A 72,089-nucleotide genomic window follows, 5' to 3' on the forward strand; every position below is an offset into this window, starting at 1 on the left:
TGTCTCTAGTAGGTCTATACTGTCTCTAGTACGTCTCAACTGTCTCTAGTAGGTCTCAACTGTCTCTAGTAGGTCTCAACTGTCTCTAGTATGTCCATACTGTCTCTAGTAGGTCTATACTGTCTCTAGTAGGTCTATACTGTCTAGTAGGTCTATACTGTCTCTAGTATGTCTATACTGTCTCTAGTATGTCTATATTGTCTAGTAGGTCTATACTGTCTCTAATAGGTCTATACTGTCTAGTAGGTCTATACTGTCTCTAGTAGGTTTATACTGTCTATAGTAGGGTTATACTGTCTATAGTAGGGTTATACTGTCTCTAGTAGGTTTATACTGTCTCTAGTAGGGTTATACTGTCTATAGTAGGTCTATACTGTCTCTAGTACGTCTAACAACATGGTAGCAGCATAAAACATGGTATAAACATTCATGGGCACAGACAACAGCACAAAGGGCATGTAAGTAGAGACAACAATACATCATGCAAAACAGCCACAACTGTCAGTAAGAGTGTCCATGATTGAATCTTTCAATGAAGAGATTGAGATAAAACTGTCCGGTTTGAGTGTTTGTTGCAGCTCGTTCCAGTCGCTAGCTGCAGCGAACTGAAAAGAGGAGCGACCCAGGGATGTGTGTGCTTTGGGGACCTTTAACAGAATGTGACTGGCAGAACAGGTGTTGTATGTGGAGGATGAGGGCTGCAGTAGTTATCTCAGATAGGGGGGAGTGAGGCCTATGAGGGTTTTATAAATAAGCATCAACCAGTGGGTCTTGCGACAGGTATACAGAGATGACCAGTTTACAGAGTTTAAGTTCAGTGATGTGTCCTTATAAGGAGCATTGGTGGCAAATCTGGTGGCCGAACGGTAAAGAACATCTAGCCGCTCGAGAGCACCCTTACCTGCTGATCTATAAATTATGTCTCCGAAATCTAGCATGGGTAGGATGGTCATCTGAATCAAGGTTAGTTTGGCAGCTCTGGTGAAAGAGGAGCGATTACGATACAGGAAACCAAGTCTAGATTTAAATTTAGCCTGCAGATTTGATATGTGCTGAGAGAAGGACAGTGTACAGTCTAGCCATACTCCCAAGTACTTGTATGAGGTGACTACTTCAAGCTCTAAACCCTCAGAGGTAGTAATCACACCTGTGGGGAGAGGGGCATTCTTCTTACCAAACCACATGACCTTTGTTCTGGAGGTGTTCAGAACAAGGTTAAGGGTTGTCATGACGTTGGCTTGTGGGTGAGGTTTATGACCTCCCCCCATAAATACCTTTCTTCCTTAACTCTCTCTTGACTCTACAGAAAGATTCTTGAAAAGCTTTTGTTTAACATATAGAGTCCTGGAACATCAAAAGGTGGGGGGAAAGGAACCATAGTTCGGTAATAGAACCAGTTGAAAATATGCGTTGGTACTTAATGAATATGATGTCAGTTCGGTTGTCATCTGAGACATTAATACTAATGGATGACATAAACTATATCTTGGAAAGTCTACACATTATAGTTATCAGATTCACATGGAATTGTTGTGCAATGTAAACGTTTAAATATGAAACTATTTGTGAAAAGATTAAATGTAATTTAGCTTCTTAATGAGAGAACGGTTTGTCATAGAGTAAACTATGCTCAACTCAGTGGCCCCGCCCATGTGAACAGACATTGGTTATAAACTATGAAACACGCCCTTCTCTCCCCTCCTATATAAAGCCCTTGACGAAAATGTAACTTTATGTTGCGAGGACATTAGGGCGACAGTCCTACGTTAAAAGGGCTCAGATAATAAGCTGTTCCAAGGACGTGTGGACTTGAGGTCCCCACGTTGAAAGGACAAAGACCACCTACAGAACAAAGCCAACCTTAGAGAACCTAACGAAATTAGCATTGAATTTCAATGTGAAGGTCGACCTACACACCGGAAGGAGGAATTTCGATTATACCAGCCAGAATATAGCATGAGCTTAAAGTATGGAAACTTGGTATGAACTTTGAACTCTTATTCACTCCAAAAGTGATACAGACAGAGTATCCATTCTACCACTCTCCAGTTCACCACTAGACATTCCTCAGTGGACTAGTGATCCATAAAGGACAAACCGGCCTTCCCTGGATGACCAATCTACCGAAGCGCAGGTCAGTAAATATTTATAGCATTTTCCTTTTTCAAATGGGCGGTAATTTAGAATGCATAAGATACTGTATTTATTTAGCACAGCTTCTCCCCTTGTTACTCAGTCTTCCTGCTCTTTCACTCAAACCCAACCCCCTCTCTTTGTGTAACCAGCCGTCGTAGCTGTTCCGTCCACCAGGGACGTTTTTTTTGACATAATTTGTAATCCATGTATGATTCACTCTGTGTATATGTAATTCTGTGTGAGGTAGTTAGGTATTTAGTAAATAAATAATTAAACCAAATGTTGTATTGCTGATTCAACTTGTTAGCCAGGGTTCATGAAGGTGAGGATTAAATATTGACTGCTACTGACGTAAAAGATTACAAGGTCTTTATTAAGAGATCATTCGGAAGATAACAGCTCTATAAACATTATGTCGTGGTGCCCCGACTTTCTAGTTAATTACATTAACCTGATTAGCTTAATCAGGTAATATTAGATACATTATTTTATAGAATAGCATGTCATATCACTTAATCCGGCATAGCCAAAGACACGACAGGGTAGAGAAAGCTTGTTGGACACTAAGAAAGCTTTTGTAGATTATTTAACACAAAATCCAGGGAGTATAAGACTGTATCAGTTGCATATAAATGGATTAGAGAGCTTCCTACCGGCTGAGCTATGTTGTTGATGTAAATTGAGAAGAGCGTGGGGCCTAGGATTGAACCTTGGGGTACTCGCTTGGTGACAGGCAGTGGCTGAGACAGCAGATTTTCTGACTTTATAGTATTCTCTCTGGTATGCAATCTGGTTTCTGCTTGTGGATGTGTCACTGCAACCTTAAAGGTCCTCATTGATGTCATCATTGCCCTTGATTCTAAGCAATATTGTGCTGCTATTTTTATTGACTTGGACAAAGCTTTTGATACGGTAGACCAATCCATTTTTGTGGGCCGGCTAAGGAATATTGGTGTCTCTGAGGGGCCTTTGGCCTGGTTTGCTAACTACCTCTCTTAAAAAGTGCAGTGTATAGACATGAAGAAAGCCAGTCAGTTGATTATTGACAAGTTTTTCCAACACTTTTGATAAACAGGGCAAAACAGAAATAGGCCTATCAGGATCAGCTTGACCTCCCCTTTAAATAAAGGATGAACCGTGGCTGTCTTCCAAGCAATGGGAACCTCACCAGAGAGTAGAGACAGGTTAAAAAGGTCAGAGATAGGCTTGGTGATGATAGGGGCAGCAACCTTAAAGAAGAAAGGGTCTAAACCATCTGACCCATATGTTTTTAAGCAGTCAGTTTCAGGAGCTCCTTTAGCACCTCGGACTCAGTGACTGCCTGCAGGGAGAAACTTTGTAGCGGGGCAGGAGGAGGGAGGAGCGTTGGGGATAGTCGCATTAGAAGGGGTGGGAGATGAGGAAATGTTGGATGGGCAAGGAGGCATGGCTGAGTCCAATAGGAATCCTGACATAATGAAGTGGTGATTAAAGAGGAGACAACCAGGGCAGATGGTGAACAGAGAGGGGGAATGTGGTGGGGGTACCTGTACCAGACAGGGGGAGACAACCAGGGCAGACAGTGAACAGAGAGAGGTATGTAATGTAATATATCTTGGCTTAGACTAAGCATTACTCGCTCAGGTCCAGGTTGGATGGTGTTTTCAGGTTTCTGTTGGTTTGCCAGAGCATTTACTGTGTAACTTGGGAATAGTAATCCTTGGGTGTAGGAAGCATTCCAGGTAAACCCATCCAAAATCAGGTTGTAGGTTTGGAGTAAAGGTTGTTGTTTAAGGTAGCATCCTGTATATGTCCATGTTTGTCTAAATCTAAACATGCTGAACAAAGTGGGAGCTCATCTGCTCATGACCTTTCTCTGTGCTATACTGTCTCTAGGTCTATGAATGAATGGCCAATAAGCCTTCACATGGGAATCCAATGGCTCAATAGTAACGAGGTACTCGTATCCTGATTTCTAACACAGATCTAACAGAGCAGAGATATGGGATGTAATTGTGACAACGTAATGTATTCATGTCCTGTACCATTGAACCTTCCTGAATGAAGCCTAGCACGTTATTGTGCCAAATAAAAGACCAAGCACAACAACTTATTCTACCAGTAGTTGATTTAGCATGTGACAGGGGCTGTGGTACAGGCACCATGTGTCAAGTAAAAGAAGTCACCTAAAAGAAGCTGAACAAAAGGAGACCAACATGTCCCGGGGGTATGTGTCAGTACCAAGAGTACAGATATGATCAAACACAAGCCCAAGAATGGAGCCTTCAGCTCAAAGAGTGTAACAGGTTCTCAAATCCAGCTTTGAGGGCTCAGGCCAACTGAAGGCCTACCCTGGGCTCAGGCCAACTGAAGGCCTACCCTGGGCTCAGGCCAACTGAAGGCCTACCCTGGGCTCAGGCCAACTGAAGGCCTACCCTTGGTGAAACAAGCCAGGGAAGAGCCACTTAGTGGCTGCAAAATGAATTGTAAACGATATAAAACAAAGGCACCATCTTTCCACAAGAAGAGGGGAAGATATGTTAGTTTAGACATCCATTCAAGTGTGACTTCATATCCAACTGACTGCATGGTAACAGTCCCTGGTTGTGCGGTGTGTAGACTCCATTCACATAGGACAATACATTAAATGCTTTGTTAGTTTGAGGATTCCGAAGTATTGCCACCCCTGCATCTATGAAAGGTGCATTTCAGTGTCCAAAAAAATTAAGTATTAATCTTTCAAATATGTCAGTGTCCCCATGTAAGGCTCGTATGTTCATATATCTGACAAGGCCATATTTTATTGCATTTTTTATTCTCTTCACAAATACAGCAATTTCAAAACATTTAAATCATGTGTCAAAAAAAGAAATGGTGCTTCACAGTGTGGGCATCTTTACAGTATGTGACAGCCTAAACATACTACACAAGTATTGCAGTGTATGTGCTCTGCCAACGATGTCAGAATGTTTCACATTGTTAAACAATGTGCTGTAATCCTTAGAGCTGGTGTGGGTAGTGGTTCACTAGAGAACCAACTATTGGTGAGATCGAGAGTTGGGGGGGGGGTATACTAAATCAATCTGTCAAACTAAGTAGACGTTTATTTGAGAAAAGCATCAAGCTTTTTCTGGATATTGTCAAACGAATCCATTCCCATGTAGTCCGCCTGGCCCTGCTCCCATTTCTGCTTGCGTTCCTCAGATGTCTCGGGTGGCACGTATGGCTCGGTGTGATGGGGCTCCTGGGACGTGCTGCTACACTGCGGGAGGAAATACGTGCTGCTTCCCTGGAGAAGGAAACACGTGCTGCTTCCCTGGAGAAGGAAACAAAACAATATTTACATCTAGAACAGAGATTTGATGAATTCAGGAAAAAGCTACAAAACTAAAAACCTACAGAGAAAACACCTGTTTCGCCGCAGTCAGTACAGCTACACAATTGTGTAAATATGAATGGCAGGTTTTACATATGAACTTCACGCTAAACCATCAAAACGATCTATACTGAACAAATATATAAACTCAGCAGGCAACAAAGCCAAGATTTTACTGAGTTACTGATCATTTAAAAGGAAATCAGTCAATTGAAACACATTCATGAGGCACTAATCTATGGATTTCATAACTGGGAAAAAAGATGCATCTGTTGGTCAGTATCTAGCATGACCAACATTTGCCTCATGCAGTGCGAAACATCTCCTTCACAGAGTTGATCAGGCTGTTGATTGTGGCCTGTGGAATGTTGTCCCACTCCACTTCAATGGCTGTGCATTGCTGGATATTGGCAGGAACTGGAACACGCTGTCGTACACGTTGATCCAGAGCACCCCAAACATGCTCAATGGGTGACATGTCTAGTGAGTACGCAGGCCATCTTCAGCTTCCAGATATTGTGTACAGATCCTTGTGACGTGGGGCTGTGTATTATCATGCAGAAACATGAGGTGATGCAGCGGCTGAATGGCACAACAATGGGCCTCAAGATCTCGTCACGGTATCTGAGCATTCAAATTGCCATCAATTAAACACAAGTGTGTTCATTGTCCATAGATTATGCCTGCCCGTACCATAACCCCACCATGGGGCACTCTGTTCACCATGTTCACACTGGCAAACCGCTCGCCCACACCATACACGTTGTCTGCAGTTGTGAGGCCGGTTGGATGTAATTTGAACTGCCAAATTATCCTTTATGACCTCGTAGTTGGCTTACGGTAGACAAATTAATGGGGAATTGCAGCAGTAATCATACCAAATTGTACCCTCCCTCAACTTGAGACATCTGTGGCGTTGTGTAACAAAACTGCACATTTTAGAGTGACCTGTCACCCAGCACAAGGTGCACCTGTGTAATGATCAGATCACAAATTAGCTTCTCTATATACACACACAACACCAGTCAGGTAAATGGATTATCTTGGCAAAGGAGAAAATGCTCACCAACAGTGATGTAAACAAATTTGTGCACAAAATGAGAAATAAGCTTTTTGTGCATATGGAATATTTCTGGGATCTTTTATTTCAGCTAACTTAACATAGGACCAACACTTTAAATGTTGCGTTTATATTTTTGTTCAGTTCATATAGCCAGCGAACACACGGCTATAGTATTATAGGGCTAGACGCTAAGCCAGGTTTGTTGTAGAACGGATTGCCCACAAGAAGCAGCAATTATTAGTGACGAGCGACAAGGCGTTGTCTGATAAGGCAGCATCACAACCAACTAGTCTCCTTCAGCATACCTTCCATCCATCCCCCTTGTGACTATAGATCTGGGACCACAGCTCATGCCAGTGACCATGATGATTACAACTTTCTTTGACCGAGGATTGGAACTATCAGATGGACGAATGAGGGTTACACATCGCAACAGCCATCAGGACTGAAGTAACACTGTTTCACAAATTGACTCATCGTAATTTATATCGTTTGGTATTAATTCAGGAGGTGCGATGAGACAATATTACTTTTACTTACTAACAAGAAGCATCCAAGTAACCACTTAATTTAAATTGTTCCAGCTGTTGATACATTCTGTAGAGGAAGAAAAGGCTAATACTTCTAGACTGACTTCCACACAGCCAGAGTGGAAGGGCTGGTCTCCATATCCCTCCGTCATCATGGGCACCACAGAAGAAGAGTAGAGGAACCACCAGTCCAGGAGGAAGCTGGGGTGTGTGGAGGTCTCCTGCATGTCCCCGCTGACCTTCTTGGTCTTGGGGTCGTACGTGTAGCTCCACGGCTTGGTCTGACCCAGGAAGTGGACCACCTTGGCGTTGGCACCGTATCTGGAACAGAATGCATGTTAATTTACGTCAATCAAATTTATTTTATAAAGCCCCGGTCAACTGCCCGGCACCCTCCACAGCCCCCACCATTTCTCCTTTATCCAAATCCAGATAGCCGATGTTCTGAAAGAGCTGCAAAATCTGGACACCTACAAATCAGCTGGGCTAGACAATCTGGACCCTCTCTTTCTAAAATGATCTGCCGAAATTGTTGCAACCCCTATTACCAGCCTGCTCGACCTCTTTCGTATTGTCTGAGCATCCCAAAGACTGGTAAGCTGCCGCGGTCATCCCCCTCTTCAAAGGGGGTGACATTCTAGACCCAAACTGCTACAGACCTATATCTATCCTACCCTGTCTTTCTAAGGTCTTCGAAAGCCAAGTTAACAAACAGATTACTGACCATTTAGAATCCCACTGTACCTTCTCTATGCAATCTGGTTTCAGAGATGGTCATGGGTGCACCTCAGCCACGCGCAAGGTTCTAAACGACATCATAACCGCCATCGATAAGAGACAACACTGTGCAGCCGTATTCATCGACCTGGCCAAGGCTTTCGACTGTCAATCACAACATTCTTATTGACAGCCTTGGTTTCTCAAATGATTGCCTCGCCTGGTTTAGCAACTACTTCTCTGATAGAGTTCAGTGTGTCAAATCGGAGAGCCTGTTGTCCGGATCTCTGACAGTCTCTATGGGGGTGCCACAGGGTTCAATTCTCAGGCCGACTCTTTTCTGTATACATCAATGATGTTGCTCTTGATGCTGGTGATTCTCTGATCCAACTCTAAGCAGACGACACCATTCTGTATACTTCTGGCCCTTCTTTGGACACTGTTAACTAACCTCCAGATGAGCTTCAATGCCATACAACTCCCCTTCCGTCGCCTCCAACTGCTCTTAAACGCAAGTAAAACTAAACGCATGCTTTTCAATCGATCGCTGCCCTAACCTGCCCGCCTGTCCAGCATCACTACTCTGGACGGCTCTGACTTACAATACGTGGACAACTACAAATACCTGGGTGTCTGGTTAGACTGTAAACTCTCCTTCCAGACTCACATTAACCATCTCCAATCCAAAATTAAATCTAGAATCGGCTTCCTATATCGCAACAAAGCATCCTTCACTCATGCTGCCAAACATACCCTCGTAAAACTGACCATACTACCGATCCTCGACTTCGGTGATGTCATCTATAAAATAGTCTCCAACACTCGACTCAAGAAACTGGATGCCGTCTATCACAGTGCCATCCGTTTTGTCACCAAAGCTCCATACACTACCCACCATTGCGACCTGTACGCTCTCATTGGTTGACCCTCGCTTCATTCTCGTCGCTAAACCAACTGGCTACAGGTTATCTACAAGTCTCTGCTAGGTAAAGCCTCGCCTTAGCTCACTGGTCACCATAGCAGCACCCACTCGTAGCACGCTCTCCAGCAGGTATATCTCACTGGTCACCCCCAAAGCCAATTACTCCTTTGGTCATCTTTCCTTCCAGTTCTGCTGCCCATGACTGGAAAGAATTGCAAAAATCTGAAGCTGGAGACTCACATCTCCCTCACTAGCTTTAAGCACCAGTTGTCAGAGCATTTTACAGATCACTGCACCTGTACTTAGATGGGCTGTTTACAGATAGGCCATCTACCTACCTCATCCCCATACTCATCCCCATACTGGGCGGCAGTGGGGCGGCAGTGTAGCCTAGTGGTTAGAGCATTGGACTAGTAACCGAAAGGTTGCAAGTTCAAATCCCCGAGCTGACAAGGTACAAAATCTGTCGTTCTGCCCCTGAACAGGCAGTTAACCCACTGTTCCCAGGCCGTCATTGAAAATAAGAATTTGTTCTTAACTGACTTGCCTAGTTAAATAAAGGTAAAAAAAAAAAAAACTGGTATTTATTTATTTTGCACCCCAGTATCTCTACCTGCACATTCATCTTCTGCACATCTACCATTCCAGTGTTTAATTATTATATTGAAATTACTTCGCCACTATTGGCCTATTTATTGCCTTATCTTACCTCATTTACACTCACTGTATATAGACTTTGTTTTCTTTTAAATAAATAAATAAATAAAATTAAAATTAATTATTGACTGTATGTTTTGTTTATTCCATGTGTAACTGTTGTGTCGAATTGCTACGCTTTATCTTGGCCAGGTCGCAGTTGCAAATGACAACTTGTTCTCAACTAGCCTACCTGGTTAAATAAAGGTGAAATAAATAACAAACGCCTGAGATACATTGATGAAATGTCTGATTTTGCCAGAGTAAAAATAAATGCCAGAGAGAGGGGGGTGGTGGGGGGAAGAGAATGAAGGGCAAGAGAGAAAGGAGAGGGAGAGATGTCACTGACCAGCAGAGGTCCTGTCTACAAGCATAAAGGTCTTTAAATAAATAGCTTTATTTTGGCCTCAGCTGTGAAGCGTCTGCTTGATATCTAACCCAACAAGGCCTTGGGCCCTACAGTAGCTGGGAGAAGCCTTTAGACTTTATGCTGCTGCTCCGTAAAAGCTCCCATCACTGGTAACCTGATGCCATAGCATGAGCACACTTTCATGTGACCGTATCACCTTACACCTCCCGTTCTCACAGCCCACGCCAACAAACCTTTCCCTGCTAGGGGTTTTACAGGTAGTCTACTACTGAGTCAGTGCTGATCTTCCCACCTACCATTAGGCAAGCAGGGCGTTGTAGAAAACACATCAAATATTAACTTCAGGTAGCCATGCTTGTGATTCAGCTGAATGGTTTATCAATGTAAGAAATAGAGGTCTATTCAGATAGTCGTTACTGCCTAAACCAGCAACTAGAGCTACACAGTGCTATCATATGAGTACTGAAAGGGAGGAGTAGACTGAGTACTGACTGTTTGAATGCTGGAAGGTAAGTGTAGATTGCTATGCTGCTGAGGTTGTAGATGAAGGGGAGGTGTTTTGATATATCTGCTGTTGCCCAGTTACTGAAGAAGCCATTCAAGACCCCCTGATCTCCACCTAGAGACAGAAGAAAAACATCTGTTAGCAATTACACAACAGGAAGCACAAAATATTTTGCCCCAACATAAATGTTTATGACTGGTTCAAGACTTACTCCATCTAGAAGTACTTCTAGTATCATCATGAGCTTTGTACCCTGTCCAGGATGACTAGACCAGACAGTGAGGCTAACAAGAAACCCACCGCAGAAAGACCAACGTTATTTTATAAACAGATGCTGTGAAACAAACTCAATCTGTTAATATCCTCTGCACCCAAGCCACAACCTCAGAGACTATAAAACAGGTGGACACAGAGACGTCGCTGATCGCTACTTTCAGGAAGAATTTACTTCCTATGATGTGGTTGTCTCGCCTAGATACCTTAAGATGCACTAAGTCACTTTGCTAAATGACTAACGTAATGTGAACAGGTTGTCTAAATGATAGACTTCAGAGAGAAGCATCTGTACCGATGTATGGCTCAGCTGACTGTCAGACATTCAGCCATCTATCCAACTGATTCACCTCTGACCCCTAAAGCCATTTGACCTCCTGCCAACGCCACCACAGGCTCCTAGTCAGGTGACTGCTCAGATCAGTCCTGACAGTAAATCTGGATGTACACAAAGTCACTCAATGTTTACATAAGATGGTCTGAATAGAAGGTACCTTCAGAAAGTATTCATACCCCTTGACCTTATTCTACGTTGTTGTTACAGCCCGAACTAATGGATTACATTTTTCCCCTCACGCAACTACACACACCTGAGATTCACACCCGAGATGACAGCTGTGAGTCTTCCTGGGTATGTCGAAGAGCTTTCCACAACTGCATTGTGCAACATATGTAGATAACCCTTTTCAAATGGTTATTGATCGTCGCTAGACAACAATTTCAGGTCTCGCCATTCTGCAGATTTAAGTAGTTAAGGTAAAACATGGAACATTCACTGTCTCCTCAGTAAGCAACTCGTGTAGATTTGGCCTTGTGTTTTAGGTTATTGTCCAGCTGAAAGGTGAATTCATCTCCCAGTGTCTGGTTGAAAGCAGAATGAACCAGGTTTTCCTCGAGGATGTTGCCTGTGCTGAGCTCTATTCTGGGTTTTTTTTCCCTCCTGAAAAACTCTGGTCCTTAACAAATGACAAGCACATCCATAAGATGCAGCCACCACTACACTTGAAAACATGGAGTGGTACTCAGTTAAGTGTAATATTGGATTTGCCCCAAACATACAGTTGAAGACTGAAGGCAATGTTTTGAATCTCTAATAATGTTCAAAAAAACGATTCCACTGACATTATGGGGCGTAGGAGCAGGGCGTAGGGGCAGGGCGTAGGGGCAGGGCGTAGGGGCAGGGCGTAGGGGCAGGGCGTAGGGGCAGGGCGTAGGGGCAGGGCGTAGGAGCAGGGCGTAGGGGCAGGGCGTAGGGGCAGGGCGTAGGGGCAGGGCGTAGGGGCAGGGCGTAGGGGCAGGGCGTAGGGGCAGGGCGTAGGGGCAGGGCGTAGGGGCAGGGCGTAGGGGCAGGGCGTAGGGGCAGGGCGTAGGGGCAGGGCGTAGGGGCAGGGCGTAGGGGCAGGGCGTAGGGGCAGGGCGTAGGGGCAGGGCGTAGGAGCAGGGCGTAGGGGCAGGGCGTAGGGGCAGGGCGTAGGGGCAGGGCGTAGGGGCAGGGCGTAGGGGCAGGGCGTAGGGGCAGGGCGTAGGGGCAGGGCGTAGGAGCAGGGCGTAGGGGCAGGGCGTAGGGGCAGGGCGTAGGGGCAGGGCGTAGGGGCAGGGCGTAGGGGCAGGGCGTAGGAGCAGGGCGTAGGGGCAAAAAAGTTACCTGAATCCATTTGAACAAATCATGCTTTAAAACGTGGAAAAGGGGGTGTGAATACTTTCTGAAGGCCCAGTACCCACAATGCTCTTTACACAGACTGCGGTGTAGGATATTTCTGGACGGTTGGATGGGGGTGGTGGCAGCAAACACAGCACTCCTCTCTCTCTCCTAACAGCCATGCATTAGTTAGGTCAGAAAATAGCACAAAGTGACCTAATAGGTGGATCTTTCATTTAAAGCCAATATCTGGAATCCATTTCAGATCTGATACTTTGTAGGTCTCCTGGTCATGAAAAGCTGAGCCACAGCCAGAAAGCCTCAGACAAATACTATTCCCTCCAGAAAAGGTATAAATCCCTCTTCTCTTAACTCAACAGTAGTCAGCTCCAGCCACGCCCCAGCCGACCACTACACAGCCCCAGCCGACCACTACACAGCCCCAGCCGACCACTACACAGCCCCAGCCGACCACTACACAGCCCCAGCCGACCACTACACAGCCCCAGCCGACCACTACACAGCCCCAGCCGACCACTACACAGCCCCAGGTTGACAGCTAGTCATTCCAGGGTTGCTTTATTTTGACTATTTTCTACATTGTCGAATAATAGTGAAGACATGAAAACTATGAAATAAGTGTTAAACAACCACGCCAGCCCAGGGCCAGACGCAACCACGCCAGCCCAGGGCCAGACGCAACCACGCCAGCCCAGGGCCAGACGCAACCACGCCAGCCCAGGGCCAGACGCAACCACGCCAGCCCAGGGCCAGACGCAACCACGCCAGCCCAGGGCCAGACGCAACCACGCCAGCCCAGGGCCAGACGCAACCACGCCAGCCCAGGGCCAGACGCAACCACGCCAGCCCAGGGCCAGACGCAACCACGCCAGCCCAGGGCCAGACGCAACCACGCCAGCCCAGGGCGTCTGGTCCTAGTTTATTTTCTCCATTCTAGTTAACCAATAGCTACTCCTGCATTCAGCCTTTCTTGCACCAGCTCTTTACATACACTGCTGTTACGGTTTACCATCTGGTCTCACTTTATCCCTTTTCTCTGCATTGTTGGGAAGGGCCGTTAAGTTAACATTTCACTGCTAGTCTACACCGGTTGTTTCCAAAGCCTGTGACAAATAACACTGGATTTGATATCCAGTCACTATGCTTCAGCCATGCAGAGATATAAATAGCAAAATGTCTGAGCTGACAGAGTGTCTATCGCTATATGATAAAGTCACTATACAGTCAGTCACTTTCCACAGATGTATTTATAGGAAACGGTCTGGGCAGCCTGGCAGTGTGGCTATCACAGTGCCAGCACGTAGTGTGTAATCACGCAATGTACAGAACATCACGAAGGACACCCCTGTATTCCTCTGGTAGTTAGACGTCATGGTGTGAGTGGATTTCTGTTTGGAGTACACTGTTTCCGTTGAAAAACATTGCCACAGATTAAGACTTCTGCAAAGGAATCTGACTAATGAACACCCCAGGTGTTTGTCAAACATTTTAAACAAACATTCCGCCACACTATAGGCCGAGCAAGTCTTTAAATGACACACCAACAGCTGAGTAACCTTCTCAGAAGAGGCTAACATTCCTAGAGATGACAAACACACGTAAAAGGTATGAAAGAGGTCATTGAGTAATCTACACCCAAGGTTTCACAATCCACCAGTCAAATTACGACATGGAGAAAATATATCTTGTGCTGAGGTTGAGGACAAACTAGCCACACGTTAGAGTGGTCTGTCTACTGTACACAGAGCGTGAGCAGGAGGACCTTTAAACTGAAGACTGTAGGCTGTAGGCTGTGTGTTCAACAGCGTAGCGCTGTGTATGCAGTCTAAACCCCTTGTTTCTACAGTTTATTATAAACAGAGGGGCTGAAGTACTATCCGTCTATTGTCAGCCCAACCCCAGGCCGGCCAGATACCCCCCTTGAGGCTTCACTCCAGCAGAGAGGTTCCAGAAAGTTAATGAGCCCAAGAATCTTCATTTAGAGGGGCTGAGCAGAAGCCAGCAGGAATGCCTCTCTACCCCTGGGGGCACTGCCAGTGTACCTTGGCAGCAGATGATACTGAACCACAGGTCCAGCTACTGCCTCACTGCCACCTGGACAGCATGCAGTAATAAAGGGGAAATTGTATTGAGGCGCCCCCGGACCAAGACCTGAAGTCTGATCTCTCCTGAACCATTTCATCACTCCGATCTTCCATTGCCCAATAGTTGGTTAGCCAGCGCTACACAGCCACGCCAAAAATGACTGGCACAATAATGGCCCCCCCGATTGTTTTCCAGTTGTAGTGGAGAGCCGGAGCATAAATGTTAAAGACCAGCTCTAGCCAATTAGCATACCGCAGCTCTAGCCAATTAGCATACCGCAGACCAGGCGTGTGCCCGCAGACCAGGCGTGTGCCCGCAGACCAGGCGTGTGCCCGCAGACCAGGCGTGTGCCCGCAGACCAGGCGTGTGCCCGCAGACCAGGCGTGTGCCCGCAGACCAGGCGTGTGCCCGCAGACCAGGCGTGTGCCCGCAGACCAGGCGTGTGCCCGCAGACCAGGCGTGTGCCCGCAGACCAGGCGTGTGCCCGCAGACCAGGCGTGTGCCCGCAGACCAGGCGTGTGCCCGCAGACCAGGCGTGTGCCCGCAGACCAGGCGTGTGCCCGCAGACCAGGCGTGTGCCCGCAGACCAGGCGTGTGCCCGCAGACCAGGCGTGTGCCCGCAGACCAGGCGTGTGCCCGCAGACCAGGCGTGTGCCCGCAGACCAGGCGTGTGCCCGCAGACCAGGCGTGTGCCCGCAGACCAGGCGTGTGCCCGCAGACCAGGCGTGTGCCCGCAGACCAGGCGTGTGCCCGCAGACCAGGCGTGTGCCCGCAGACCAGGCGTGTGCCCGCAGACCAGGCGTGTGCCCGCAGACCAGGCGTGTGCCCGCAGACCAGGCGTGTGCCCGCAGACCAGGCGTGTGCCCGCAGACCAGGCGTGTGCCCGCAGACCAGGCGTGTGCCCGCAGACCAGGCGTGTGCCCGCAGACCAGGCGTGTGCCCGCAGACCAGGCGTGTGCCCGCAGACCAGGCGTGTGCCCGCAGACTAGGCGTGTGCCCGCAGACTAGGCGTGTGCCAGTCCCCTGAAGAGTGGGGGTGGCAGATGAATGTTAAAATGAACTCCTCGTCTTCTGCTGAAATTGACCTCAGATATGTGACCAGAATAAACTGCTATGTGACCAGAATAAACTGCTATGTGACCAGAATAAACTGCTATGTGACCAGAATAAACTGCTATGTGACCAGAATAAACTGCTATGTGACCAGAATAAACTGCTATGTGACCAGAATAAACTGCTTGACATGTTTAATGAGCATTTTGCTAAAGCTGGGTGTCATACCCTGGTCTAAGCATTTTGCTAAAGCTGGGCTTTCATTTGATAATTGGCTTTTGAAAATTCTGTGGATATATTGAATCAACATCAAGACATTAGTCAGAAAGTTAGCTTGGTCGCAAATGGGTCTTCCAAATGGACAATGACCCCAAGCATACCTCCAAAGTTGTGGCGAAATGTCTTAAGGACAACAAAGTCAAGCCATGACCTCAATCCTATAGAAAATGTGGGCAGAACTGAAAAAGTGTGTGTGAGCAAGGAGGCCTACAAACCTGACCCAGTTACACCAGCTCTGTCAGGAGGAACGGGCCAAATTCACCCCTTATTGTGGGAAGGTTGGACCATGGAAACACTACAATATGCTGCATGACCTACCAGCAGACCATGGAAACACTACAATATGCTGCATGACCTACCAGCAGACAATGGAAACACTACTCCGATAGACCTAAATTTGTACAAAAGCGCCAATGGTTTGCTCTATGTAATGAGTACAAGAGGTAGCATTAAAATACAGAAGTCATGGGATGGGAAATGGACGTTACATTTCTTAACAAAAGGAAACATTACAAACTAACACGTACCATCGAAGCTGCCATGTTCTGCGCAGTACTGGAGCAGTTTGCTGTACGTCTCGTTGGAGGGTCGGAACACGAACACGCCGGAGTTGAAACAGTCTGGCCAGCCGGGATCCGGGGCCGCAGAGAGCTCCTCTCTGTCAAACAACTCATCTATGTTCTGTACCACCTGCAACAAACACATACAGGTGAACTATACCGTACCAGGGGGAGTGTGCACAAATCAACACCAACTGTCTCACCAGTGTGTCTGCATCCATGAAGACACATTTGGAGTAGTGTGTAAGGGTCCAGCAGTGTAGCTTGGTGAAGGTGACTCCCAGGTCAGGTCTCTTCATCAGGTCCAGGTGAGCTGCGTCTCCGCTGTCCAACACATCCACCAACAGTACCTCGTCAAAGATCTTGAGAAGCACTCCCCTGGTGGAGGTGGAGGAAGAGGAGAGGAGGAAGCAGAGACGGCATGACGTACCGTCAATATGGTGTACAGTGGAAAGCATTCTGAATAACTGCAGTGGTGATGAGTCAGGGGCATAGGGCGGGGGCCAGGCCTTACCATGCCAAACTTGTAGGGATGTTCTCTGGGTATTCAACTCCTACACAATGATCCGGACAAGACAATCAGCTGTAAAACCCGAACTGTGTGTGCTACAAATGTCGCCAATACGGAGAAACTCTCGAACACAACCGTGCCAGTTGGTTGGCTCTACGACATCCACAAGTTTAGGGCAGTCATCTGAACACTGTCGTGGACGTCCTCGTTTCTCACAAAACCAACTGTCCAGATCGAACAGTTGGAGCTACAATATCGAAAAGGGAGCCTAGCGAACACTAAGGTGTCAGTTGTTCTGCTCTACGATGCACACGCTTCATGGGAATCATCTGACGCTAACACAGTACCGGGTTTGTAAAAATTGCAGAAAGTGCATGGGGTGAAATGTGCCAAAAATAACACAAGTAGACATGCATTTTCTTACATTCTCAGATATAGGACAGACTTCAAATCCTTGTTCCTTATTACTTATTTTTTTACTTAGTTGACATTTATGAATGTGTCATTCAAAGCATTTCTATAGCAGTAAAGGCCAAACTCAATATTTCATAAAATAATAGATAGATATGCCAAGATATGCCAATATGGGGCCCTACATTTTTTTTTTTTTTAAACAGCCAAATGAGATTTTATGGCCATCAAACTCCATTTGTTAGCTTAGTAGATATTGCATGGACCTATACGGGCATTAAGGGAAATGTAACTGGGAAGTGACAGGTTCTTACATATATGGTCAGAGTTCAACTCACACGTCCTCTGCTGGCATTTTCTAAACATATTATTGTATACTACCCTCAAAGTACATTTGTTTTAAAACTCTTAAGTCCTACAAAAATATTCTTAGAACCGTTTTCAAATGGTCAAATATTGGAATAAGATTTGACAAAATATATCACCAATTACTGTTCCAAAAAACACAAAATAAAATATTTTTCCTTACGATAGGGGAAAAAAGCTATTTTGTTATTCCAAACTTTAATCGGGGAATTTTCTACCATTTTGTGCACTCAAGCCTTTCCCCTATCCAGCCATGCCAGTGTGTGCCAGTCCCCTGAAGAGTGGGGGTGGCAGATGAATCACTCTCTAGCCTACTGCTGCAGGTACCAGCCAAAACAAAGGAAACAAAGCATCTTAACAGGGCATTGGGCCACCATGAGCCGCCAGAACAGTTTCCATGCCCGTTGGCATAGTTTCCATGCCCGTTGGCATAGTTTCAACGCCCGTTGGCATAGTTTCAACGCCCGTTGGCATAGTTTCAACGCCCGTTGGCATAGTTTCAACGCCCGTTGGCATAGTTTCAACAGTTGTCTGGAACTTCCTGTGTGGAAGCTCCTGCAACATACTTTGTATCCTTCATTTACTGGCATTTCCTTATTTTAGGCAGTTACCTGTAGAATGGACGGAGGGGCATCGCACTGAATATTACACTGCCATTCCTTCATCCGCAATGTCATGTGCACAACATCTGAGGAACTGCATCACTACATTGAACGCTTTTCTGAAGAGACGTATTTGGGTGTCCCAACAAGGATGAAATTAATCAGTGGTTGGAGTAAATTCTTCAACAAGTGAAACCATATAGATTTGGTTGTAAAACATTGTCCTTTAAAGAGGTTCTTACTTGCAGGGATCAGAGACGTGGGGGCCGATCATAACCACCAGCTTCCTGGTTGTCTGGTGGTTCCTCAGGGACTTTCCCAGGACCATGGCTCCCCTGGCATAGTTGTCATTGGTGGCCAATGTCACAAAAGCCTGGTCTGGATGGGGGGGGGGGGGCATAACTTGTTAATACAAATTTAGGAATAACATTTGCATTAGGTTCAAATGGTGTGAATCCTACTCTTAAAACCTTCCCCCAAAAATACTTTGTAAGGACACTAATTTTGTATATATTTTTAAACAGGGTGTCACATTGAGATTAAAAATCTATTTTACAAGAGAGCCCTGTACACATTACAATAAAAACAGATTAAAACATAAACATATAAAACAATATCATTCAGCACAATAAAATGGTATAAAAGCAATCCCATTTAACTACATAGAGGTCCTCAATCAATCAACTGCCTGAGTGGTACCAGCACATCTAACTGCAGTGAACTCTGCAGATTGATGCACAAAATAGGGGCAAAAACTAATCAGATTTCCCCAAATCTGTGGAGACTGGAGGGATCTCTTGTGTCATCGATTCCTGTGAACGGGTAACTTATGATTCTTATCCTAGTTAATGTTACATAGAGGGAGTTTGTCAGTTCGTTTTGTAAATAATAGGGAATGCAGCTCTTAAAAACTGAGGTCCATCCCACATGTTTATACAGACTACAATGAGTCCTAAAATTGTCCCGTGATGAAACGTAATGGAAGACGGCGTCCAAGGGGTTTAAAACAGGTTGTGCCGCATGTAAACAATATCACCAACATCCAACAGGGGAGAAGTTTGAATAATCCCTTATTTTTAATACTAAGGATTGATTTATTTCTATAACCAAAAAAACAGCCAGATTTTCTATATATTCGTTACAAAGGACAATTTATCAATCCAGACTCCCAGGTACTTATGAGAAACTTCACTGCTTGACATGCATGATGAAATCCTGGTTGAGAATGAACAAATGAACAACGAAACAGCAAGTAAGTGTTGATGTTTTACTGGTTATGGGGACATGGGGAAATGCCAACAAAATCATTTTTGGGTTGCAACTATTTGGCTGTATTAGAATGCTTAAAAGGCAGCTAAAATGTTAAATATCGGTATCGGGTTTTTTGACATGGAAAATACCGGATATCGGTCAAAACTCATATCAGTGCATCAAACTAACTCAAATGGTATTTTGTCACAAGCACTGAATACAACAGGCGTAGACCTTATCGTGAAATGCTTACTTACGAGCCCTTAATCAACAATGCAGTTGAAGTAGTAGAGTTAAGAAAATATTGATTAAAGTAAAAATTGTGAGGGAGTAATGTCCAATGGTCTGTGGCAGTTTTAACAATGAAACCAATGTCTGAATGCCAGACAGAATGGCCAAGGTCTTGATGATGTCTACTTTGGAATGCTGTGCCAGATAGGAAAATCTATAAAACTGCCCATAGACTCACATCTCAACAATGAAATGATTGTAAGCTAACAAAGGGCTAATAGATTCATGTAATTATAATGCCAAATGTAGAAACTGGCAGTTAATATTAGCAGGCCTGGCTGGTCAAGTTAAACAACCCCCTGGTATAGTATACACTACACTTGGTTTTGGGGGCCAACTGGATAACAGCCTGGTAAAAAGAATCCACTGGATACAAAACCTCAAATTGTGTTCAGATGCCAAACCAGGTACAGCTGAAGTGAAATGATGCATTTCCAACTGTACCTCCCTCCCACCCCGTATTGCCATTGGTCCCAAGAAAACAGCTGATGTTATATTAGAAAAAAAGAAAGCCCAAATCAATCTGCCAACCAAAAAAGTCAACAGAAGGCTGTTCTACTGGATCTCTGCTACTCTTACTGGTAAAATGCACTTTATGATAAGCACAGAAAGACATGCTGTTGGCCTTCAGGCCTCAACCCACTGACTATATGAAGATCTAGAAAGTGCTGCTATCACAAAGGAAGATGACCATGGGATGACACCTTTTCTCTTTGCGTCTCAGGACGCAAAGGCATCATTTTTCTCCTTAACTATATTTAATGACAGGCCGTCAAATAGATAAATGATACCACTGTATTGGTCCAGTGTGCAGGCGGTCCAACAAAAAGATGTCTTCTGCTTTTCACCAAACCTCTAAAAACAGGTTTTGAAGAGGTGCGGGGGCTGCCACAGGGCGCCTGGGATGCTGTGCCTTGCTTAAGGGCACAACGGCAGGAATCTACGATTTGATTCTAGAAACCCTCAAAATGAAGGCCAGAATTGACGCGTTGCACTGAGCCCAAAACTTGTGGTTTTCGATAATATATATTTTTAGGTTACTGTAACAAGCTTTAACGGTGGGCTCGTTTTTTCCACCAGTTCCCAGTTGTATTAAAGTCTAAACGCAGGATGAGAGACCCTTTGAGTAAGAAAATGATTCATTTGCAGCCTGAATGGACGTTGTTGAACCGGTCCACACCAGTATTAACGGCTGGGTACATCAGTGCCAGACAGGGACCGCTCAGTCGGTGCTGTCGGCTGTTTAGGGTACGTGTGAATATGGGGTTACAACTAGGGAGAGACTGAGCAACAGCGAAACTCCTTGACCCAACCGTTATCCACACAGCCGTGAAACGTATCGATACGGCTCTATTAAGAAAGTCCATGTTGCAAAACACGCCGTGATGGAAAGCGGAAAATAGACTAAATAACGACTCAGCCGGTTTCCACATGCCGGTTCTGTCACGAATCGACAAAACCAAAATAACAGCAACAAACCAAGCTGTACATTTCTCAACGTGCCTGCCATCCCATCATTTATATACGACGGACATTGCTGCAACTCCACAGTAACTTTTTTAGCCTCTGACAGTGGGAACAATCACGACAAGTTACATAGTTTCCACCGTGTCTGCCACAGCCAAACTTCCATCACATCATCCAAGGATTACATTGTAACAAACCGTCACGTACCTTTTGACATATTGCTAGTAGAAGTTGCAGATCCTCTGTAGATTAGACACAGCACCTTCGTTAGAAAAGGACAAGCCTACGACATGGAGGTGAATTTATAGACGCATGTAGACAGTGGGTCACGTGACAGGGTCTTGGCGCACACCCACTCCTCACTATCTATGGAAGGGTTCCGCAACTGGCGGCCCGCGGATCACAATCTGGCCCACAGGGGATTTTATTTCATCCCAGAGGTTGCTGAGCAAAAGAAAAACAATTATTGTTGGACACAAAAGACTAAAAAAAAACACCAAATCAGCTCCAAGTGATTAACATTTAGTAAATCTGTTCCAAAGTATTCTCGGGCATGATAGAGAGACATATGTGACCGTATACAAACATAAGCAAGGTTTAATATGATTATGTTTTAGTCAAATATGCTGACCTTCCCTGTTGTTGTAGTGGTGGGAGGTTGGCATGTCTTGGGGGTATGATATATAGTGCTAACCTCCCCTCCCACCATTACAATAACAGGGAGGGTTGGCATTGTGTGTCATACCCCCAGGACGTGCTGGCCTCTCACCATTGCAATGGCAGGGAAGTTTAGCATTATATATCATACCCCCAAGACATGCTAACCTCCCACCATTACAATAACAGGGAAGGTTAGCATTATATATCATACCCCCAAGACATGCTAACCTCTCACCATTACAATAACAGGGAAGGTTAGCATTATATATCATACCCCCAAGACATGCTAACCACTCACCATTACAATAACAGGGAAGTTTAGCATTATATATCATACCCCCAAGACATGCTAACCTCCCACCATTACAATAACAGGGAAGGTTAGCATTATATATCATACCCCCAAGACATGCTAACCTCCCACCATTACAATAACAGGGGAGGTTAGCATTATATATCATACCCCCAAGACATGCTAACCTCCCACCATTACAATAACAGGGGAGGTTAGCATTATATATCATACCCCCAAGACATGCTAACCTCCCACCATTACAATAACAGGGGAGGTTAGCATTATATATCATACCCCCAAGACATGCTAACCTCTCACCATTACAATAACAGGGGAGTTGAACATGTCTTGGGAGAATGGGACAAAATACTAAACTTTTGACTACATTATTTATAATCATCTTTAGGGGTGTCAATAGTTTTAACCACTACCATTTTGAGAGAAAAAAAGATTACTTGTTAAACAAAATCTCTTTCTCTGAGCAATTGTATTAGTATAAAAAAATATAATTTCCCTTTTCTTTTTAGCATTAAATATAGCTCAGTATTTGAATGATTTATTTTAAACAGTCATTATTGCTCATCTTTATCAAGGATGTCAATCATTTCAGGCCCCACTGTATGCTAGGTAAAGCTCCGCCTTATCTCAGCTCACTGGTCACGATGGCAACACCCATCCGTAGCACGCGCTCCAGCAGGTGTATCTCACTGATCATCCCTAAAGCCAACACCTCATTTGGCCGCCTTTCGTTCCAGTACTCTGCTGCCTGTGACTGGAACGAATTGCAAAAATCGCTGAAGTTGGAGACTTTTATCTCCCTCACCAACTTCAAACATCAGCTATCTGAGCAGCTAACCGATCGCTGCAGCTGTACATAGTCTATTGGTAAATAGCCCACCCTTTTTCACCTACCTCATCCCCATACTGTTTTTATTTATTTACTTTTCTGCTCTTTTGCACACCAATATCTCTACCTGTACATGACCATCTGATCATTCATCACTCCAGTGTTAATCTGCAAAATTGTTATTATTCGCCTACCTCCTCATGCCTTTTGCACACATTGTATATAGACTCCCCCTTTGTTTTCTACTGTGTTATTGACTTGTTAATTGTTTACTCCATGTGTAACTCTTTGTTGTCTGCTCACACTGCTATGCTTTATCTTGGCCAGGTCGCAGTTGCAAATGAGAACTTGTTCTCAACTAGCCTACCTGGTTAAATAAAGGTGTTCTCAACTAGCCTACCTGGTTAAATAAAGGTGTTCTCAACTAGCCTACCTGGTTAAATAAAGGTGTTCTCAACTAGCCTACCTGGTTAAATAAAGGTGTTCTCAACTAGCCTACCTGGTTAAATAAAGGTGTTCTCAACTGGCCTACCTGGTTAAATAAAGGTGTTCTCAACTAGCCTACCTGGTTAAATAAAGGTGAAATAAAAAATATAAAATAATAATAAAATATATGTTTGAGCTTCTTGCAGTCAATTTGCAGTCTACAAATGATTTGTAATTATGTTCCGGTCCCATGACCGTCCACTCAAGAAAAAATCTGCCGGCAACTGAATCTAGTCGATGATCCCTGATCTATGGAGAAGGACCTCGCTGGAGAAGCCCCTCTTCGAGGTCCACCATCCGTTTTCATTTGCGGAGGCTTTCCAGACAGACGATGAGCAGTGTGGGGTTCGTATATATACTGAAAAAATATAGAAACACAACATGTAAAGTGTTGGTCCCATGTTTTATGCGCTGAAATAAATTATTCCAGAAATTTTCCAAACCCCAAAAAGTGTATTTCTTTCAAATTCTGTGCAGAAGTTTGTTTACATTCCTGTTAGTGAGCATTTTCTCATTTGCCAAGATAATCCATCCACCTGACAGGTGTGGCATATCAAGAAGCTGATTAAACAGCATGATCATTACACTTGTGCTGGGGGCAATAAAAGACCACTCTAAAATGTGCAGTTTTGTCAGACAACACCACAGATGTCTCAAGTGTTGAGGGAGCATGTAATTGGCATGCTGACTTCAGGAATATTGAATGTTAATTTCTCTACCATAAGCCACCTCCAACATCATTTTAGAGAATTCTTTACCTGTGGGATCGTCGGACACCAGCCACCTGGACAGCTAATGAAATTGAGGAGTATTTATGTCTGTAATAAAGCCCTTTTGAGGGGAAAAACTCATTTTGATAGGCTGGGCCAGGCTCACCAGTGGGTGGGCCTATGCACTCCCAGGCCCACCCACACCTGCACCCCTTCCCAGTCATGTGAAATACATACAGTACCTGTCAAACGTTTTTCTTTATTTTTCAACTTCTTTTTACAATGTAGAATAATAGAGAAGACATCAAAACTATGAAATAACACATATGGAATCATGTAGTAACCAAAATAGCCAAAAGAGTGTTGAACAAATCAAAATATATTTTGTATTTGAGATTCTTCAAAGTAGCCACCCTTTGCCTTGATGACAGCTTTGCACATGCTTGGCATTCTCTCAACCAGCTTCATGAGGTAGTATCCTGGAATGCATTTAAATTAACAGGTGTGCCTTGTTAAAAGTGAATTTGTGGAATTTCTTTCCATCTTAATGCATTTGAGCCAATCAGTTGTGTATACATAAGATAGCCCTATTTGGCAAAAAAACAAATCCATATTATGCAATAACAGCTCAAGTAAGCAAAGAGAAATGACAGTCCATCATTATTTTAAAACATGAAGGTCAGTCAATCCAGAAAATGTCAAGAACTTTTACAGTTTCTTCAAGTGCTGTCGCAAAAACCATGAAGCGCTGTGATGAAACTGGCTCTCATGAGAACAGCCATAGGAAAGGAAGACCCAGAGTTAACTTAAGGAAGTTCATTAGAGTTAACTGCTTAGAGTTAAAAGTTTCACAGAGTTTACGTAACAGACACATCTCAACATCAACTGTTCAGAGGAGACTGCATGAATCAGGGCTTCATTGTCAAATTGCTGCAAAGAAACCACTACTAAAGGACACCAATGAGAAGAAGAGACTTGCTTCGGCCAAGAAACACGAGCAATGGCAATTAGACCAGTAGAAATCTCTCCTTTGTTCTGATGAGTCCAAATTGGAGATTTTTGGTTCCAACCCCTGTGTCTTTGTGAGACACAGAGTAGGTGAATGGATGATCTCTGCTTCTGTGGTTCCCACCGTGAAGCATGGAGGAGGAGGTGTGATGGTATGGGGGGGCTTTGCTGGTGACACTGTGATTTAGAATTCAAGGCTCATTTAACCAGCATGGCTACCACAGCATTCTGTAGGAATACACCATCCCTGCTGGGTTGGGTTTAGTTGGATTATCATTTGTTTTCAACAGGACAATGACACAACACACTTCCAGGCTGTGTAAGGGCTATTTTACCAAGAAGGAGAGGGATGGAGTGCTGCATCAGATGATCCCTCCACATTTCTATGGTGGGATTTTGGCTGTGGCTAGGCTAGGTGAGACAGGCCTCACAATATTTCATATTTCATATCGGGTGATTGTGCAGGCCAGATCATCCGATGCTGGAGGGAATCATTCTACATATATGCTCACCTGGTCTATTAGCATCCCATGCTAGTTGATGATAATCCTAGTCATATTAACATCCCATGCTAGTTGATGATATTCCTGGTCATATTAGCATCTCATGCTAGTTGATGATAATCCTGGTCATATTAGCATCCCATGCTAGTTGATGATAATCCTGGTCATATTAGCATCCCATGCTAGTTGATGATAATCCTGGTCATATTAGCATCCCATGCTAGTTGATGATAATCCTGGTCATATTAGCATACCATGCTAGTTGATGATAATCCTGGTCATAATAGCATCCCATGCTTGTTGATGATAATCCTGGTCATATTAGCATTCCATGCATCTTTAGATCTCCCCTCTTTCTAAATTTTCATTTATAATTATAATTTATAATTGCATCTCTGTCCCTGAAACCCCTTGCATTTGTGGTGCGCGTTTTAAAACAGTATTTTTTCCCACAAATGTTCATTTTGGAACATTCGCAATTAGGACTACCACTCTGTGCACATTGATGAAATAATAGTTTATCGGGATTTTAATATTCTAATCTGTTCCCTCAGCCTTATTAACTGATATGGCGTATAATCCTCTACATTGCTTTGATACGCATCATCGGGATTACAAAGTGGGTATGCGCAATGCCCACTACAAAATAAGTGGGTGGTATACCTGTGTATACACCACCACTACACCACTGGATAGACATGTGTTATCTAGAACAAACATGCCTCTGATTCTAAGACATCATGTCAGTTCTGTTCATGGCATTTCTTTCTGCAATGGTCCAAAACGTTTTGGTACTGAATATGCCCATACACATCATACTATCACTACACCACTGGGCATCACTACACCACTGGGTACCACTACACCACTGGGTATCACTACACCACTGGGCATCACTACACCACTGGGCACCACTACACCACTGGGCATCACTACACCACTGGGCATCACTACACCACTGGGTACCACTACACCACTGGGCATCACTACACCACTGGGTATCACTACACCACTGGGCATCACTACACCACTGAGCACCACTACACCACTGGGCATCACTACACCACTGGGCATCACTACACCACTGGGTACCACTACACCACTGGGCATCACTACACCACTGGGTACCACTACACCACTGGGCATCACTACACATCTGGGCATCACTACACCACTGGGTATCACTACACCACTGGGTACCACTACACCACTGGGCATCACTACACCACTGGGCATCACTACACCACTGGGTACCACTACACCACTGGGCATCACTACACCACTGGGCATCACTACACCACTGGGCATCACTACACCACTGGGTACCACTACACCACTGGGCATCACTACACCACTGGGTACCACTACACCACTGGGTAACACTACACCACTGGGCATCACTACACCACTGGGCATCACTACGCCACTGGGCACCACTACACCACTACACCCCTGGGCACCACTACACCCCTGGGCACCACTACACCCCTGGGCACCACTACACCCCTGGGCATCACTACACCCCTGGGCACCACTACACCACTGGGCACCACTACACCCCTGGGCACCACTACACCACTGGTCATCACTACACCACTGGGTACCACTACACCACTGGGCATCACTACACCACTGGGCATCACTACACCACTACACCACTGGGCACCACTACACCACTGGGCACCACTATCTGGGTTACACCTGAAACGGGATAGTACGAACTGGCCCAGCAGACTTACTGACTGCAGACTGCCTTACAGACTGCCTCCTGTGTCTACATCTGGGTCTTAGCCTGAGCCTTGACAGTACGAACTGGCCATGACCGACCCAGCAGATTCGGACTGGCTCCACAACGCCCTCTCCTCCCAAGGAGCCACCATAGGAAGACACGAGGAGTTACTGCAAAGCCTTATGGAGGGACTTCATACCCTGGCAGCATGCCATGACCATGCATTCGATACATTGCTGGAGAAATTCCACTGATTCCCTATTAGGCAGCAAGCCACTACAGTAAAATCCCAGAATCTCAAGATCCCCAAGACCAGTGGCACTTCTTTCCAGCCTACCCAGGTGTCCTGAGAACCTTGCTCACCACCTCTGGAGCGCTACGCTGGAGATTCTGGAGCATGCCGTGCTTTTCTCTCCCAATGCTCCCTCATCTTCGAGCTGCAGCCTTCTTCGTTCCCCCTCGGACGGCTCGAAGATAGCGTACCTCATAACGCTGATGGGCAACAATCCACCATAACGCTGATGGGCAACAATCCACCATAACGCTGATGAGCATAACGCTGATGGGCAACAATCCACCATAACGCTGATGAGCATAACGCTGATGTTCTGGAGCAACAATTCACGTTTGCCTCAGTCTGGAGGAGTTTGTGACGGAGGTACGAAAAGTGCTTGATTCTCCGTTGTCCGGGAGAGGGGCTGATCCATCTACGTCAAGACTCCCGTAGTGTGGCAGACTACGCAGTGGATTTTCACACGTTGGCAGCTGAGAATGCCTGGAACCCGGAAGCCCTTTTCAACACGTTCCTTCAAGGGTTAAAGACGAGCTCGCAGCCCGGGAGCTTCCCATGGACCTCGACTCCTTCATCGCCTTGACCTTAAGAGGGGCGTCTACGGAAACGTTGGCGGGAGAGGTCTGTTCCCGGTAACACTCGCTCATCCACTGCTCCTACCTGGCCTCTGAGGAATCCCGGAAGTGCCCAACGTCCACCTTATCGAGAGAATCCGAGGTCACCCGAGTGCCCACGAGAATGACAGAGGGTGGCCGACTCGCCTCCTCCAGAGCCAAAGCTACTGTGAAGGGGTAGATTGTCTACGGATTAACGTTTACGCAGGTTGAGCACCAGGAGCTGTCTATATTGAGGGACTATAGGATATTGTATTTCCAACTGTCCATTAAAAAGACCAGGCTCACCAGTAGGTTTGAGTACTCTGGTGAGCCATACGGGGATTTTCCAATCTCCGATTACTCGTACCCCTCTCCATGCCACCCTGTTGGGGTATTCATGGCTCTAGAAGCACAATCTACTGATCGACTGGGCTACTGGTTCTATCGTGGGTTGGAGCCCGTTCTGCCATGCGCAGTGTCTTAAGTCAACACAGCCTGTCCGGGGCATCTTCTTGCAGGCCTGGGTGAAGCCTTGGATCTCTCCGCCATTCACGCCTCCAGGAGGTCTTCAACAAGGCACGCGCTACGTCTCTCCCTCCGCATCGACCCTACGATTACGCCGTTGACCTTCTCCCAGGCACCCCTCCACCTCGGGGTCAGCTTTACTCCCTGTAAGGCTATGGAGGAGAACATTGAGGACGCTCTCACTGCAGGGAGTGTTCATCCACCTGCCTCTCCCGCTGGCACGGGGGTTATTCTTTGTGGAGAAGAAGAACAAAACCCTGCGCCGTGTATCGACTGCCGGGGCCTTAATGACATCACGGTTAAAAAACGTTACCCTCTACCACTCATCTCCTCGGCTTTCAAACCTCTTCAGGGAGCGACCATGTTCTCAAAGTTGGACCTTCTGAATGCCTACCATCTGGCTCGGATATGGGAAGGAGATGAGTGGAAGACAGCCTTTACCAGGGCTAGCGGCACTATGTACCAGGCCCTGGTCTACAATGTGCTCCAGGACATGCTGAACCGATTCGTATTTGTCTACCTCCACGACATAATTGTATTTTCCCGTTCAGGGGTCTAGCACCCTAGCCAGGGCTCTAGCACCACAGCCAAGGCTCTAGAACCACCACCAGGGCTCTAGAACCATCACCGGGGCTCTAGAATCACAGCCAGGGTTCTAGAACCACATTCAGGGCTCTAGAACCACCAACAGGGCTCTAGAACCACCACCAGGGCTCTAGCACCACATCCAGGGCTCTAGCACCACAGCCAAGGCTCTAGAACCACAGCCAGGGCTCTAGCACCACAGCCAGGGCTCTAGCACCACAGCCAGGGCTCTAGTTTGTGCTATCCATCCATTGTTGATATTGTCAGGAGAGAAACCTACATTTGTTGTCTCTGGTCTCCTAACATCTGATGTTTGTGAGTGCCCAGATCAACAAACCTTCAACGAGCACATCCTCAAGCTTTATTTAAAACAGTTGAATTCATTCCTCAAGGCTTCAAAAAGTTGTCTTAATAACTGTATGATGTTTTTGGTCATGACCTTACACTGAGCTTATTAAATATCTTATGGAATTCAATGTACTGTATATCTAGTCTGCAAATGTAAAATATTGGATGTTCAGGTACTGAGAAGATATGATTTCCTCACAGGAAGAAGACCACTTGACACTGGTAGCTCCCTCAGTGCTGTGTCCAGTACATGACCGGCATCACAAACAGCTGTGACAAATTAAATTGAGTCCCACAGGTATTTTAATGTCAATAGACATATGTTCACTTATAAATTCTCTGACCAAATGTGGCTAATCCATAACCATACATCCTCTAATAGTGGGCCTATCAACAGTCTATCACCATACATCCTCTAATAGTGGGCCTATCAACAGTCTATCACCATACATCCTCTAATAGTGGGCCTATCAACAGTCTATCACCATACATCCTCTAATAGTGGGCCAATCAACAGTCTATCACCATACATCCTCTAATAGTGGGCCAATCAACAGTCTATCACCATACATCCTCTAATAGTGGGCCTATCAACAGTCTATCACCATACATCCTCTAATAGTGGGCCAATCAACAGTCTATCACCATACATCCTCTAATAGTGGGCCTATCAACAGTCTATCACCATACATCCTCTAATAGTGGGCCTATCAACAGTCTATCACCATACATCCTCTAATAGTGGGCCAATCAACAGTCTATCACCATACATCCTCTAATAGTGGGCCTATCAACAGTCTATCACCATACATCCTCTAATAGTGGGCCAATCAACAGTCTATCACCATACATCCTCTAATAGTGGGCCTATCAACAGTCTATCACCATACATCCTCTAATAGTGGGCCAATCAACAGTCTATCACCATACATCCTCTAATAGTGGGCCTATCAACAGTCTATCACCATACATCCTCTAATAGTGGGCCTATCAACAGTCTATCACCATACATCCTCTAATAGTGGGCCTATCAACAGTCTATCACCATACATCCTCTAATAGTGGGCCTATCAACAGTCTATCACCATACATCCTCTAATAGTGGGCCTATCAACAGTCTATCACCATACATCCTCTAATAGTGGGCCTATCAACAGTCTATCACCATACATCCTCTAATAGTGGGCCTATCAACAGTCTATCACCATACATCCTCTAATAGTGGGCCTATCAACAGTGATGTGCTGTATCTTGTGACAGGGTGATGTGTTGTATCTTGTGACAGGGTGATGTGTTGTATCTTGTGACAGGGTGATGTGTTGTATCTTGTGACAGGGTGATGTGTTGTATCTTGTGACAGGGTGATGTGTTGTATCTTGTGACAGGGTGATGTGTTGTATCTTGTGACAGGGTGATGTGTTGTATCTTGTGACAGGGTGATGTGTTGTATCTTGTGACAGGGTGATGTGTTGTATCTTGTGACAGGGTGATGTGTTGTATCTTGTGACAGGGTGATGTGTTGTATCTTGTGACAGGGTGATGTGTTGTATCTTGTGACAGGGTGATGTGTTGTATCTTGTGACAGGGTGATGTGTTGTATCTTGTGACAGGGTGATGTGTTGTAACTTGTGACAGGGTGATGTGTTTACAACATGACCTTCTGAGTTGCGCAGCGGTCTAAGACAATGCATCTCAGTGCTAGAGGCGTTACTACAGACTCTGGTTCGATTCCAGGCTGTGTCCCAACCGGCCGTGATTGGGAGTCCCATAGGATGGCGCACAATTGTCCCAGCATTGTCGGGGTAAAAAGACCTTTGTCATATTCATACACTGTGTGGTTTGAAACACCAAAATAAAAGGTTGATATTTTACCCGTCATAAAACATTACCTCAACCCGGGGAGGATGCCACAATTCCTAGAAGCAGAAGAGCCTTCATTATGTTGTCAGTGTACACTAACTGTCTTCCCCAATCCCCATCCTTCATAATGACTAAATCCAACTTGAAATGCACTTTAAACAAAGCCAGACTAAAGTCATTGGCACAAAAAACACATCTCCTCATTATTACTTTTGTTAAATAGCAAATAGCCTAAAGTTAAGGCAAACTAATAATCTACTATTAATATAACAGTGGCTGATTTATTCAACCTTAAAATGAGTAGCACATTGTTGGCAACGTTTTGAGGTTACTTCAAACGCGATCATGGAAAGTGTACATGTTCTAGACAGCATGCAGAGGTCCCAGGTCAGTTGACATCTTCACAATTACTATAATAGTCTGTGCAGAAAGTCCAACAGCATTAATCACTTGAACTAAGCATTTTTAAAATCTGACATGTTGGCTGGATTCACAACGAGTGTAGCTTTAATTGAGTATCTTACATGTGTGATTTAATGAAAGTATCAATTTTATATCATTTTATTTGAATCTGGCGCTCTGCATTTCCCCTCGCAATTGGCCAGTTGAGACGCTAGCGTCTCCCCTATCCATAATTAATCATCCGTTATATAAATGCAACGTATCTGACATTGTATTCCCATTTGAACTTTGTCGTGCTTTTAAAAATGGTTGAACGTGCAGTGATAACACATTTAGGTGACGACTCAACCAAAAATCAGACATTCATAGTGATAACACATTTAGGTGACGACTCAACCAAAAATCAGACATTCATAGTGATAACACATTTAGGTGACGACTCAACCAAAAATCAGACATTCATAGTGATAACACATTTAGGTGACGACTCAACCAAAAATCAGACATTCATAGTGATAACACATTTAGGTGACGACTCAACCAAAAATCAGACATTCATAGTGATAACACATTTAGGTGACGATTCAACCAAAAATCAGACATTCATAGTGATAACACATTTAGGTGACGATTCAACCAAAAATCAGACATTCATAGTGATAACACATTTAGGTGACGACTCAACCAAAAATCAGACATTCATAGTGATAACACATTTAGGTGACGACTCAACCAAAAATCAGACATTCATAGTGATAACACATTTAGGTGACGACTCAACCAAAAATCAGACATTCATAGTGATAACACATTTAGGTGACGACTCAACCAAAAATCAGACATTCATAGTGATAACACATTTAGGTGACGACTCAACCAAAAATCAGACATTCATAGTGATAACACATTTAGGTGACGACTCAACCAAAAATCAGACATTGGTTTTCCTTTGTTGGTTGTGCTTTTAGATGGTTAGAATCATAGTGATAACACGTTGTGAATTCAACATACTTCTGGCTGTCTTTTTGTCTGGGTGAATAAAGGTTGAAGTCTCATTGCTCAACATCCCAACCAAATATTACCCACATTTTGACGTTTGAAATGACGTGGTGTGCCCAGTGGGTTGGGTGGGGTTTTTGCAACAGTTCTGGTCAGATGCATTGTGGTGATACAGAACATTGCAGGTGGACCTATTTTAATGCACTTACTATAGTATTTTGAGATTGTTTATCAATGGAAAGAGGGTTATACATTAAATGTATTCTTCTTCTTAATGTTAATACACACTGAGCAACAGAAACATCAGACACGACACAGGCGTTTGGAAGCGGGACTGGTTGAATAGATTACTACCCTGTGCCTCTCTTTGTCCCTATCGATGAAGAAATACCCAGCAATAACAAATCACAGGGATATGTACGTATCTCAATTTTTTTCAGATTTATTCATATATTTATGTGTATTTGTGATGAACTGTACACTTACAGAATCAAAAATATCTTGGGAACAATGTGAACACGTTTCAATACCACAAAGACACCAGATCTGCCCAGACACAGAATATACATCCAATGTACAGAATCACCCTCAGATATGTACTTAATGTATAGAATCACCTGGAGTGCTTCTGTAAAACTCGATCTTCATCGTCACGTCTCCCTAGCGTTGTTTCTGGTCATTTTTCACAAATATTCAAAATCCTCGTTTTTAAATTTCCATGAATAAGGAGGGAATATGCAGGAAATCAAGATTCCTCCACCAGGATTTCTGGAAAACCTGGGAAATTTGGGATAGATCTCCGTAATCTCCGTAATCTCCGTAATCTCCTTAATCTCCGTAATCTCAGGTGCTATACTGTATAGTTAAAGCATGAGGTTTTGTTGGCGACACTAAATCTCAGACCGATGGTACACATTAAACCACTACATCTCCCTATGCAAAGGCATTGCTATAAGAACACAGTTCCACAACACATCACACACACAATACCAGTCACATGGTGTTGGTCCTACCAAACACAGTCACATGGTGTTGGTCCTACCAAACACAGTCACATGGTGTTGGTCCTACCAAACACAGTCACATGGTGTTGGTACTAGCAAACACAGTCACATGGTGTTGGTACTACCAAACACAGTCACATGGTGTTGGTCCAACCAAACACAGTCACATGGTGTTGGTACTACCAAACACAGTCACATGGTGTTGGTACTACCAAACACAGTCACATGGTGTTGGTACTACCAAACACAGTCACATGGTGTTGGTACTACCAAACACAGTCACATGGTGTTGGTACTACCAAACACAGTCACATGGTGTTGGTAGTACCAAACACAGTCACATGGTGTTGGTACCACCAAACACAGTCACATGGTGTTGGTCCTACCAAACACAGTCACATGGTGTTGGTACTACCAAACACAGTCACATGGTGTTGGTACTACCAAACACAGTCACATGGTGTTGGTCCTACCAAACACAGTCACATGGTGTTGGTACTACCAAACACAGTCACATGGTGTTGGTACTACCAAACACAGTCACATGGTGTTGGTACTACCAAACACAGTCACATGGTGTTGGTACTACCAAACACAGTCACATGGTGTTGGTCCTACCAAACACAGTCACATGGTGTTGGTACTACCAAACACAGTCACATGGTTTTGGTACTAGCAAACACAGTCACATGGTGTTGGTACTACCAAACACAGTCACATGGTGTTGGGACCACCAAACACAGTCACATGGTGTTGGTCCTACCAAACACAGTCACATGGTGTTGGCACTACCAAACACAGTCACATGGTGTTGGTCCTACCAAACACAGTCACATGGTGTTGGTACTACCAAACACAGTCACATGGTGGTGGTACTATCAAACACAGTCACATGGTGGTGGTCCTACCAAACACAGTCACATGGTGGTGGTACTACCAAACACAGTCACATGGTGGTGGTACTACCAAACACAGTCACATGGTGGTGGTACTACCAAACACAGTCACATGGTGGTGGTACTACCAAACACAGTCACATGGTGTTGGTACTACCAAACACAGTCACATGGTGTTGGTACTACCAAACACAGTCACATGGTGTTGGTACTACCAAACACAGTCACATGGTGGTGGTACTACCAAACACAGTAACATGGTGTTGGTACTACCAAACACAGTCACATGGTGTTGGTACTACCAAACACAGTCACATGGTGTTGGTCCTACCAAACACAGTCACATGGTGTTGGTATCACCAAACACAGTCACATGGTGTTGGTCCTACCAAACACAGTCACATGGTGTTGGTCCTACCAAACACAGTCACATGGTGTTGGTACTACCAAACACAGTCACATGGTGTTGGTCCTACCAAACACAGTCACATGGTGTTGGTACTACCAAACACAGTCACATGGTGTTGGTACTACCAAACACAGTCACATGGTGTTGGTCCTACCAAACACAGTCACATGGTGTTGGTCCTACAAAACACAGTCACATGGTGTTGGTCCTACCAAACACAGTCACATGGTGTTGGTACTACCAAACACAGTCACATGGTGTTGGTACTACCAAACACAGTCACATGGTGTTGGTCCAACCAAACACAGTCACATGGTGTTGGTACTACCAAACACAGTCACATGGTGTTGGTACTACCAAACACAGTCACATGGTGTTGGTCCAACCAAACACAGTCACATGGTGTTGGTACTACCAAACACAGTCACATGGTGTTGGTACTACCAAACACAGTCACATGGTGTTGGTCCTACCAAACACAGTCACATGGTGTTGGTATCACCAAACACAGTCACATGGTGTTGGTCCTACCAAACACAGTCACATGGTGTTGGTCCTACCAAACACAGTCACATGGTGTTGGTACTACCAAACACAGTCACATGGTGTTGGTCCAACCAAACACAGTCACATGGTGTTGGTACTACCAAACACAGTCACATGGTGTTGGTACTACCAAACACAGTCACATGGTGTTGGTCCTACCAAACACAGTCACATGGTGTTGGTATCACCAAACACAGTCACATGGTGTTGGTCCTACCAAACACAGTCACATGGTGTTGGTCCTACCAAACACAGTCACATGGTGTTGGTACTACCAAACACAGTCACATGGTGTTGGTCCTACCAAACACAGTCACATGGTGTTGGTACTACCAAACACAGTCACATGGTGTTGGTACTACCAAACACAGTCACATGGTGTTGGTCCTACCAAACACAGTCACATGTTGTTGGTCCTACCAAACACAGTCACATGGTGTTGGTCCTACCAAACACAGTCACATGGTGTTGGTACTACCAAACACAGTCACATGGTGTTGGTCCTACCAAACACAGTCACATGGTGTTGGTACTACCAAACACAGTCACATGGTGTTGGTACTACCAAACACAGTCACATGGTGTTGGTACTACCAAACACAGTCACATGGTGTTGGTACTACCAAACACAGTCACATGGTGTTGGTACTACCAAACACAGTCACATGGTGTTGGTACTACCAAACACAGTCACATGGTGTTGGTCCTACCAAACACAGTCACATGGTGTTGGTACTACCAAACACAGTCACATGGTGTTGGTCCTACCAAACACAGTCACATGGTGTTGGTACTACCAAACACAGTCACATGGTGTTGGTACTACCAAACACAGTCACATGGTGTTGGTACTACCAAACACAGTCACATGGTGTTGGTCCTACCAAACACAGTCACATGGTGTTGGTACTACCAAACACAGTCACATGGTGTTGGTCCTACCAAACACAGTCACATGGTGTTGGTCCTACCAAACACAGTCACATGGTGTTGGTCCTACCAAACACAGTCACATGGTGTTGGTCCTACCAAACACAGTCACATGGTGTTGGTACTACCAAACACAGTCACATGGTGTTGGTACTACCAAACACAGTCACATGGTGTTGGTACTACCAAACACAGTCACATGGTGTTGGTACTACCAAACACAGTCACATGGTGTTGGTACTACCAAACACAGTCACATGGTGTTGGTCCTACCAAACACAGTCACAGAAGTTACATAGATCATCAATTTTACAATTACAAGTAGAGCAGAGTAGTAGACATCTTTCAGTGTATCGTGCACTAGCTGACAGCAGGCTAGGTAAGTCATTCTATTTGGTTGAGCATGGGAGTGTACAGGCCTGTACGGTAGACATATTTCAGTGTATCGTGCACTAGCTGACGGCAGGCTAGGTAAGTCATTCTATTTGGTTGAGCATGGGAGTGTACAGGCCTGTACGGTAGACATCTTTCAGTGTATCGTGCACTAGCTGACGGCAGGCTAGGTAAGTCATTCTATTTGGTTGAGCATGGGAGTGTACAGGCCTGTACGGTAGACATCTTTCAGTGTATCGTGCACTAGCTGATGGCAGGCTAGGTAAGTCATTCTATTTGGTTGAGCATGGGAGTGTACAGGCCTGTACGGTAGACATCTTTCAGTTTATCGTGCACTAGCTGACGGCAGGCTAGGTAAGTCATTCTATTTGGTTGAGCATGGGAGTGTACAGGCCTGTACGGTAGACATCTTTCAGTTTATCGTGCACTAGCTAACGGCAGGCTAGGTAAGTCATTCTATTTGGTTGAGCATGGGAGTGTACAGGCCTGTACGGTAGACATCTTTCAGTGTATCGTGCACTAGCTGACGGCAGGCTAGGTAAGTCATTCTATTTGGTTGAGCATGGGAGTGTACAGGCCTGTACGGTAGACATCTTTCAGTTTATCGTGCACTAGCTGACGGCAGGCTAGGTAAGTCATTCTATTTGGTTGAGCATGGGAGTGTACAGGCCTGTACGGTAGACATCTTTCAGTGTATCGTGCACTAGCTGACGGCAGGCTAGGTAAGTCATTCTATTTGGTTGAGCATGGGAGTGTACAGGCCTGTACGGTAGACATCTTTCAGTGTATCGTGCACTAGCTGACGGCAGGCTAGGTAAGTCATTCTATTTGGTTGAGCATGGGAGTGTACAGGCCTGTACGGTAGACATCTTTCAGTGTATCGTGCACTAGCTGACGGCAGGCTAGGTAAGTCATTCTATTTGGTTGAGCATGGGAGTGTACAGGCCTGTACGGTAGACATCTTTCAGTGTATCGTGCACTAGCTGACGGCAGGCTAGGTAAGTCATTCTATTTGGTTGAGCATGGGAGTGTACAGGCCTGTACGGTAGACATCTTTCAGTGTATCGTACACTAGCTGACGGCAGGCTAGGTAAGTCATTCTATTTGGTTGAGCATGGGAGTGTACAGGCCTGTAAGGTAGACATCTTTCAGTTTATCGTGCACTAGCTGACAGCAGGCTAGGTAAGTCATTCTATTTGGTTGAGCATGGGAGTGTACAGGCCTGTAAGGTAGACATCTTTCAGTTTATCGTGCACTAGCTGACAGCAGGCTAGGTAAGTCATTCTATTTGGTTGAGCATGGGAGTGTACAGGCCTGTACGGTGGTAGACATCTTTCAGTGTATCGTGCACTATCTGACGGCAGGCTAGGTAAGTCATTCTATTTGGTTGAGCATGGGAGTGTACAGGCCTGTACGGTAGACATCTTTCAGTGTATCGTGCACTAGCTGACGGCAGGCTAGGTAAGTCATTCTATTTGGTTGAGCATGGGAGTGTACAGGCCTGTACGGTAGACATCTTTCAGTTTATCGTGCACTAGCTGACGGCAGGCTAGGTAAGTCATTCTATTTGGTTGAGCATGGGAGTGTACAGGCCTGTAAGGTAGACATCTTTCAGTGTATCGTGCACTAGCTGACGGCAGGCTAGGTAAGTCATTCTATTTGGTTGAGCATGGGAGTGTACAGGCCTGTACGGTAGACATCTTTCAGTTTATCGTGCACTAGCTGACGGCAGGCTAGGTAAGTCATTCTATTTGGTTGAGCATGGGAGTGTACAGGCCTGTACGGTAGACATCTTTCAGTTTATCGTGCACTAGCTGACGGCAGGCTAGGTAAGTCATTCTATTTGGTTGAGCATGGGAGTGTACAGGCCTGTACGGTAGACATCTTTCAGTGTATCGTGCACTAGCTGACGGCAGGCTAGGTAAGTCATTCTATTTGGTTGAGCATGGGAGTGTACAGGCCTGTACGGTAGACATCTTTCAGTTTATCGTGCACTAGCTGACGGCAGGCTAGGTAAGTCATTCTATTTGGTTGAGCATGGGAGTGTACAGGCCTGTACGGTAGACATCTTTCAGTGTATCGTGCACTAGCTGACGGCAGGCTAGGTAAGTCATTCTATTTGGTTGAGCATGGGAGTGTACAGGCCTGTAAGGTAGACATCTTTCAGTTAACGTGCACTAGCTGACGGCAGGCTAGGTAAGTCATTCTATTTGGTTGAGCATGGGAGTGTACAGGCCTGTACGGTAGACATCTTTCAGTGTATCGTGCACTAGCTGACGGCAGGCTAGGTAAGTCATTCTATTTGGTTGAGCATGGGAGTGTACAGGCCTGTACGGTAGACATCTTTCAGTGTATCGTGCACTAGCTGACTGCAGGCTAGGTAAGTCATTCTATTTGGTTGAGCATGGGAGTGTACAGGCCTGTACGGTAGACATCTTTCAGTGTATCGTGCACTAGCTGACGGCAGGCTAGGTAAGTCATTCTATTTGGTTGAGCATGGGAGTGTACAGGCCTGTACGGTAGACATCTTTCAGTGTATCGTGCACTAGCTGACAGCAGGCTAGGTAAGTCATTCTATTTGGTTGAGCATGGGAGTGTACAGGCCTGTACGGTAGACATCTTTCAGTGTATCGTGCACTAGCTGACGGCAGGCTAGGTAAGTCATTCTATTTGGTTGAGCATGGGAGTGTACAGGCCTGTACGGTAGACATCTTTCAGTGTATCGTGCACTAGCTGACAGCAGGCTAGGTAAGTCATTCTATTTGGTTGAGCATGGGAGTGTACAGGCCTGTAAGGTAGACATCTTTCAGTTTATCGTGCACTAGCTGACGGCAGGCTAGGTAAGTCATTCTATTTGGTTGAGCATGGGAGTGTACAGGCCTGTACGGTAGACATCTTTCAGTGTATCGTGCACTAGCTGACGGCAGGCTAGGTAAGTCATTCTATTTGGTTGAGCATGGGAGTGTACAGGCCTGTACGGTAGACATCTTTCAGTTTATCGTGCACTAGCTGACGGCAGGCTAGGTAAGTCATTCTATTTGGTTGAGCATGGGAGTGTACAGGCCTGTACGGTAGACATCTTTCAGTGTATCGTGCACTAGCTGACGGCAGGCTAGGTAAGTCATTCTATTTGGTTGAGCATGGGAGTGTACAGGCCTGTAAGGTAGACATCTTTCAGTTAACGTGCACTAGCTGACGGCAGGCTAGGTAAGTCATTCTATTTGGTTGAGCATGGGAGTGTACAGGCCTGTACGGTAGACATCTTTCAGTGTATCGTGCACTAGCTGACGGCAGGCTAGGTAAGTCATTCTATTTGGTTGAGCATGGGAGTGTGCAGGCCTGTACGGTAGACATCTTTCAGTGTATCGTGCACTAGCTGACTGCAGGCTAGGTAAGTCATTCTATTTGGTTGAGCATGGGAGTGTACAGGCCTGTACGGTAGACATCTATCAGTGTATCGTGCACTAGCTCACAGCAGGCTAGGTAAGTCATTCTATTTGGTTGAGCATGGGAGTGTACAGGCCTGTACGGTAGACATCTATCAGTGTATCGTGCACTAGCTGACAGCAGGCTAGGTAAGTCATTCTATTTGGTTGAGCATGGGAGTGTACAGGCCTGTACGGTAGACATCTTTCAGTGTATCGTGCACTAGCTGACGGCAGGCTAGGTAAGTCATTCTATTTGGTTGAGCATGGGAGTGTACAGGCCTGTACGGTAGACATCTTTCAGTGTATCGTGCACTAGCTGACGGCAGGCTAGGTAAGTCATTCTATTTGGTTGAGCATGGGAGTGTACAGGCCTGTACGGTAGACATCTTTCAGTGTATCGTGCACTAGCTGACGGCAGGCTAGGTAAGTCATTCTATTTGGTTGAGCATGGGAGTGTACAGGCCTGTACGGTAGACATCTTTCAGTGTATCGTGCACTAGCTGACGGCAGGCTAGGTAAGTCATTCTATTTGGTTGAGCATGGGAGTGTACAGGCCTGTACGGTAGACATATTTCAGTGTATCGTGCACTAGCTGACGGCAGGCTAGGTAAGTCATTCTATTTGGTTGAGCATGGGAGTGTACAGGCCTGTACGGTAGACATCTTTCAGTGTATCGTGCACTAGCTGACGGCAGGCTAGGTAAGTCATTCTATTTGGTTGAGCATGGGAGTGTACAGGCCTGTACGGTAGACATCTTTCAGTGTATCGTGCACTAGCTGACGGCAGGCTAGGTAAGTCATTCTATTTGGTTGAGCATGGGAGTGTACAGGCCTGTACGGTAGACATCTTTCAGTGTATCGTACACTAGCTGACGGCAGGCTAGGTAAGTCATTCTATTTGGTTGAGCATGGGAGTGTACAGGCCTGTAAGGTAGACATCTTTCAGTTTATCGTGCACTAGCTGACAGCAGGCTAGGTAAGTCATTCTATTTGGTTGAGCATGGGAGTGTACAGGCCTGTAAGGTAGACATCTTTCAGTTTATCGTGCACTAGCTGACAGCAGGCTAGGTAAGTCATTCTATTTGGTTGAGCATGGGAGTGTACAGGCCTGTACGGTGGTAGACATCTTTCAGTGTATCGTGCACTATCTGACGGCAGGCTAGGTAAGTCATTCTATTTGGTTGAGCATGGGAGTGTACAGGCCTGTACGGTAGACATCTTTCAGTGTATCGTGCACTAGCTGACGGCAGGCTAGGTAAGTCATTCTATTTGGTTGAGCATGGGAGTGTACAGGCCTGTACGGTAGACATCTTTCAGTTTATCGTGCACTAGCTGACGGCAGGCTAGGTAAGTCATTCTATTTGGTTGAGCATGGGAGTGTACAGGCCTGTAAGGTAGACATCTTTCAGTGTATCGTGCACTAGCTGACGGCAGGCTAGGTAAGTCATTCTATTTGGTTGAGCATGGGAGTGTACAGGCCTGTACGGTAGACATCTTTCAGTTTATCGTGCACTAGCTAACGGCAGGCTAGGTAAGTCATTCTATTTGGTTGAGCATGGGAGTGTACAGGCCTGTACGGTAGACATCTTTCAGTGTATCGTGCACTAGCTGACGGCAGGCTAGGTAAGTCATTCTATTTGGTTGAGCATGGGAGTGTACAGGCCTGTACGGTAGACATCTTTCAGTTTATCGTGCACTAGCTGACGGCAGGCTAGGTAAGTCATTCTATTTGGTTGAGCATGGGAGTGTACAGGCCTGTACGGTAGACATCTTTCAGTGTATCGTGCACTAGCTGACGGCAGGCTAGGTAAGTCATTCTATTTGGTTGAGCATGGGAGTGTACAGGCCTGTACGGTAGACATATTTCAGTGTATCGTGCACTAGCTGACGGCAGGCTAGGTAAGTCATTCTATTTGGTTGAGCATGGGAGTGTACAGGCCTGTACGGTAGACATCTTTCAGTGTATCGTGCACTAGCTGACGGCAGGCTAGGTAAGTCATTCTATTTGGTTGAGCATGGGAGTGTACAGGCCTGTACGGTAGACATCTTTCAGTGTATCGTGCACTAGCTGACGGCAGGCTAGGTAAGTCATTCTATTTGGTTGAGCATGGGAGTGTACAGGCCTGTACGGTAGACATCTTTCAGTGTATCGTACACTAGCTGACGGCAGGCTAGGTAAGTCATTCTATTTGGTTGAGCATGGGAGTGTACAGGCCTGTAAGGTAGACATCTTTCAGTTTATCGTGCACTAGCTGACAGCAGGCTAGGTAAGTCATTCTATTTGGTTGAGCATGGGAGTGTACAGGCCTGTAAGGTAGACATCTTTCAGTTTATCGTGCACTAGCTGACAGCAGGCTAGGTAAGTCATTCTATTTGGTTGAGCATGGGAGTGTACAGGCCTGTACGGTGGTAGACATCTTTCAGTGTATCGTGCACTATCTGACGGCAGGCTAGGTAAGTCATTCTATTTGGTTGAGCATGGGAGTGTACAGGCCTGGACGGTAGACATCTTTCAGTGTATCGTGCACTAGCTGACGGCAGGCTAGGTAAGTCATTCTATTTGGTTGAGCATGGGAGTGTACAGGCCTGTACGGTAGACATCTTTCAGTTTATCGTGCACTAGCTGACGGCAGGCTAGGTAAGTCATTCTATTTGGTTGAGCATGGGAGTGTACAGGCCTGTAAGGTAGACATCTTTCAGTGTATCGTGCACTAGCTGACGGCAGGCTAGGTAAGTCATTCTATTTGTTTGAGCATGGGAGTGTACAGGCCTGTACGGTAGACATCTTTCAGTTTATCGTGCACTAGCTGACGGCAGGCTAGGTAAGTCATTCTATTTGGTTGAGCATGGGAGTGTACAGGCCTGTACGGTAGACATCTTTCAGTTTATCGTGCACTAGCTGACGGCAGGCTAGGTAAGTCATTCTATTTGGTTGAGCATGGGAGTGTACAGGCCTGTACGGTAGACATCTTTCAGTGTATCGTGCACTAGCTGACGGCAGGCTAGGTAAGTCATTCTATTTGGTTGAGCATGGGAGTGTACAGGCCTGTAAGGTAGACATCTTTCAGTTAACGTGCACTAGCTGACGGCAGGCTAGGTAAGTCATTCTATTTGGTTGAGCATGGGAGTGTACAGGCCTGTACGGTAGACATCTTTCAGTGTATCGTGCACTAGCTGACGGCAGGCTAGGTAAGTCATTCTATTTGGTTGAGCATGGGAGTGTACAGGCCTGTACGGTAGACATCTTTCAGTGTATCGTGCACTAGCTGACTGCAGGCTAGGTAAGTCATTCTATTTGGTTGAGCATGGGAGTGTACAGGCCTGTACGGTAGACATCTATCAGTGTATCGTGCACTAGCTGACAGCAGGCTAGGTAAGTCATTCTATTTGGTTGAGCATGGGAGTGTACAGGCCTGTACGGTAGACATCTTTCAGTGTATCGTGCACTAGCTGACGGCAGGCTAGGTAAGTCATTCTATTTGGTTGAGCATGGGAGTGTACAGGCCTGTACGGTAGACATCTTTCAGTGTATCGTGCACTAGCTGACAGCAGGCTAGGTAAGTCATTCTATTTGGTTGAGCATGGGAGTGTACAGGCCTGTAAGGTAGACATCTTTCAGTTTATCGTGCACTAGCTGACAGCAGGCTAGGTAAGTCATTCTATTTGGTTGAGCATGGGAGTGTACAGGCCTGTACGGTAGACATCCTTCAGTTTATCGTGCACTAGCTGACAGCAGGCTAGGTAAGTCATTCTATTTGGTTGAGCATGGGAGTGTACAGGCCTGTAAGGTAGACATCTTTCAGTTTAGGTGCACTAGCTGATGGCAGGCTAGGTAAGTCATTCTATTTGGTTGAGCATGGGAGTGTACAGGCCTGTACGGTAGACATCTTTCAGTGTATCGTGCACTAGCTGACGGCAGGCTAGGTAAGTCATTCTATTTGGTTGAGCATGGGAGTGTACAGGCCTGTACGGTAGACATCTTTCAGTGTATCGTGCACTAGCTGACGGCAGGCTAGGTAAGTCATTCTATTTGGTTGAGCATGGGAGTGTACAGGCCTGTACGGTAGACATCTTTCAGTGTATCGTGCACTAGCTGACGGCAGGCTAGGTAAGTCATTCTATTTGGTTGAGCATGGGAGTGTACAGGCCTGTACGGTAGCTGGGCTTGTAGCTACACTAAGATGTGTAAAATAGGACAAATACAGTGAGCTCCAAAAGTACTGGGACAGTAACAATTGAAATGGTGCAATGACTACAAGGTTAAAGTGCTGACTGTTAGCTTTCATTTGAGGTTATTTTCATCCATATCGGGTGAACCGTTTCAAATTACAGCACTTCTTGTACATAGTCCCCCATTTTAGGGAACCAACATTATTGGGACTAATTCACTTATATGTGTATTAAAGTTGTTGAAAGTGTAGTATTTGGTCCCATATATCCCTAGCGTGCAATGATTACATCAAGCTTGTGACTCTACAAACTTGTTGGATGCATTTGTTGTTTGTTTTGGTTCTGTTTCAGATTATTCTGTGCCCAATAGAAATAAAGGGTAAATAATGTATTGTGTCATTTTGGAGTCACTTTTATTGTAAATAAGAATAGAATGTGTTTCTAAACACTTCTACATTAATGTGGATGCTACCATGGTTACGGATAATTCTGGATGAATCATGAATAGTGATGAGAGAGATAGTTACAGATGCACAAATATCATACCCCCCCCCAAAAAAATGCTAACCTCCCCTGTTATTGTAATAGTGAGAGGTTAGCATATCTTGGGGGTATGATATAAAATGCTAATCTCCCCTGTTATTGTAATGGTGAGAGGTTAGCATGTCTTGGGGGTATGATATAAAATGCTAACCTCCCCTGTTATCGTAATAGTGAGAGGTTAGCATGTCTTGATGGTATGATATAAAATGCTAACCTCCCCTGTTATTGTAATGGTGAGAGGTTAGCATGTCTTTGGGGTATGATATAAAATGCTAACCTCCCCTGTTATCGTAATAGTGAGAGGTTAGCATGTCTTGATGGTATGATATAAAATGCTAACCTCCCCTGTTATTGTAATGGTGAGAGGTATGATATTTCTGCATCAGTAACTTTCTCACTCATCACTTTAATCTCAGCTACAGTATATTCAAAGCTAACATTTACTGAATGTGCAGTATAAATACTGTATGTATGCTCCTGCTTACATATCTATGTACCTGTGTGACACGAATACCAAAGTACAGTAATAGTATTTCACACCAGTATTTAAACAGAAATAACGCAGCTGTTTTGTTCTAAAGCTGCATTACAATGAAATCTGTTAGCTAACCATGCACATCTGCCGTATGTTGTACAAGGCAGTGAACGAATCTGTCTCATGGACTCAACTCATATGATTCAGACACAAAGGAACATTCCCTCAGTATTTAATATGTTCTACCTGTATTTCTCTACAGTTCTACGGTACAACTTCTAACCACGGTTCAGTGCTTGGTATAACAGTTGGGGATGTGTACCAAATTGCACCTTATTCCCTATATAGTGCACTACTTTTGACCAGGGCCCAAAGAGCCCTATATAGGGACTAGGGGGCCATTTGGGAGGAATCCACAATGTGTATTCCTTCATACTCCTCACTTGACACAACCAGAAGAGCCAAGGAATTACACAGCTACACACTCCTTCCCTCCTCACATCAGACATTGTTCTTGTTGGTGAGGTGCAGGGCCTCAGAGGGGCGGTAGGACAGGGTGGACATCTTAGAGATGATGGAGGGATGTGTCCCAGCCAGGCCAGCGGGGGAGCAGCGGAGCAGTAGGACCAGGTTCTTCCTGAAGTTCTGTCCCACGAAGCCGTAGAGGATGGGGTTGACACAGCTGGCGATATAACATAACATCAGATAATACTTTATTATTGTCAATGCAACGTTCCTAGCCTGAAATCCAGCCATGTTTTGTGCTGTCATTCCACTCCTTGTTCTCTACGTTATATGCCAAACATATTTAGCATGACAAGGAGTGGCAAGGAGTGGAAAGATAGAAAAATAGACAGGTACCAAGGGTAGATTTTCCCCAGTTAGGGTCAAAATTCGAACCAGTGACCTTCCAGTTGCCTGCCCCTTTAACCTCATAGATACACTTAACATCTAATTCAATTACGTGAGATTTTAGTTCTGGGTTTTCCCAGATGAACCTCTAGGCTACCTGTTGAGAAATGCGATGCAGATGGTGAAGGGCATGGCCGTGTCGATGACGTCCACCATCACACAGTTAGTTATAACCTTTAGCTGGGCCAGGAGCTCCATGAAGTGGAATACCTAAGGTGAGGAAGAGATTACATTAACTTTACAGGTCTAGAAAGACAAAAAGGACATTCTTCATCACTCCAAGAGAACATTCAGGGAGGAACAGGAAAACAACAGGATAACTGAATAATAACAAGATAATAACCAAATAATAACGAGATAATAACCAAATAACAACAAGATAAAAAACGGGGAAAAATGAGATAATACCTGAGATAATAACGGGATAATACCTGAATAACAACAGGATAATAACTGAATAAAAACGGGATAATACCTTAATAACAACGGGATAATACCTGAATAACAACGGGATAATAACTGAAAAACAACGGGATAATACCTGAATAACAACGGGATAATAACTGAATAACAACGGGATAATAACTGAATAATAATGGGATAATACCTGAATAACAACGGGATAATAAGTGAATAACAACAGGATAATACCTGAATAACAATGGTATAATAACTGAATAACAACGGGATAATACCTGAATAACAACGGGATAATACCTGAATAACAACGGGATAATACCTGAATAACAACGGGATAATACCTGAATAACAACGTGATAATACCTGAATAACAACAGGATAATACCTGAATAACAACGGGATAATAACTGAATAACAACGGGATAATAACTGAATAACAACGGGATAATAACTGAATAATAACGGGATAATACCTGAATAACAACGGGATAATAAGTTAATAACAACGGGATAATACCTGAATAACAATGGTATAATAACTGAATAACAACGGGATAATACCTGAATAACAACGGGATAATACCTGAATAACAACGGGATAATACCTGAATAACAACAGGATAATACCTGAATAACAACGTGATAATACCTGAATAACAACAGGATAATACCTGAATAACAACGGGATAATAACTGAATAATAACGGGATTATACCTGAATAACAACGGGATAATAAGTGAATAACAACGGGATAATACCTGAATAACAATGGTATAATAACTGAATAAATACGGGATAATACCTGAATAACAACGGGATAATACCTGAATAACAACGGGATAATACCTGAATAACAACGGGATAATACCTGAATAACAACGTGATAATACCTGAATATAAACAGGATAATACCTGAATAACAACGGGATAATAACTGAATAACAACGGGATAATACCTGAATAACAACGGGATAATACCTGAATGAAAACGGGATAATAACTGAATAACAACGGGATAATACCTGAATAACAATGGGATAATAACTGAATAACAACGGGATAATACCTGAATAACAATGGTATAATAACTGAATAACAACGGGATAATACCTGAATAACAACGGGATAATAACTGAATAACAACGGGATAATGCCTGAATAACAACGGGATAATAACTGAATAACAACGGGATAATACCTGAATAACAACGGGATAATACCTGAATAACAATGGTATAATAACTGAATAACAACGGGAAAATACCTGAATAACGACGGGATAATACCTGAATAAAAACGGGATAATACCTGAATAACAACGGGATATAACAACGGCATAATACCTGAATAACAACGGGATAATACCTGAATAACAACAGGATAATACCTGAATAACAACGGGATAATAACTGAATAACAACGGGATAATACCTGAATAACAACGGGATAATACCTGAATAAAAACGGGATAATAACTGAATAACAACGGGATAATACCTGACTAACAACGGGATAATAACTGAATATCAACGGGATAATACCTGAATAACAATGGTATAATAACTGAATAACAACGGGATAATACCTGAATAACGACGGGATAATACGTGAATATCAACGGGATAATACCTGAATAACAATGGGATAATAACTGAATAACAACGGGATAATACCTGAATAACAACAGGATAATACCTGAATAACAACGGGATAATACCTGAATAACAACGGGATAATAACTGAATAACAACGGGATAATACCTGAATAAAAACAGGATAATAACTGAATGACAACGAGATAATACCTGAATAACAACGGGATAATAACTGAATAACAACGGGATAATACCTGAATAACAATGATATAATATCTGAATAACAACGGGATAATACCTGAATAACAACGGGATAATACCTGAATAACAACGGGATAATACCTGAATAACAACGGGATAATACCTGAATAACAACGTGATAATACCTGAATATAAACAGGATAATACCTGAATAACAACGGGATAATAACTGAATAACAACGGGATAATACCTGAATAACAACGGGATAATACCTGAATGAAAACGGGATAATAACTGAATAACAACGGGATAATACCTGAATAACAATGGGATAATAACTGAATAACAACGGGATAATACCTGAATAACAATGGTATAATAACTGAATAACAACGGGATAATACCTGAATAACAACGGGATAATAACTGAATAACAACGGGATAATAACTGAATAACAACGGGATAATACCTGAATAACAACGGGATAATACCTGAATAACAATGGTATAATAACTGAATAACAACGGGAAAATACCTGAATAACGACGGGATAATACCTGAATAAAAACGGGATAATACCTGAATAACAACGGGATATAACAACGGCATAATACCTGAATAACAACGGGATAATACCTGAATAACAACAGGATAATACCTGAATAACAACGGGATAATAACTGAATAACAACGGGATAATACCTGAATAACAACGGGATAATACCTGAATAAAAACGGGATAATAACTGAATAACAACGGGATAATACCTGACTAACAACGGGATAATAACTGAATATCAACGGGATAATACCTGAATAACAATGGTATAATAACTGAATAACAACGGGATAATACCTGAATAACGACGGGATAATACGTGAATATCAACGGGATAATACCTGAATAACAATGGGATAATAACTGAATAACAACGGGATAATACCTGAATAACAACAGGATAATACCTGAATAACAACGGGATAATACCTGAATAACAACGGGATAATAACTGAATAACAACGGGATAATACCTGAATAACAACGGGATAATACCTGAATAAAAACAGGATAATAACTGAATGACAACGGGATAATACCTGAATAACAACGGGATAATAACTGAATAACAACGGGATAATACCTGAATAACAATGATATAATATCTGAATAACAACGGGATAATACCTGAATAACGACGGGATAATACCTGAATAACAACGGGATAATACCTGAATAACAACAGGATAATACCTGAATAACAACGGGATAATAACTGAATAACAACGGGATAATACCTGAATAACAACGGGATAATACCTGAATAACAACGGGATATAACCTGAATAACAACGGGATAATACCTGAATAACAACGGGATATAACAATGGGATAATACCTGAATAACAACGGGATATAACAACGGGATAATACCTGGATAACAACGGGATATAACAACGGGATAATACCTGAATAACAACGGGATATAACAACGGGATAATACCTGAGTAACGACGGGATATAACAACGGGATAATACCTGAATAACAATGGGATAATAACTGAATAACAACGGGATAATACCTGAATAACAACGGGATAATAACTGAATAACAACGGGATAATAACTGAATAACAACAGGATAATACCTGAATAACAACGGGATAATAACTGAATAACAACGGGATAATACCTGAATAACAATAGTATAATAACTGAATAACAACGGGATAATACCTGAATAACGACGGGATAATACCTGAATAACAACGGGATAAAACCTGAATAACAACAGGATAATACCTGAATAACAACGGGATAATACCTGAACAACAATGGGATATAACAACGGGATATAACAACGGGATAATACCTGAATAACAACGGGATAATAACGGAATAACAACGTGATATAACAATGGGATAATACCTGAATAACAACGGGATAATACCTGAATAACAACGGGATAATACCTGAATAACAACGGGATAATACCTGAATAACAACAGGATAATACCTGAATAACAACGGGATAATACCTGACTAACAACGGGATATACCAACGGGATAATACCTGAATAACAACGGGATATAACAACGGGATAATACCTGAATAACAACGGGATATAACAACGGGATAATACCTGAATAACAACGGGATATAACAACGGGATAATACCTGAGTAACAACGGGATATAACAACGGGATAATACCTGAGTAACAACGGGATATAACAACGGGATGATACCTGGGTAACAACGGGATATAACAACGGGATAATACCTGAATAACAACGGGATATAACAACAGGATAATACCTGAATAACAACGGGATATAACAACGGGATAATGCCTGAATAACAACGGGATATAACAACGGGATAATACCTGAGTAACAACGGGATATAACAACGGGATAATACCTGAATAACAACGGAATAATACTTGGATAACAACGGGATAATAACTGAATAACAATGGGATAATACCTGAATAACAACGGGATAATACCTGAATAAAAATGGGATAATACCTGAATAACAACGGGATAATACCTGAATAACACGGGATAATACCTGAATAACAACGGGATAATACCTGAATAACAACGGGATAATACCTGAATAACAACGGGATAATAACTGAATAACAACGGGATATAACAACGGGATAATACCTGAATAACAACAGGATAATACCTGAATAACAACGGGATAATACCTGAATAACAACGGGATAATACCTGGATAACAACGGGATATAACAACGGGATAATACCTGGATAACAACGGGATATAACAATGGGATAATACCTGAATAACAACGGGATATAACAACGGGATAATACCTGAATAACAACGGGATATAACAACGGGATAATACCTGAATAACAACGGGATATAACAACGGGATAATAACTGAATAACAACGGGATATAACAACGGGATAATACCTGAATAACAACGGGACATAACAATGGGATAATACCTGAATAACAATGGGATATAACAATGGGATAATACCTGAATAACAACGGGATAATTCCTGAATAACAACGGGATAATAACTGAATAAGTGAATACCTTTAGTATAAAGTGTGTGTGGAGTGAGTCTCTTCAGAGTACAGTGTGTTAGCAGAGTCTCTTCAGAGTACAGTGTGTGTGTGTGTGTGTGTGTGTGTGTGTGTGTGTGGTTGTGTGTGTGGTTGTGTGTGGAGGGAGTCTCCTCCCACCTGGTGAGGCATCCAACACAGGAAGAAGGCCAGGACAGCTGCTGCCAGCATCCTCAACACCTCATCGTCTCTCGACCGGGTGGTCTTCTGGATGCTCCTTGCCCTGACCAGGGCTTGACCAATCAGGCAGTAGCATGATATGATAATGAGGAAGGGAACCAGGAACCCCAGGATGCTCTTCATCAGGCTGATGATGAGGAGGAGGTGCCTGGAGCCCTGATTGATTGATTGGTTAAATTGACTAGATTATTAAAAGCAGTAGGATGCTCCAGCCGGATGGTAGATAGCAGGTGGAAAAGACTGATACTTCAAACACTTTACACTCAATTCAGTTGAAAACAACAACAGTAAAGACAACCATTACAAATATTTACACAGAGGTGCCCGTTTAAGAGTCACATTGTGAAAGGATAGCCCTATTCATGTCAAACCTCGGGGTGCAGCACGCCACACGTGGTGATGTTGTAGTTGGTGATGTGCATCAGGTCTCTGGTCAGGGCCGTGGGGACGGACAGCAGGAGGGCGAAGAGCCAAACCAGGACGCAGGTGATACGGGCGTAGAGCACAGTACGGCGCTGCCGCGACCTCACCGGGTGGACGATGGCCAGGTAGCGGTCGATGCTGAGCGCGGTGAGGAAGAAGATGGAGCTGTAGAGGTTGAACATAACCAGGCCAGCGCTGGCCTTACACAGGAACCCACCGAAGGGCCACTGGTAGCCTGTGGCTGTGAAGGTGGCCCACATGGGCAGGGTGATCAGGAAGGTAAGGTCTGAGATGGCTAGGTTGAGGACGAACACGTTGGCCACTGTCTTCAGCTTCATGTAACGGTAGATGACCGCCACCACCATGCTGTTCCCCACCATGCCGATGACAAAGTTACAGCCGTACACTACCGGGATCAGGGTGAAGATGAAGTTGTGCCTCCCAGACATGCTGCAGTTCAGATGGATACCTTCTGTCTCTGTGGTCGATGCTCCGACAGCCGTAAAGTTCTCCATCATCAGGTTTAACAGCTCCACGGACGGGGGGGGGGGGGGCGGGGGTCGAGGTCAAAGAGGGGATGGTTGACGGACGGACTGACGGGGGGTCTGGGGGACAAATACGATATAGGGCCTCCGTCAGTCCTATGAAAGAAACACAGAAAAGTTCAGGGACAGTCTAGGAGAGGAGCTTCATTATCAACAGGCCGTAAACAGTCTAGGAGACTGTCTAGGCGCACACCCTAAACCCTACACCCTAAACCCTACACAGTACACACTAAACCCTACACTCTAAACCCTACACCTTAATTAAACCCTACACCCTACACCCTAAACCCTACAGTGCCCTGCTCACCCTAAACCCTAAACCCTAACTTTACAGCACTCACCTTACACCCTAAACCCTACACCCTAAACCCTACAGGGCCCTGCTACACCATCACTGTAAAACCATCTGGCAGGTTTACATGTAAAATAGGAGGCCATCAAAACCAGATGTTGGATGTTATTTCATATGGTAAAAATGACAGGCTGGATTTCAACCCCGTCTCTTTAAACGTCTCTTTAGCTAATGAATAGAAACAGTAAAACTGGAGAGCGCTCATCAAATGGTCTGTCCGTATGGCCTGTGTGGGAACCCGGAAGGAGTGTTTCTGTTGTGATACGATCCTGTGTTAATGAAGACTGCATGCAGCCAAACTGTCTTCCTGGATAACTACACCATTACGAACTGAGGAAGAGAGAGGTAGAGAGAGAGGCAGAGAGAGAGAGGCAGAGAGAGAGGAAGATAGAGAGGTAGAGAGAGGTAGAGAGAGGTAGAGGGGTAGAGAGAGAGGTAGAGTGAGGTAGAGAGAGAGAAGTAGAGAGAGAGGTAGAGAGAGAGAGAGATAGAGAGAGAGGTAGAGAGAGAGAGGTAGAGAGAGGTAGAGAGAGAGAGATAAAGAGAGAGGTAGAGAGAGAGGTAGAGAGAGAGAGGTAGGGAGAGAGAGGTAGAGAGAGGTATAGAGAGAGAGGTAGAGAGAGAGGTAGAGAGAGAGAGAGAGAGTTAGAGAGAGAGGTGGAGAGAGAGAGAGGCATAGAGAGAGGCAGAGAGAGGGGTAGAGAGAGGTAGAGAGAGAGGTAGAGAGAGAGGTGGAGAGAGAGGTGGAGAGAGAGAGAGGTAGAGAGAGAGAGGTGGAGTGAGAGGCAGAGAGAGAGGCAGAGAGAGAGGTAGAGAGAGAGGTAGAGAGAGAGGTAGAGAGAGAAAGGTAGAGAAATAGGTAGAGAGAGGGGTAGAGAGATAGGTAGAGAGAGAGAGGTAGAGAGATAGAGAGAGGTAGAGAGAGAGGTAGAGAGGTAGAGAGAGAGGTAGAGAGGGAGGTAGAGAGAGAGGTGGAGAGAGAGGTAGAGAGAGAGAGAGGTAGAGAGAGAGAGGTAGAGAGAGAGAGAGAGAGAGAGAGAGAGAGAGAGAGAGAGGTAGAGAGAGAGGTGGAGAGAGAGAGAGAGAGAGAAATAGAGAGAGAGGTGGAGAGAGAGGTGGAGAGAGAGGTAGAGAGAGGTAGAGAGAGAGGTAGAGGTAGAGAGAGGGAGGTAGAGGTAGAGAGAGGGAGGTAGAGAGAGAGGTAGAGAAGAGAGAGAGAGAGATGGAGAGAGAGGTAGAGAGAGAGGAGAGAGAGAGGTAGAGAGAGAGAGGTAGAGGTAGAGAGAGGGAGGTAGAGAAAGAGGTAGAGAGAGAGATGGAGAGAGAGGTAGAGAGAGAGGAGAGAGAGAGGTAGAGAGAGAGAGAGGTAGAGAGAGGGATAGAGAGAGAGGTAGAGAGAGAGAGAGGTAGAGAGAGAGCGGTAGAGAGAGAGGTAGAGAGAGAGGTGGAGAGAGAGGTGGAGAGAGAGGTGGAGAGAGAGGTGGAGAGAGAGGTAGAGAGAGAGGTAGAGAGAGAGAGGTAGAGAGAGAGAGAGGTAGAGAGAGAGAGAGGTAGAGAGAGAGCGGTAGAGAGAGAGGTAGAGAGAGAGGTGGAGAGAGAGGTGGAGAGAGAGGTAGAGAGAGAGGTAGAGAGAGAGAGAGAGAGAGAGAGAGAGAGAGAGAGAGGTGGAGAGAGAGGTAGAGAGAGGGAGAGAGAGAGAGAGAGAGAGAGAGAGGTGGAGAGAGAGGTAGAGAGAGAGGTAGAGAGAAAGGTAAAGAGAGAGGTGGAGAGAGGTAGAGAGATAGAGAGAGGTAGAGAGAGAGAGGTAGAGAGAGAGGTAGAGAGAGAGGTGGAGAGAGAGGTAGATAGAGAGAGAGAGGTAGAGAGAGAGAGGTAGAGAGAGAGAGAGGTAGAGAGAGAGGCAGAGAGAGAGAGGCAGAGAGAGAGGCAGAGAGAGAAATAGAGAGAGAGGTGGAGAGAGAGGTGGAGAGAGAATTAGAGAGATAGACAGAGAGAGGTAGAGGTAGAGAGAGGGAGGTAGAGGTAGAGAGAGGGAGGGAGGTAGAGAGAGGTTGAGAAGAGAGAGGTAGAGAGAGAGGAGAGAGAGAGGTAGAGAGAGAGAGGTAGAGAGAGGGATAGAGAGAGAGAGAGGTAGAGAGAGGGAGGTAGAGAGAGAGGTAGAGAGAGAGAGGTAGAGAGAGAGAGGTAGAGAGAGGGATAGAGAGAGAGGTAGAGAGAGAGAGAGGTAGAGAGAGCGGTAGAGAGAGAGGTAGAGAGAGAGAGGTGGAGAGAGGTGGAGAGAGAGTTAGAGAGAGAGATGTAGAGAGAGAGAGGTGGAGAGAGAGGCAGAGAGAGAGGCAGAGAGAGGTAGAGAGAGAGGTAGAGAAAGGTAGAGTGGTATAGAGAGAGGTAGAGTGAGGTAGAGGTGGAGAGAGAGAGATAGAGGTAGAGAGAGAGGTAGAGAGAGGTAGAGAGAGAGGTAGAGAGAGAGTTTGAACGTACTGGGAAAGACAGACTCAGGGTTTGAACGTACTGGGAAAGACAGACTCAGGGTTTGAACGTACTGGGAAAGACAGACTCAGGGTTTGAACGTACTGGGAAAGACAGACTCAGGGTTTGAACGTACTGGGAAAGACAGACTCAGGGTTTGAACGTACTGGGAAAGACAGACTCAGGGTTTGACTGCTTTCTTACAGGTTAGAGACCAGTTGCAGTTTCAGAGTTAATTAATTATTGTACAGTAAAACCATCAAAGATAATCCCATTTCCAGAATATGAAAGGAATGTCTGTGTTCTTTTCTGTCTTGTTTCTGTATGTATTTAGTTGTGGTCTGATTTCTGCAGTAAACTTTCTACCATTTGAACTGAAGTGAGACGGAGTCCTACAAGCCACAAGGTGGCATCACAACTCATTGGGATATTATGAAACTGACATTCTTCACTCCTTCACTACGTGCACAGCAAAGCATCTCAGAGTGCAATCCATCCATCTGTCCATATTCTTATTCATTAGATTGTAAAAGATTAGATTGTAAAAGGCCAAACTGATCCTTCTGTAGAGCAACAGTCCTGCTCTCAGGGCCTTGTGCTCTTCCATCAGCGATTCGATCTGGAGCAGATCAAACCTCCTCCACTCTCTTCGCCTCTATGGGTGGATGCATCCTTCAGAAACAGCCTTGCTGCATTAAAGGGCCAATCAGCAGTTGAATGAATAAGATAGAGTACTCCCAGCTACTGTTTCGGTAAAAAGCTGAGGGATGCGGCCATTCTCTAATTCATAGAATGAGATGCAAGGACTGACCAGCCATGATATCAGAATAGTTATAACCATGTTTTGAGGCTGTATACTGTTTGTTTAAATGTACTTTGTTTACAAATATATTTGAGTAAAACAGGCTTATATTTGTGTTCTGATGGGGTACGACAGTTGAGCTCATGAGGAGTTTAGTTATATTCTTCAAAAATCACTTTTTATGAGTAAAAAGAAATGTGTTTTGCAACTGCAGATGGCCCCTTTACAGCTACAGTAAAGCTACGGCCATAATGAGGTGCAGCTGTGGCTTGCTGCTCTGTTACTTGACAATGTAGGGAGCCAAGGGAAACAGAATAATGAAATATCTCTTAGAGAGCGTTTCCTCCACCAGACTGTTGCCATAAAGCCACACAGACGTCAGGGTTTAGATTTACGAGTGTCGTCCTTTGTTAATGATTAAAAGAGCCGACTGGAGACATAAGTATCCGTTTTCCATTTTGATTTAAAACATTTTTGGGAAGAAAACATTTCCTTGTTTTTGTTTTGATAGAGCCAACATGTACATGTTTGGAACGCTGTACAGCCATAGTAAAACACACAACTCAAAATGACATCATCCTATATGATGTAATAATAATAATAATAATAATATAATATAATATAGAAAAATCACATTCTCATTCCCTGTAAATTTCCACACGTGAAGAAAACCCATATCCGTGATTGTGATGACATGGTCTGAAACCACAATAGATATTACAGTAGATACTATAGTCATTTAGCCGTCCACAGTCACCTCCAAAATGTATTGGCACCCTTGATGAAGATGAGCAAAGAACACTGCATAAAATGAACAATATGCTACAAATACAGAGCTATACTGCCTGTTCAAAACATTCTGGAAATGCGGTTATTTTATACTAATACAACTGGTCAGAGAAAGAGATTTTCTTTAAAGGGACAACCAGCAGTTGCTACATTTCTAAATTGGGGCGGCAGCGTAGCCTAGTGGTTAGAGCGTTGGACTAGTAACCGGAAGGTTGCAAGTTCAAATCCCCGAGCTGACAAGGTATAAATCTGTCATTCTGCCCCTGAACAAGGCAATTAACCCACTGTTCCTAGGCAATCAATGTAAATAAGAATTTAACCGACTTGCCTAGTTAAAGGCTAAATTACATTTAATGAATTAAAGTCTTCATCTAAACCGAAGCAGTTTTTAGAACTGAAACTGCAGTTATCAAAAGCTAATGAACTTAGATGTAATAGGATGCTATAGGCCACCTGCAAAAATACAACCCCTTGATTCACTGACTGAAGTTCTGTGTGGTTGGGGGAAAAAATGCTATGATGTAAAGAAGAATTTGTTCTTAACTGACTTGCCTGGTTAAAAAAGGTTAAAAAAATCCATAATCATGGGCATTAATATGGAGTTTGCTGCTATAACAGCCTCCACTCTTCTGGGAAGGCTTTCCACTAGATGTTGGAACATTGCTGCTATAACAGCCGCCACTCTTCTGGGAAGGCTTTCCACTAGATGTTGGAACATTGCTGCAGGGACTTGCTTCCATTCAGCCACAAGAGCATTAGTGAGGTTGGGCGATTAGGCCTGGCTCGCAGTTGGCATTCCAATTCATCCCAAAGGTGTCCTATGGGGTTGAGGTCAGGGCTCTGTGCAGGCCTGTCAAGTTCTTCCACAATGATCTCGACAAACCGTTTCTGTATGGACCTCGCTTTGTGCATGGGGACATTGTCATGCTGAAACAGGAAAGGGCCTTTCACCAAACAGTTGCCACAAAGTTGGAAGCACGGAATCATCTAGAATGTAACGTTAAGATTTCCCTTCACTGGAACTAAGGGGCCCGAACCATGAAAAACAGCCCCAGACCATTATTCCTCCTCCATCAAACTTTACAGTTGGCACTATGCATGCGGGGAGGTAGCGTTCTCCTGGCATCCGGACTGCCAGATGGTGAATTGTGATTCATTACTCTGTTGTTGCTCCTAGATGATTCCACTTCACAATAATAGCCCTTTCAATTGACCGGGGGCAGCTCCAGCAGGCCAGACCTTTGACGAATTGACTTGTTGGAAAGGTGGCTTCCTTTGACAGTGACATGTTGAAAGTCTCTGAGCTCTTCAGTAACGCCATTCTAATGCCAATGTTTGTCTATGGAGATTGCATGGCTGTGTACTCGATGTTATACACCTGTCAGCAACGGGTGTGGCTAAAATAGAGGAATCCACTAATTTGAAGGGGTGTTCACGTACCTTTGTATATATACTGTAGGTCATTATAACAATCAGCTAATTGCAGTACACACAAACCCTGCTTGGATGTAAAACTAGTTAATTAGATAACAAATGGGCTAGCTTGAAATTTCTCAGATGGAGCCATCTGTTTGGTACCTTTTGTATAGCTCAATCGGTTGGTACGTTGTCAAGGAGGGCGGTGTGTTGCGTGTGTTGCGAAGAAGAGGATCACTGGTTCGAGCCCGGGATGGGGACAGAGGAGGAAGGTAAACTGTTAGAAGCACCCTGACATTGGTTTCATGGTAGCAGTGATAGCAGCCCTATATATAGTGTATGATTGGTTTAGGGGTTAAGGGCCAGGATTTAGGTACTCTCTCAAAAGGAAAAACACAACAAGAAAATGGCTCATTTGATGCTTCTGCCACAGGGAGGCGCCACTCCCCCTTGCAATCTGACAGGTAACGACCAACTTCTGCCACAGGGAGGCGCCACTCCCCCTCTCAATCTGACAGGTATTGACCAACTTCTGCCACAAGGAGGTGCCTCTCCCCCTCTCAATCTGATAGGTATTGACCAACTTCTGCCACAGGAAGGTGCCTCTCCCCCTCTCAATCTGACAGGTAATGACCAATGACCAGTAATTGTCTCTGGCCCCCTCCCAGTTAGGGGGAGTGATGAGCTCGATAGCAGAGTCTCACAACTCAATCGCTGGCTGGAAACTGGTTTCTGCCCCTTCCAAAGATATAATTTGTAGATAATTTGCCCTCTTTCTGGGACTCACCACAACCAGGAAAAATCCTGGCCTGTTGAGGAGTGACAGACTCCATCCTAGCTGGAGGGGTGCTCTCATCTTATCTACGAACATTGACAGGGCTCTAACTCCCCTAGCTCCACAATGAAATAGGGTGCAGACCAGGCAGCAGGCTGTTAGCCAGCCTGCCAGCTTAGTGGAGTCTGCCACTAGCACAGTCAGTGTAGTCAGCTCAGCTATCACCATTGAGACCGTGTCTGTGCCTCGACCTAGGTTGGGCAAAACTAAACATGGCAGTGTTCGCCTCAGCAATCTCACTAGAATAAAGACCTCCTCCATTCCTGTCATTATTGAAAGAGATTGTGAAATCTCACATCTCAAAATAGGGCTACTTAATGTTAGATCCCTCACTTCCAAGGCAGTTATAGTCAATGAACTAATCACTGATCATAATCTTGATGTGATTGGCCTGACTGAAACATGGCTTAAGCCTGATGAATTTACTGTGTTAAATGAGGCCTCACCTCCTGGTTACACGAGTGACCATATCCCCAGCGCATCCCGTAAAGGCGGAGATGTTGCTAATGTTTATGATACCAAATTTCCATTTACAAAACAAATGTCTGCGTTTTTGTCTTTTGAGCTTCTAGTCATGAAATCTATGCAGCCTACTCAATCACTTTTTATAGCTACTGTTTACAGGCCTCCTGGGCCATGTACAGCGTTTCTCACTGAGTTCCCTGAATTCCTATCGGACCTTGTAATCATGGTAGATAATAGTCACATTTTTGGTGACTTTAATATTCACATGGAAAAGTCCACAGACCCACTCCAAAAGGCTTTCGGAGCCATCATCGACTCAGTGGGTTTTGTCCAACATGTCTCCGGACCTACTCACTGCCACAGTCATACTCTGGACCTAGTTTTGTCCCGTGGATCTTAATGTTGTGGATCTTAATGTTTTTCTCATAATCCTGGACTATCGGACCACCATTTTATTACATTTGCAATCGCAACAAATAATCTGCTCAGACCCCAACCAAAGATCACCAAAAGCTGTGTTATAAATTCTCAGAAAACCCAAAGATTCCTAGATGCCCTTCCAGACTCACTCCACCTACCCAAGGACATCAGAGTACAAAAATCAGTTAACCACCTAATTGAGGAACTCAATTTAACATTGCGCAATACCCAAGATGCAGTTGCACCCCTAAAAACAAAAACATTTGACATAAGAAACTAGCCCCCTGGTTTACAGAAAATAGCCCTGAAGCAAGCTTCCAGAAAATTGGAATGGAAATGGCACTACACCAAACCGACTAGCTTTGAAAGACAGTACCTTGCAGTATCGAAGAGCCCTCACTGGTGCTCGATCATCCTATTTTTCCAACTTAATTGAGTATAATATGAACAATCCAACTTTTATTTTTGATTCTGTCGCAAAGCTAACTAAAAAGCAGCATTCCCCAAGAGAGGATGGCTTTCACTTCAGCAGTGATAACTTCTTTAACTTCTTTGACAAAAAGAAATTACAGACTCCTCTTTAAATCTGTGTATTTCTCCAAAGCTCAGTTGTCCTGAGTCTGCACAACTCTGCCAGGACCTAGGATCAAGAGAGACACTCAAGTTTTTTAATACTATATCTCTTGACACATTGATGTAAATAATCATGGCCTCTAAACCTTCAAGCTGCATACTGGACCCTATTCCAACTAAACTACTGAAAGAGCTGCTTCCTGTGCTTGCCCCTCCTATGTTGAACATAATAAACGGCTCTCTATCCACCGGATGTGTACCAAACTCTCTAAAGGTGGCAGTAATAAAGCCTCTCTTGAGAAAGCCAAACCTTGACGCAGAAAATATAAAAACTATTCGCCTATATTGAATCTCCCATTCCTCTCAAAATGTTGCGAAAAAGCTACTCACTGCCTTCTTGAAGACAAACAATGTATACGAAACACTTCAGTCTGGTTTTAGACCCCATCATAGCACTGAGACTGCACTCGTAAAGGTGGTAAATCAGCTTTTAATGGCATCAGACCAAGGCTCTGCATCTGTCCCCGTGTTCCTAGACCTTAGTGCTGCTTTTGATACATCTTGGTGTTGTCATTCGGAAACATAATGTTAACTTTCACTGCTATGCGGACAATAAACAGTTGTACATTTCAATGAAACATTGTGAAGCCCCAAAATTGCCCCCCTGGAAGCCTGTGTTTTCAGACATCAGGAAGTGGAAGGTGGCAAATTTTCTACTTTTAAACTCTGACAAAATGCTTGTTCTAGGTTCCAAGAAACAAAGAGATCTTCTGTTGGATCTGACAATTAATCTTGATGGTACAGTCTTGTACAGTCGTCATCTCAAATAAAACTGTGAAGGACCTCGGGGTTACTCTGTTTAATATCTAAGCAAACAGCTGGAGGCAGGGCTTCTCCTATAGAGCTCAATTTTTATGGAATGGTTTGTCTACCCATGTGAGAGACGCAGACTGGGTCTCAACCTTTAAGTCTTTATTGAAGACTCATCTCTTCAGTAGGTCCTATGATTGAGTGTAGTCTGGACCAGGGGTGTAAAGGTGAACGGAAAGGCACTGGAGCGACAAACCACCCTTGCTGTCTCTGCCTGGCTGGTTCCCCTCTCTACACTGGGATTCTCTGCCACTAACCCTGTTACAGGGGCTGAGTCACTGGCTTACTGGTGCTCTTCCATGCTGTCCCTAGGAGGGGTGCGTCACTTGAGTGGGTTGAGTCACTGACGTAATCTTCCTGTCCAGGTTGGCGCCCCCCCTCGGGTTCGGAGATCTTTGTGGGCTATACTCAGCCTTGCCTCAGGATGGTAAGTTGGTGGTTGAAGATGTCCCTCTAGCTGTGTTGGGGCTGTGCTTTGGCAGAGTGGGTAAGGTTATATCCAGCCTGGTTGGCCCTGTCCGGGGGTATCGTCAGTAGGGGCCATAGTGTCTCCCGACCCTTAAGGTCTCAGCCTCCAGTAATTATGCTACACTAGTCTATGTGTCAGGGGGCTAGGATCAGTCTGTTATATCTGGAGTACTTCTCCTGTCTTATTCAGTGTCCTCTGTGAATTTAAGTATGTTCTCTCTCTCTCTCTCTCTCTCTCTCTCTCTCTCTCTCTCTCTCTTCTCTCTTCTCTCTCTTTTCTCAGAGGACCTAAGCTCTAGGACCATGCCTCAGGACACCTGGTCTTGCTTCTGCTCCTATTTTAACTGTTCTGCCTGTGACTATGGAACCCTGACCTGTTCACCCGACATGCTACCCCTTTGGTGTTTGTGGGTTCTTATTCTATGTTTAGTTGCCTGTCTGCAATATTCGTATTAGCTTCCCATTTCGTTTATTTTGTTGTTTTGTTAGTTTGTTCAGTGTTCTTTCTTTAATTAAAAGAAGAATGTACACATACCACGCTGCGCCTTGGTCTCCTTCGTAAGACGAACGTGACACATGTACTGTAATAATCTCCAGCCCAGCCAGAAGACGACCCCTCATAGCCTGGTTCCTCTCTAGGTTTCTTCCTAGGTTACTTTCTAGGGAGTTTCTCCTAACCATCGTGCTTCTACACCTGCATTGCTTGCTGTTTGGGGTTTTAGGCTGGGTTTCTGTACAGCACTTTGTGACATCTGCTGATGTAAAAAGGGCTTTATAAATACATTTTATTGATTGAAGGAAAATTGGATGCTATATTTACCTAGCTGGTCACGATAGCCTTGTATTCATCCCCGGATATATACACTGCTCAAAAAAATAAAGGGAACACTTAAACAACACAATGTAACTCCAAGTCAACCACACTTCTGTGAAATCAAACTGTCCACTTAGGAAGCAACACTGATTGACAATACATTTCACATGCTGTTGTGCAAATGGAATAGACAACAGGTGGAAATTATAGACAATTAGCAAGACACCCCCAATAAAGGAGTGGTTCTGCAGGTGGTGACCACAGACCACTTCTCAGTTCCTATGCTTCCTGGCTGATGTTTTGGTCACTTTTGAATGCTGGTGGTGCTTTCACTCTAGTGGTAGCATGAGACGGAGTCTACAACTCACACAAGTGGCTCAGGTAGTGCAGCTCATCCAGGATGAAACATCAATGCGAGCTGTGGAAGAAGGTTTGCTGTGTCTGTCAGCGTAGTGTCCAGAGCATGGAGGCGCTACCAGGAGACAGGCCAGTACTTCAGGAGATGTGGAGGAGGCCATAGGAGGGCAACAACCCAGCAGCAGGACCGTTACCTCCACCTTTGTGCAAGGAGGAGCAGGAGGAACACTGCCAGAGCCCTGCAAAATGACCTCCAGCAGGCCACAAATGTGCATGTGTCTGCTCAAACGGTCAGAAACAGACTCCATGAGGGTGGTATGAGGGCCCGACGTCCACAGGTGGGGGTTGTGCTTACAGCCCAACACCGTGCAGGACGTTTGGCATTTGCCAGAGAACACCAAGATTGGCAAATTCGCAGCTGGCGCCCTGTGTTCTTCACAGATGAAAGTAGGTTCACACTGAGCACATGTGACAGACGTGACAGAGTCTGGATACGCCGTGGAGAACGTTCTGCTGCCTGCAACATCCTCCAGCATGACCAGTTTGGCGGTGGGTCAGTCATGGTGTGGGGTGGCATTTCTTTGGGGGGCCGCACAGCCCTCCATGTGCTCGCCAGAGGTAGCCTGACTGCCATTAGGTACCGAGATGAGATCCTCAGACCCCTTGTGAGACCATATGCTGGTGCGGTTGGCCCTGGGTTCCTCCTAATGCAAGACAATGCTAGACCTCATTTGGCTGGAGTGTGTCAGCAGTTCCTGCAAGAGGAAGGCATTGATGCTATGGACTGGCCCGCCCGTTCCCCAGACCTGAATCCAATTGAGCACATCTGGGACATCATGTCTCGCTCCATCCACCAACGCCACGTTGCACCACAGACTGTCCAGGAGTTGGCGGATGCTTTAGTCCAGGTCTGGGAAGAGATCCCTCAGGAGACCATGCGCCACCTCATCTGGAGCATGCCCAGGCGTTGTAGGGAGGTCATGCAGGCACGTGGAGGCCACACACACTACTGAGCCTCATTTTGACTTATTTTAAGGACATTACATCAAAGTTGGATCAGCCTGTAGTGTGGTTTTCCACTTTAATTTTGAGTGTGACTCCAAATCCAGAACTCCATGGGTTTGATTTCCATTGATACTTTTTGTGTGATTTTGTTGTCAGCACATTCAACTACAGTGCCTTGCGAAAGTATTCGGCCCCCTTGAATTTTGCGACCTTTTGCAACATTTCAGGCTTCAAACATAAAGATATAAAACTGTATTTTTTGTGAAGAATCAACAACAAGTGGGACACAATCATGAAGTGGAACAACGTTTATTGGATATTTCAAACTTTTTTAACAAATCAAAAACTGAAAAATTGGGCGTGCAAAATTATTCAGCCCCCTTAAGTTAATACTTTGTAGCGCCACCTTTTGCTGCGATTACAGCTGTAAGTCGCTTGGGGTATGTCTCTATCAGTTTTGCACATCGAGAGACTGACATTTTTTCCCATTCCTCCTTGCAAAACAGCTTGAGCTCAGTGAGGTTGGATGGAGAGCATTTGTGAACAGCAGTTTTCAGTACTTTCCACAGATTCTCGATTGGATTCAGGTCTGGACTTTGACTTGGCCATTCTAACACCTGGATATGTTTATTTTTGAACCATTCCATTGTAGATTTTGCTTTATGTTTTGGATCATTGTCTTGTTGGAAGACAAATCTCCGTCCCAGTCTCAGGTCTTTTGCAGACTCCATCAGGTTTTCTTCCAGAATGGTCCTGTATTTGGCTCCATCCATCTTCCCATCAATTTGAACCATCTTCCCTGTCCCTGCTGAAGAAAAGCAGGCCCAAACCATGATGCTGCCACCACCATGTTTGACAGTGGGGATGGTGTGGTCAGGGTGATGAGCTGTGTTGCTTTTACGCCAAACATAACGTTTTGCATTGTTGCCAAAAAGTTCAATTTTGGTTTCATCTGACCAGAGCACCTTCTTCCACATGTTTGGTGTGTCTCCCAGGTGGCTTGTGGCAAACTTTAAACAACACTTTTATGGATATCTTTAAGAAATGGCTTTCTTCTTGCCACTCTTCCATAAAGGCCATATTTGTGCAATATACGACTGATTGTTGTCCTATGGACAGAGTCTCCCACCTCAGCTGTAGATCTCTGCAGTTCATCCAGAGTGATCATGGGCCTCTTGGCTGCATCTCTGATCAGTCTTCTCCTTGTATGAGCTGAAAGTTTAGAGGGACGGCCAGGTCTTGGTAGATTTGCAGTGGTCTGATACTCCTTCCATTTCAATATTATCGCTTGCACAGTGCTCCTTGGGATGTTTAAAGCTTGGGAAATCTTTTTGTATCCAAATCCAGCTTTAAACTTCTTCACAACAGTATCTCGGACCTGCCTGGTGTGTTCCTTGTTCTTCATGATGCTCTCTGCGCTTTTAACGGACCTCTGAGACTATCACAGTGCAGGTGCATTTATACGGAGACTTGATTACACACAGGTGGATTGTATTTATCATCATTAGTCATTTAGGTCAACATTGGATCATTCAGAGATCCTCACTGAACTTCTGGAGAGAGTTTGCTGGCACTGAAAGTAAAGGGGCGGAATAATTTTGCACGCCCAATTTTTCAGTTTTTGATTGGTGGAGGGAGGGTGTAAGGGCAAAGGGGAGAGGAGGGAGGAAGGAGGGAGGGGGGATGAAGCCCAGAGGGGAGAGGAGGGCTGGATGGAGAAAGGGAGGAAGGAGGGAGGGTGTAAGGGCAAAGGAGAGAGGAGGGAGGAAGGAGGGAGGGGGGGAGGGAGGGAGGGAGGGGAGGGGAGGGGAGGGGAGAGGATAATAGGGCAGGAAGGAAGGGGAGGGCAGGATGGAGGGGAGGGGAGAGGAGAGGAGGGCAGCATGATAAGATGAGGGCACATAACATAATGGGGGTAATAAAACCTGGGAAACCACAGACAGGAAGGAAAATAGCCCCTTGACAGCTAGTAGGAAGATACACCTCCTACCCACATTGACCAGAACAGGAGCACATTGCACATTAGCTATTGCAAGTTTTAAGACCCGAATGATGCATGCCAGGGAAATGGGATATGATTATTCATCCTCTGCTAAATGTTGAATCCCTGACATCATCACTGACATCATCAACATGTTCTGTCAGAACTGTAGAATAATTATTCTAAAATGATTTGTTTGGATCCTGAATGGTGATTGGTTGATAGCAGGGAGCACCACATTCCCCACATTCCACAGGTAATTCCTGTTAACAGTTCCATTAGATTCATCATTGCGCATCCACTGTCCCACAGCCAAGCCAGTCAATTTATAAACATAATCTCCCCCGGAAGAAAGCATCTAAGAGCGTTGGACTAGTAACCGGAAGGTTGCAAGTTCAAACCCTCGAGCTGACAAGGTACAAATCTGTCGTTCTGCCCCTGAACAGGCAGTTAACCCACTGTTCCTAGGCCGTCATTGAAAATAAGAATTTGTTCTTAACTGACTTTCCTAGTTAAATAAAGGTTAAAAAAAATATATAATAATAATAATAACAAATGCTACTAGCCTATGCGTTTGGTTTTGTATTGTGGGTGTTAATATAAGCCTCTGACCTGTGCAACATGTTGATGTTTTGTGTTGTGATCTCCACCATGCCATGCATATGATCGTGACGAGACTGACAGCTTCTCTGATCCACAAATGAACATGTCAGGATCATTAAAACACATAGTTTACAGTCATTTCAGCTACTTGATGCAGATCAGACCCACATATTATTTAACTATGTTTCTTAAAAAAATACATTTAAAAAATGTGAAATTGTGTCTCAGATCAACTCAACTAAAAGAGAAAATGTCTTTATTTCGTCCAGTTGTATACATTCAGTTGTAAATACAGAATTTAGTGTAAAAACGAAATTATTGTGGAAAAAAAGTACTGTTCAACTTAAGAAAAACACCAAATGTTTGACATGGTCCCCCTGTCTTATTGTTCATGATCTGAAAACCAAACGGGATCCTAGATCAGCACTCAGTCTCAGACACCTTGTAAACATGGGCCAGAAGTACACAGCATATAAAGCCAATAGGTGAAGAGTTGGTGAATAACACTCATATATCCCAGGGTTAGTTATGTCTAAGAAGAATAACACTCATATATCCCAGGGTTAGTTATGTCTAAGAAGAATAACACTCATATATCCCAGGGTTAGTTATGTCTAAGAAGAATAACACTCATATATCCCAGGGTTAGTTGTGTCTAAGAAGAATAACACTCATATATCCCAGGGTTAGTTATGTCTAAGAAGAATAACACTCATATATCCCAGGGTTAGTTATGTCTAAGAAGAATAACACTCATATATCCCAGGGTTAGTTATGTCTAAGAAGAATAACACTCATATATCCCAGGGTTAGTTATGTCTAAGAAGAATAACACTCATATATCCCAGGGTTAGTTATGTCTAAGAAGAATAACACTCATATATCCCAGGGTTAGTTATGTCTAAGAAGAATAACACTCATATATCCCAGGGTTAGTTATGTCTAAGAAGAATAACACTCATATATCCCAGGGTTAGTTATGTCTAAGAAGAATAACACTCATATATCCCAGGGTTAGTTATGTCTAAGAAGAATAACACTCATATATCCCAGGGTTAGTTATGTCTAAGAAGAATAACACTCATATATCCCAGGGTTAGTTATGTCTAAGAAGAATAACACTCATATATCCCAGGGTTAGTTATGTCTAAGAAGAATAACACTCATATATCCCAGGGTTAGTTATGTCTAAGAAGAATAACACTCATATATCCCAGGGTTAGTTATGTCTAAGAAGAATAACACTCATATATCCCAGGGTTAGTTATGTCTAAGAAGAATAACACTCATATATCCCAGGGTTAGTTATGTCTAAGAAGAATAACACTCATATATCCCAGGGTTAGTTATGTCTAAGAAGAATAACACTCATATATCCCAGGGTTAGTTATGTCTAAGAAGGCTAAAAAGGAAGCATGGAATTTCTGACTGACCATACTGCCATGGTTATATACTGAACAAGAAGATGTAAGAGAGCTTCCCTGGGGGCCAGAGAATACAGACCTGGCTTGGGAACCAAACATTTTAGGTTCAAACCCCGCATGTACAGATTGTCAACATATGAAATGGTTGTGTCTGTATGATTACATATGGTTCAAAAGTCCTATGAAGGAAATTCAAATGTGAACTAAATCTGGAAGGAAACATAATGGGGATGTATTCCAGTCTGGAGGGAAACATAATGGGGATGTATTCCAGTCTGGAGGGAAACATAACGGGGATGTATTCCAATCTGGAGGGAAACATAATGGGGATGTATTACCGTCTGTAGAAACATAATGGGGATGTATTACAGTCTATAGAAACATAATGGGGATGTATTCCAGTCTATAGAAACATAATGGGGATGTATTCCAGTCTGGAGGGAAACATAATGGGGATGTATTCCAGTCTATAGAAAAATAATGGGGATGTATTCCAGTCTATAGAAACATAATGGGGATGTATTCCAATCTGGAAGGAAACATAATGGGGATGTATTACAGTCTGGAGAGAAACATAATGGGGATGTATTACAGTCTGGAGGGAAACATAATGGGGATGTATTACAGTCTATAGAAACATAATGGGGATGTATTCCAGTCTGGAGGGAAACATAATGGGGATGTATTCCAGTCTATAGAAACATAATGGGGATGTATTCCAGTCTATAGAAACATAATGGGGATGTATTCCAGTCTATAGAAACATAATGGGGATGTATTACAGTCTGGAGGGAAACATAATGGGGATGTATTCCAGTCTGGAGGGAAACATAATGGGGATGTATTCCAGTCTGGAGGGAAACATAATGGGGATGTATTACAGTCTATAGAAACATAATGGGGATGTATTACAGTCTGGAGGGAAACATAATGGGGATGTATTCCAGTCTGGAGGGAAACATAATGGGGATGTATTCCAGTCTGGAGGGAAACATAATGGGGATGTATTCCAGTCTATAGAAACATAATGGGGATGTATTACAGTCTGGAGGGAAACATAATGGGGATGTATTCCAGTCTATAGAAACATAATGGGGATGTATTACAGTCTATAGAAACATAATGGGGATGTATTACAGTCTATAGAAAATAATGGGGATGTATTACAGTCTATAGAAACATAATGGGGATGTATTCCAGTCTATAGAAACATAATGGGGATGTATTCCAGTCTATAGAGAAACATAATGGGGATGTATTACAGTCTATAGAAACATAATGGGGATGTATTACAGTCTGGAGGGAAACATAATGGGGATGTATTACAGTCTATAGAAAATAATGGGGATGTATTACAGTCTATAGAAACATAATGGGGATGTATTCCAGTCTATAGAAACATAATGGGGATGTATTACAGTCTATAGAAACATAATGGGGATGTATTACAGTCTGGAGGGAAACATAATGGGGATGTATTACAGTCTGGAGGGAAACATAATGGGGATGTATTACAGTCTGGAGGGAAACATAATGGGGATGTATTCCAGTCTGGAGAGAAACATAATGGGGATGTATTCTAATCTGGAGGGAAACATAATGGGGATGTATTCCAGTCTGGAGAGAAACATAATGGGGATGTATTCTAATCTGGAGGGAAAAATAGTGGGGATGTATTACAGTCTGGAGGGAAACATAATGGGGATGTATTACAGTATGGAGGGAAACATAATGGGGATGTATTACAGTCTGGAAGGAAACATAATGGGGATGTATTCCAGTCTATAGAAACATAATGGGGATGTATTCCAATTGGGAGAGAAACATAATGGGGATGTATTCCAATCTGGAGGGAAACATAATGTGGATGTATTCCAATCTGGAGGAAACATAATGGGGATGTATTCCAATCTGGAGGGAAACATAATGGGGATGTATTCCAATCTTGAGGGAAACATAATGGGGATGTATTCCAATCTGGAGGGAAACATAATGTGGATGTATTTCAATCTGGAGGGAAACATAATGGGGATGTATTCCAATTGGGAGAGAAACATAATGGGGATGTATTCCAATCTGGAGGGAAACATAATGTGGATGTATTTCAATCTGGAGGGAAACATAATGGGGATGTATACCAATCTGGAGGGAAACATAATGTGGATGTATTCCAATCTGGAGGGAAACATAATGGGGATGTATTCCAATTGGGAGAGAAACATAATGGGGATGTATTCCAATCTGGAGGGAAACATAATGGGGATGTATTACAGTCTATAGAAACATAATGGGGATGTATTCCAATCTGGAGGGAAACATAATGGGGATGTATTCCAGTGTGGAGAGAAACATAATGGGGATGTATTACAGTCTGGAGGGAAACATAATGGGGATGTATTACAGTCTGGAGGGAAACATAATGGGGATGTATTACAGTCTATAGAAACATAATGGGCATGTATTACAGTCTGGAGGGAAACATAATGGGGATGTATTCCAATCTGGAGGGAAACATAATGGCGATGTATTCCAATCTGGAGAGAAACATAATGGGGATGTATTCTAGTCTGGAGGGAAACATAATGGGGATGTATTCCAATCTGGAGAGAAACATAATGGGGATGTATTCCAATCTGGAGAGAAACATAATGGGGATGTATTCCAGTCTATAGAAACATAATGGGGATGTATTACAGTCTATAGAAACATAATGGGGATGTATTACAGTCTGGAGGGAAACATAATGGGGATGTATTCCAGTCTATAGAAACATAATGGGGATGTATTACAGTCTATAGAAACATAATGGGGATGTATTACAGTCTGGAGGGAAACATAATGGGGATGTATTACAGTCTGGAGGGAAACATAATGGGGATGTATTCCAGTCTGGAGGGAAACATAATGGGGATGTATTACAGTCTATAGAAACATAATTGGGATGTATTACAGTCTGGAGGGAAACATAACGGGGATGTATTACAGTCTATAGAAACATAATGGGGATGTATTCCAGTCTGGAGGGAAACATAATGGGGATGTATTCCAGTCTGGAGGGAAACATAATGGGGATGTATTACAGTCTATAGAAACATAATGGGGATGTATTCCAATCTGGAGGGAAACATAATGGGGATGTATTACAGTCTGGAGGGAAAAATAATGGGGATGTATTACAGTCTGGAGGGAAACATAATGGGGATGTATTCCAATCTGGAGAGAAACATAATGGGGATGTATTCCAATCTGGAGGGAAACATAATGGGGATATATTCCAGTCTGGAGGGAAACATAATGGGGATGTATTACAGTCT

The 72,089-nt window shown here is 44.2% G+C and overlaps 2 protein-coding genes across 3 annotated transcripts; both read right to left on the reverse strand.

Annotated features, from left to right (window-relative positions):
• Nucleotides 1-4,898: 4,898 nt before the first annotated feature.
• On the reverse strand, nt 4,899-21,495 carry LOC109877910 (glycogenin-1-like). 2 transcript variants are annotated; one of them, XM_020470140.2, is made up of 7 exons: nt 21,311-21,495; nt 18,337-18,472; nt 16,408-16,582; nt 16,172-16,334; nt 10,282-10,408; nt 7,177-7,405; nt 4,899-5,431 (listed from the first exon to the last, which is right to left on the reverse strand). In XM_020470140.2, the coding sequence occupies exons 1-7, from the start codon at nt 21,318-21,320 to the stop codon at nt 5,219-5,221; spliced, it is 1,053 nt and encodes a 350-aa protein (XP_020325729.1). In that variant the 5' UTR covers nt 21,321-21,495; the 3' UTR covers nt 4,899-5,218. The 2 variants fall into 2 exon arrangements, with proteins under 2 accessions (XP_020325729.1, XP_031652796.1); XM_031796936.1 differs by having other exon boundaries at nt 7,189-7,405; nt 21,311-21,443.
• A 24,083-nt stretch (nt 21,496-45,578) lies between these two features.
• On the reverse strand, nt 45,579-53,118 carry LOC109877912 (type-1 angiotensin II receptor). Its single transcript, XM_031795259.1, has 4 exons — nt 52,536-53,118; nt 52,105-52,320; nt 46,751-46,863; nt 45,579-46,423 (listed from the first exon to the last, which is right to left on the reverse strand). The coding sequence occupies exons 1-4, from the start codon at nt 53,103-53,105 to the stop codon at nt 46,243-46,245; spliced, it is 1,080 nt and encodes a 359-aa protein (XP_031651119.1). The 5' UTR covers nt 53,106-53,118; the 3' UTR covers nt 45,579-46,242.
• Between the last annotated feature and the right edge of the window lie 18,971 nt (nt 53,119-72,089).

Source organism: Oncorhynchus kisutch, linkage group LG18, assembly GCF_002021735.2.
Source record: "Oncorhynchus kisutch isolate 150728-3 linkage group LG18, Okis_V2, whole genome shotgun sequence".
In the NCBI taxonomy this organism is placed as follows: Eukaryota; Metazoa; Chordata; class Actinopteri; order Salmoniformes; family Salmonidae; genus Oncorhynchus; species Oncorhynchus kisutch.

Coding starts and splice junctions, on each gene's coding strand:
- LOC109877910 (XM_020470140.2), bottom strand. Junction 16,335..16,407: donor TCATGGATGCAGACACACTG/GTGAGACAGTTG, acceptor TGTTTGTTGCAG/GTGGTACAGAACATAGATGA. Junction 10,409..16,171: donor AGAACATGGCAGCTTCGATG/GTACGTGTTAGT, acceptor TTCTGTCTCTAG/GTGGAGATCAGGGGGTCTTG.
- LOC109877912 (XM_031795259.1), bottom strand. CDS start 53,105: ATGATGGAGAACTTTACGGCTGTCGGAGCATCGACCACAGAGACAGAA. Junction 52,321..52,535: donor GTGGCGTGCTGCACCCCGAG/GTTTGACATGAA, acceptor TCAATCAATCAG/GGCTCCAGGCACCTCCTCCT. Junction 46,864..52,104: donor TGTGTTGGATGCCTCACCAG/GTGGGAGGAGAC, acceptor TCCTCACCTTAG/GTATTCCACTTCATGGAGCT.